Below are 72089 nucleotides of genomic sequence, written 5' to 3' on the forward strand. Positions count from 1 at the left end.
GCTCATAAAATCCTGGATAAAAACCTCCTCCTCCAGTTTCATCGTGCCCATCCAGGCAAACCCAGACCTCCAAGGGGGGCGTAAGTGGGGGGGAGGGGGTACTGTTGCATGTGCCAGCTGCGATAGGCCCTCGGTCTGGCCCTCTCACCTTCCTTTGCCAAATCCAGCATCTAGTTCCACGTCTCTGGCGGTGGTGAGCCGCCAGCTCCATCCTTGGGCCACCCCCGGTGATCCAGCTACTGCAACAGGCCTCTGTGCTCCGGGGAGAGAAGCTGCCAGTCAGCGCCGTGCCCCTCCCTGTGCATGCGCATCACTGCTGCTTAGGAAGGGCCCACGGCAGGAACCTGGCCATGGCCATGGATGATGATGTTGCTGAAGCTCTGGTATATAAGGCCGGGCTCAGCTCCTGATAGTCACCCTTGCAACAGGTCTCCACGCTGGTCGTGTACTTCGTTGCCTCCTGGTGATTCTCCTGCGTTCCTGGTTCTTGATCCCTGCGAGTTCCTGTTCTCCTTCGTTCCTGCATTCCTGATTCCTTGCCTTCCTTCAGATTGACTTTCTGGCCCTGACCTCTGCTTCGTCTGACCACGCCATTGATCTTCTCCTGGACCCGACCTCTGCTTCGTCTTACCACGCCATTGACCTCCTGGACCCGACCTCTGCTTATTCGGACCACACCATTGATCTTCTCCTGGACCCGACCTCTGCTTATTCGGACCACACCATTGATCTCCTAGACCCAACCTCTGCTTCGTCTGACCCACCATTGATCTTCTCCTGGACCCGAACTCTGCTTCGTCTGACCACGCCACTGATCTTCCCCTGGACCCGAACTCTGCTTCGTCTGACCATGCTATTTATCTTCTCCTAGCCCAGACCTCTGCTTTGCCTGACTACGCTATTGATCTTCCCCTAGCCCAGACTTCTGCTTTGCCTGACTATGCTACTGATTTTCTCCTAGCCCAGACCTCTGATTTGCTTGACCATGCTACTGATCTTCTCCTAGCCCAGACCTCTGCTTTGCTTGACCATGCTACTGATTTTCTCCTAGCCCAGACCTCTGCTTTGCCTGACTATTCTACTGATCTTCTCCTAGCTCAGACTTCAGCCTTGCCTTGCCATTGCTTCTTGATTGCCGCCGGCCCTGACCCCAGCTTCCTCTATGACACCTCTACAGTCTACATCCTGGACTTGGCCTATTCAGACTTTGACCTGTTCTTGCTCAGGCACCCCCTATCTGACTTTGGTTCTATTGGCACCTGGGTCTCCGGGACTCCGCCTTGTTCAGTACAGACTTCCCAACTTTGTTGTTGCTGCCTCTGGACTGACCTCTCTACCTCTCCATCGACAACATACGGAGGCCCATCTAAGCCCAGCCGGCCCTGGTACCCAAAGGCTCAACCCACAGGGAACGAGGGCTGGTATCGGTGAAGTGCTAGCCGGCCTCCGTCCATCAGCCCATTCTGCCTGCATATGGTGGGGACCCGTAGGATCCTTCCTACGGGTAGCGTCAACCACACCTCGGCCCATGGGTCCACCTCTGGTGCAAGAAGGTGGATCTCCCAGTCCCAATGTTGGTTGGTGCCTGTAAGGGGAGGGGAGGGGGAAAAGAATTCCAAGGGAACACTGGTGCAGTCTCATTTATTTTCACTTGCTGATTTTGCTATTGGAGCCACTGATTCCTCAACCCTAAAGGCCATCTACTGTCAGTAATATCAGGGTGTGGGGCAGAGAAGAGCTAGAGGAGCCCTGGTCCTAATGTTAATCAGCAGCTGTGAAGGTAGCCCCGGAGGAAGACTGGTGGGGTCTCCCTTGACACCCTTGCTGTTCATTCTCTCATCCCTTTTATCTACTTGCCTCTCACCTTCTCCCAACCACTTTAATGTTTCTTCTCATGCCTCTGTCTCAGATATAAAGGTGCCCTTGAACTGACAGCCTCATAAGCTGTCATCCTAAAAACATTATATCTAGTAAAATGTCACCCCTTGGATGACCTTAGACTAGTCGCCCTTTCCTTGTATTAGCCTTATTTCATTTTCTTTCTATTGTTGATCTAATATTAATTATTAACAATTATTTATTTTTGTTTAGAGAAAAAAAACATTGAATTAGAAACCTATGCTGTAAATCAATAATTCATCTGCTCCTGCTGACAGACTGTAACTTTCTCATGTGACAAGCTGTAGCTCATTTCCAAAGACATGCCAGTCTAAAAATATCTTAAAAGATAGATCTACTAAAATCTCTGCTCTGTACAGAATTCTTTTTAAAATAAAATTCCTGTGGCTTCAGCAGATTTGTGTTGTTTGAGACAATTTAATTTGGTTTTTTGCTAATTATGCAGAAATTTGCCTTTCATTTAAACATCCATCCTATACATGAGACAAGATGTGTAAATCAATGTATAGAATTGCATGAGCCAGTGTCAAACTGGATAAGCTATGGGACAAGAAAAGGGATGAGGTCCAATGATATAAACCAACAAAGAAAACGTGATGCAGGCCCTAAAGATGATGATTATTAGATGAGGACAAGGACAGATTCTTCATTGTGATACATGATTGATTACAGATTCACAAGGCTATTTTCTCTTGGATTATCACCCTGTGATGATTGTAGCAACAACAGAGAGCCATGTGTCAGCCATCTCAAAGAATAGCACAAACTCAACCAGTCTGTGGTCTCCCCTTACTGGCTGTGTCCAAGCAAGTTTTCCATCATACTGAATGGTCGGAAAGTTGGTCACACTACAGTACATGGAACAATCAGAACTTAAGTGACCTGCCCCCTTTACACGCAAAACAATTTGAAAGGATAAGAGAAACCAGTTTTCCCAAAAAAACATAGAACTCATGTTGCTCAATAAAAATTTGCAGCTAATGGAAGAAAACAGATTAAGAAGTAACAAATAAGAAAGTAAACTCCATTTTCAGTAAAAAAAAACAAAAAAAAAAAACACACACATAAAAAAACTTAAAACAACTGACAATTAGGAGAGAAAATTTCAAACAGTGCTTTAGAGCAAAAGCAAGGGATAAAGAAAATTACAGCTGCAAAAGAAGCTTGTGATGCAAGCACAATCAGTTTAAGCAAGGCAAAACAGACTTGCAAAGTGCAATTAATAGAATTATATCATCATTAACTATTGCGCTGGGAAGATGGATTAGAAATGTGCATATAGAAGAAAATGGCTGAGGAAGTGCAGAAACCAAGCCAATGCACTCTATCATGCTGATCTAAAACAAGTTTCAAACTCTTCTGCTCTGCAGCAGTCATCAAAACTGCTAATGACTGTGTGCAGTGCTGATGTCACTCAAGGGCTAAAATGCAGCACATTAATGTAGTATTATTCCAGTGCATCCAGGGAGGACAACTTTTCAACAACTCTGCATGGCCTATATCAAGCACATAAGGCCGTGCAGAGATCTATGCTAGTATTTTATAACTCGTGGGTATCAGATCATGTGTATTAGAAAATATCCATTAAAAAAAAAAGAAAATATCCATAAGTCTATCCCACATATACGTGAATACATGCAACGCATTGAGAGTGCATGTTTCTCCTTCTGATTTTAAAAATATATGTGCGAATTGCAGTAAAAGTAGCATATACAAATATACGTGCGTATATTTTGGAGTAGATTTTTAAAAATACGTGTAGGCGTACAGGTGCGCGTGCTATAAAATTGGGAGTTGGCGCACACAAGGGGGTGCAATGTTGTGCACCAACGCCCGTGGGCTTCCCCCGTTCCCTCCCCCCTAAACTAACCTTCCCACCCCTTCCCCCGCTAGCCCTACTCTAATCCCCCCAAATTGTTAATCTACCTTTTGTGTGCGCCGGCAGCCTGCCAGCACACGATTCCCCGGCACAGCGGCAAATGGCCGCTGTTCTGGAGGCCTCTGGCCCCGCCCCACCCTGCCCCTTTAGTAAAGCCCTGAGTACTTAGACACGTCCCGAGGCTTTACACGCGTCGCCGGGCCTTTATAAAACAGACCGGCACGCATAGGGCTTTGAAAATCCGGCCCTTTATGCTTGCGTAAAATCCAGTTTTTGTGTGGAAGTCAGTATATTTTAAAACATGCGCGCGATATTGAAATGGCCAGTTTTTCAACTCCTCCACCAGTTCACGCAGTCCTTCTCCCAATTGAGACCCTCCTGGTTCTTCAGTCTGAATTCCCAGCCAGCCAACAGTACACAATAAACAAGTCTGGTTTCAATCCAAGAGTTAATTGGTAGGTGTAAAATTACCCAGGTTGCCAAATGTATGCGCATCTCTTTTAAAATAGCAACTTACTGACGTAACTGTTGGCCCCAACCTGGTCGCCCCATACTGTCCCTTTTTGCCATGCACAGTACATATGCACATGAAATCTAAAGTACATGCATATTTTAATGTTTTTGAAATAGCGATTATGCAAGTAAAGGCTACTTATGCACGTAAGTAACATTCATCCCTTAGTATGTAAATGAACAATGAGAAATCTGAATACTTTTATCTTAAATGTGGCATTTTACTACCAGTTTAGCCTGGGATTTTTCTCTCTATGCTGTTCTGCAGTAGATTCAACTCTCACTCAGGCATCAATAACTTACTTATGCTACTTCCAGCAATTTGCTTCTCTTCATTTCTCTAAATGCTAGACATGTGCGGTTAAAACAGAGATCTCTATTGACTCTGGAATGACTGATGCTTCATAGCCCAAACAACATACATCCCCAGCCGCTGCTTGAATTTTCTATGGGAATTTTCTATGCTGCTTGAATTTTCATTTTTAGTCATTACATCCTGTTTGCAAAGTTTGATATCTGAATCATATAGCTTATCAGTCCTTGTAACAATATTTGGCTGAATTTTAAATCAGCCACGCGCACAAATTCCGGTAGTTACTCGTGTGGTCGGGCGCTGCACGCACCGCGCACATTTTCAAAAGGACACAGCCATGCGCGTAACTGTCAATACATGCACAAGTGCCGGGCCCTTAAAAAGTGGCGGGCTGGGGGCGGGGGAGGGGAGGGGAGGGGAGGGGCGGGGCAGGGCAGCCATTAGCTGCTGTTCTGGGGAAGTGCGCACCGGCAATTCGCCGGCGTGCGCAAACTACTTCTGCTACAGGGAAGCAGTAAGAAGTAAAACAAAACAAAAGTGTAAACGAAGGATTTAGGGGGTGGAGAGGAGAGGGGAAAAGGGAGGGAGTTTAGGTAGAGGGGAGGGAACGGGAGAAGGCACAATTGTGTCACCGCATATAACTTACTAAAATCCGGCACGCATGTGAGTGCGGCCCACGGATTTTATAACATGCGCATGCCGGCGTGCGCATGTTATAAAATCCACGCATCCATGTGCATGCGCCGAGAAGCACGCGCAAATGGACGCACGCACGCACCTTTTAAAATCTATCCCATTTTATTTTTCTCCTTTCTTGAACTGATAGCTCAGATTTTTGTTTTTTTTATTAGATAATGCCATGGTAGCTTCATCGTGGTAGATGGGATGGAATGAAATGAACTGCTACTACCTTGTGGTAATGTTTTAATTGTCCTGTATTAGAGACCCATCCCTATTGGTTCCCCTGCCATCCCCCTCGCCTTCCAAAAAAAACAGTTTTGAATTTTTGAAAATGTAAAACATTTGTGTGCCTGTTTATGAAGTATAAACATGATCAGAGAGGTGGGCAGAGCTGTATGGGCTTGTGCTACCACTTGATTGGACAAAGTGTTGTGGAACAGAGTTAGAGTAGTCTACTAAAAGTGACCTCAATGTGGTCCATTTTTCACTGGCACCATCTATGGATGTGCGCCTTTGTTTTTTGTTACATCCAAATTGAAATGAGAGAAATAAAGGGATTCTCATGTTGTTTCTTTTTTTTCCTTTTTAATGCAATCCACATTAAGCCATTTTAGTGCTGATGAGCTACATTGCATGCATTTGTTAGTTTTGCACAGATTAGCTTTTGGTATGCATTGTAAATGATTCTTTTTTCCACATTATCAGTAACATAGAAATATGTATGCCAATAACACAAGATAATGCATTTTTAACCTGTGCCGAGTGCTGATTTTGGTAAAAGGAGGGAGATTTTGCAATATCATGCATAACTTATGTGGCAGATATGCATATAAGTTACACCAAATTTCAAAGGAAACATACACACACATAAATTTGCATTTAATATTATCCCACGGAAAGCACCTTCTATCCAGAGCACGCACATTTCCCATGCAAACTTTTTTAAATCTATACATATGAACATAACTGAAAATGCCAGTCTATCCCTGCCCCCAGGAACGTCTCCTCTCACTCCAAATACACTGACTCATGAACGTGATACATGTGCCAAAGTTTACTCACTTATAGGGGGTTAGCAATTTTATAAAAAAAAACCCTATTTCTGCATATGAAATTGAAATGCGTTGAAAATTGCTCCCTTAGGAGGTAATTTTCAAAGGAGTTATTGGGCAAATTCTCAAAGCCTGGCGCGTGCAAATACCAGGAGATACGCGTGTGGCCCAGCCCTGCGTGCGCCGAGTGCATTTTAGAAACGGCCTGGCCATGCGCATATCTCCCGGTACGTGCAGGAGTGCCAGGCCATTCAAAAAGGGTGGGCTGGGGGTGGAGTCTGGGCAGGCCAAGGGGTGTGGCAGGGGCCGGGACCGTGCTATTTTGCGCTGTCCGGGGAAGCATGTGCCAGCAGCCAGCTGGCGCACACAGCTTACTTCTGCTCCTTAGAGCAGGTAAGTTGTAAAGCAAAAAACTTTAAAGTAAGGGTAGATATAAGGGTTGGGGAGGAGACGGGAAAAGGTACGAAGGGTAGTTAGGGGAATAGGGAAGTTCCCTCCTAGTCTGCTTCTTAATTGGAGCGGACTGGGAGGGAACTGGGAAAGGCCTACTCACATCACCACGCATTGTTTTTTAAAAATCCCCCCCCCCCCTTGGGCGCACGAGAGGCCACCCGCCTGCATATGCATATACGCATATTAACATCCGGCGTGCATGTGCGTGCAGGAATCGTATTTTATAACATGTGCGCGCACCAGGAACCACGCACACTTGGACGCACACGTGGGCCTTTGAAAATCTACCCTAAGGGGCGGATTTAGGCGAGCAGGGCTCTGAAAATCCGCCCCTATGTGTGCAAATGTAACATACTATTGTAGCAATTTTCAAAAGCCCATGTATGCAATTAAAGTTCATTTATGCATGCAAAACCTATGAACAATTCAATGGCATATATTGAGGCAATTTTCAAAAGCTCACTTACACGGGAAAAGTACATTCACATGTATACAACCCAGTTTTAAGCATTTAAATCCTTTTGAAAATTACCCCCTTTATGCACATTAATGAATTATCACAGCTTAGTAAATAGCCTGCAAAAGTTAGGTGGGATCAGTTTGTTAAAGATCGAAACAGGAAACTTTCCTGGAGTCGTCACTTCTTCCAGAATATTTGTTTGTTTGAGTGAGAGAAATATGAAGGTTTGTTGATGGAGATAATGAGGGACAGGCAGGACACCTGCAATGGTGCCAGAAAGACAAAACTTCTAGCTGATCAGGGGGGAAATGTAGAGCGTTATGAAAAAAGGAATGCCTGCTGATTGAAAGGTGCTAAGAGATTTATATATGTGCTTGTGAAGAAAGGTTAAGCAGGTTTATAAAATCATGAATGGCTTGTACTATGCAATTGCTTCATGGGCCAACATTTTGCAAATATAGCACCTGATCAGGGGTGGCTCAAGGCAATGTGGTGCCTGAGGCAAGGGATGTGAGGGCGTCCCCTTTGCATTCCCCCCTCTGCCCCCCCCCCCCCCCGGCTCACAATCACATACACACATCTACTCTTCTAGACACACTCTCACCGGGGCCTTCATCATCGCTGAGAGCGGGACGAGCTCCGTTCATGGCACGAAGGGGCCTTCTCCTTCACCACGAGCGGGTCGAGCTCTGCTCACAGCACACCGGAGTCTTCATCTTCGCCGAGACCGGGACATGCTTCGCTCACGGCACGTCGAGGGGGGGGGGGGAGAGGGGATTCTGCGTGAATGCTGCACTCCGCAGTGGTGTAGAATTCCCCCAGGAGTATCCACCGGAGGCCCGCGGGTCCTTTGATGTTTTGGCTGCAGGGGGAGGCGGCCGCTAGAGGTGTTTGGGGGGGGGGGCCGCAGTTTTTGCCACTTCTAAAGTTTGCCACCTGAAGCGGCCGTCTCACCCTGCCTCATTACAGAACTGCCCCTGTACCTGATTCACTAAATGGAAGAAAAGCCTTGATGAATCTGGCCCATAGTTAGTTAATGCAAAATCGCTGACTTTTTCACAAAAAAGCATATAGTTTTCCATATAATTTCATTTTGGCAAAATCTGGAGTGCAAAATGTTGCTCATGCCAAATTACTAATAAGCTGTCTTGCATTATTAAGCAAGTTTGTATGTTTTGCAGACAGCTTCACACATGCAAATTTTCATACTATAATGGCAAATAGTGTACACAACATTTTGAATGCTATTTGCCATTTTAACTTGCAAAATCACATCTGCAAAGCCATTTGCGGTTTCAGACATCAGCCTTTTAGTTTGTAATTTTGTCAACACCCACATTTTTTTCAGGAGAGAGAAGATACAGACAATTCAAGGTCCAAGTAGCAAAAATGAAGCACAGCTTTAAACACTGCCCCCGCCCCCCCTCCCCCCAAAAAGAGATTCTTAAACAAATCCCCTTTATTTCATCAATTTACAGTTTCTGGTTTTCCTGCCTCTGAAACAGGAATGAAAATATAAAATCACGTTTTGGCAAAAGTGTGTTTTGGGGGTTTTAACAGCATCTAAAGAGCAAATCTAAATCTAAATGCCAAATCTTCAACCAGACAAAGATCACGCATCTTTGACAATGAAGAATAGCTGGAAGAGAATTTTCTGTAGTACATTACGGGACAGGTTTATTTTAGGAAATCAGATTGAAAGCATCAATGCAAAGTATCAGAATAAGGTGATTATTACTCCAAAACTAGAAATAGAAGCGTGCTAAACATAAGCTCAGGAGTGAGAACCGGTTCCATAGTTGTGATGTCTGCAAAGGAAGGAGCTGCCTGCACAATAGTAGAATGTAGGGATGTGAATCGTTTTTCAACGATTAAAATTATCGTCCGATAATTTTAAAATCATCTTAAATCGTTAAAGAATACAATACAATAGGAATTCTAACGATTTATCGTTAAAAAATCATTAATCGGGTTAATGATACAAATTGACACTTTTCAGGTCAGTTAGGAATGAATATGTATTCCTATTGGCTGCCCTCTTATTTATTGATGTTACCAAGGTTCCCACTGAGGTGATGGTTGGGGGGATGGGAAATGGAAACAGTTGGTAGCTTGACAAAAAAAGTTATGTGATCAGTCAATGTGACTAGAATTTGTGCCTATCCCTGATACCGGGAGTGTTGTGATCTTCCTGCACGCAGTGCCCTAACCCTGATACCAGGGGTGTTGTGATCTTCCTGCACACAGTGCCCTAACCCTGATACCGGGAGTGTTGTGATCTTCCTGCACGCAGTGCCCTATCCCTGATACCGGGAGTGTTGTGATCTTCCTGCATGCAGTGCCCTATCCCTGATACCGGGGGTGTTGTGATCTTCCTGCACTGAGCAGGGATACGGCACTGCATGCAGGAAGATCACAACACTCCCGGTATCAGGGTTAGGGTACTGTGTGCAGGAAGATCACAACACTCCCGGTATCAGGGATAGGACACTGAGTGCAGGAAGATCACAACACTCCCAGTATCAGGGATAGGGCACTGAGTGCAGGAAGATCACAACACCCCTGGTATTAAGGATAGGGCACTGCATGCAGGAAGATCACAACACTCCCGGTATCAGGGTTAGGGTACTGTGTGCAGGAAGATCACAACACCCCTGGTATCAGGGTTAGGGCACTGTGTGCAGGAAGATCACAACACTCCCAGTATCAGGGATATGGCACTGATTGCAGGAAGATCACAACACTCCTGGTATCAGGGATAGGGCACTGCGTGCAGGAAGATCACAACATTCCCAGTATCAAGGATACGGCACTGCATGCAGGAAGATCACAACACTCCCGGTATCAGGGATAGGGCACTGAGTGCAGGAAGATCACAACATTCCCAGTATCAAGGATAGGGCACTGCGTGCAGGAAGATCGCAACACTCCCGGTATCAGGGATAGGGCACTGAGTGCAGGAAGATCACAACACTCCTGGTATCAGGGATAGGGCACTGAGTGCAGGAAGATCACAACATTCCCGGTATCAAGGATAGGGCACTGCGTGCAGGAAGATCACAACACTCCCGGTATCAGGGATAGGGCACTGAGTGCAGGAAGATCACAACACTCCCGGTATCAGGGATAGGGCACTGAGTGCAGGAAGATCACAACACTCCCGGTATCAGGGATAGGGCACTGAGTGCAGGAAGATCACAACACTCCTGGTATCAGGGATAGGGCACTGCGTGCAGGAAGATCACAACATTCCCGGTATCAAGGATACGGCACAGCATGCAGGAAGATCACAACACTCCCGGTATCAGGGATAGGGCACTGAGTGCAGGAAGATCACAACACTCCTGGTATTAATACGGATATGGCACTGCGTGCAGGAAGATCACAACACCCCTGGTGTCAGGGTTAGGGCACTGTGTGCAGGAAGATCACAACACCCCTGGTATCAGGGATAGGGCACTGCATGCAGGAGGATCACAACACTCCCGGTATCAGGGTTAGGGCACTGCATGTAGGAAGATCACAACACCCCTGGTATCAGGGTTAGGGCACTGCATGTAGGAAGATCACAACACCCCTGGTATCAGGGTTAGGGCACTGCATGCAGGAAGATCACAACACTCCCGGTATCAGGGATAGGGCACAGGTTCTAGTCACTTTTTTTGTCAAGCTACCAACTGTTTCCATTTCCCATCCCCCATATATTGTCAGTGGGAACCTTGGTAACATGAATAAATAAGAGGGCAGCCAATAGGAATACATATTCATTCCTAAACTGACCTTAACTGACCTGAAAAGTGTCAAATTGTATCATTTTCTGTTAGCGCGCACTAACAATGGATAGTGCGCACTAACTTCCTGTTCGCACTAATCGGAAAAACCAATTTTTTTTAACTAAAAAATCGTGCCAAACACGATTTTCTTCTCCTACCAGACGATTTTGATTGTTAAGACGATCGGGCACACGATTCACATCCCTATTAGAATGCAATGCAGTCATGGATTTTTTGGGGATGTTGTTAGGTTTTCTATGTCATACTTGACACAAAGTTCTCAAGAACATCCTTAAGGAGTCCCTAAAACAATAAGCAATGTGCACTGTAGATAGCACATAGTTTTCTGTAGAAAAGCAGAAAAGAAATCATGAGTTTTAGACAGTCATACAAAATAAAAGTAATGGTAAATGCATTGGTTCTTCCAGTGCAGTTGAAAATTTTACTGCACTATTCTGACTGACAATCTCAGGACTGACAGGAATCTCTCAGAACCACCTAGAGAGAGAAAAAATGTCATTTTCTTTTCTCATATCATCATGTATCCAAAGTTGCATGAAGAAAAAGGCTAAGAGATGTTCAGCCAGAAAGATGGGACTTCTGTGCAGTCAGTAAAGCGTAAGCTACAAATCAGTCAGGTTGAAGACAAGCTACTTCTACCTTGCACTCCTCCAAAAAAAAGTGTGTTTGTACTTTGACACTTAAAAACAACAACAAAAATTAATTTGTTCTTTTTCCATTATTTTCTTTCTTTCTTTTTTTTTTTTTACTCCTTTGGAAATACTGGCAAGACCAAAACTAGGGGTGGATAGGAAAGATAATTGCCCAGGGTACAAACCCCTTGGGAGCAGAAAAATAACTGAAATGCATGTGTGGGTTGGCAGTAAATGAAACGCAAGAAAATGCATCACTCTTCTCTATCTAGGTTGGGGGGGGAAAGGGAGTGGGGATCAGAGGGTGGAGGGAAAGAGGAGAGGAGATGAGGGTGGGGTGCAAACACGCTCACCTGCCCCAGGCACTACAGTGCTTAGTTATTGTTGTTTGAAAGCTCAGAAAACCAAGGAACTCTCTCAGCATCACATTGATCCATGCAAAGCAGGAATGTAACACAGAGGAGCACAATACAGAAAAACCAAAGGGTGTGAGCGTAATAAAAGATGGACATAACAGGATGAGAATACATCAGGAAATGCTTTATCCTAATTAATCATAGGTGCAGAAAATTAGGCCCCAAGCATGCAAGAGTTATAATTGATTATAATATCATTATAATTGATGTGTTATAGTTACCGAGTTACCTTTCTTTTCCTGCCTTCATCTTCCTAGTTCCTCACCCTTGTTTTATTGTAACTTTTCTGCCTCTGCTACTATGTTAAGGTTACTGTTACTACCCCTGGTTCCTTGTAAACCAATATGATATGATCTGTATCATGAATGTTGGTATAGAAAAAGTACGAAATAAATAAATAAATAAATAAATAAATATGAGTTAGCTTGGAAAGCATTGGGGTTTCCTCCTGCTCCTTTTGGTTTCCAGCCAGGGTGAGATTTTAGGCACCAGGAGTTTTCATTTGCCACTATCAACTCGTAAACTTTTTTGCTGCTGAAAGTACATTTATGTTTGTTGCTTATACTAGGCCTGATTCATACTCCTGCCACCAGAATTTGCAAATTTACCATATGCTCCTTAAATGATCAGGCATTAAGAGACTCAGCTTACATAGCCACAGTCCCTCCCATGTCACCCCCTAATCTGACAGCAGCTGACTTCAAGACATACACTATCAAGTGGTTTTCTTTTACCTGATAGATCAATGCTATCAAAGAATTTCACCTGATTTCTTCCCTAGAAATTATTCATGTTGGCAAATTCCTGACAGCAAACCTATTATTGGGTTTCTACAGTTTTTTGTGACTCTTCCACCAGAACATAATGTCCTTTCTATATTTTATTACTATTTTTTATAGTAATAAAAAACTTTGCATTTGCCCAATCAAAATCACAGTGAATGGAAGGGCCTGACCTATACTGGCTAACAGCTATAATTACATTGGCAGAAATGTCCTAGTGAATGGAGAGGACGATACCGTGTGTCTGTTGTAATATGGTCTTTTTCTAGTCCCCGATGAGACTGGGGAGGAGCAGGGGAAGTGAGTCAGATTTTATAGTGCTGTATTTTATGCTGAAACTTCCCAAATTCCTGTATTATTTTATTTCTTTTTCCATACATTTCTAGACCTCTTTATTGCATCAAACATGTGCTTCAAGCAGGATATTGAGATTAAAAGAGGCCCTGGGTGCAGGTTTACTTGCATAAAGTCACTCGTGACCCAAACTGAGATTACATAAGCATGAGCCCTTGCCTGCGTGTGGTTCCACAAATCTCTCCAGTACCTGCATCATTTTAACTGGATGCAAAATCCCTAAGAAGCTTTCAAGAACCTTTCACTACAAGCAGCGAGACAAGAAAGATGGTACACTGCTTTTACCACACTTTACCGGGACAGCCCAGCTGCAGAGTATGAACAAGCTCCATATTAAATGTTGTAAGAAAAAGATGTGGGGAAGGGATGGCTTTAAAAGGAAATTGCAATCCATACTGGCCACACAAACAGTAAAAAGATAACTTTCAAAGGGGCACGCGGGTGCACATTGACGCATATGCGTCAGCACATGCCCAGGGATGCATCGCTAACATATGCACACATATATTTATTTATTTGTTTTTAACGTTTTTATATACCAACAATCGTTTTGAACATCTTATTGGTTTACAGAAAAAGTAATGCGGCAACAGGCTTTACAGTAAACATGCAACATTGAATTAAAATACATGATGGAGTAGGTTATAAAATATCCTTGGCGTGCATATGTGTGTGCCTAATTTTGCAAGTAGGTGCACCCAACTGCACAAACTGGGTTTTAGCTGATTAAATCGGGGAATTTTATAACCGGCATGAATCCACACCAAGACCAGTTTCACCAGTTCGTCCATTGGTTTGCCCAGTCTAGAGATAGGTCCTCCAAAGCCCCTGGTTCTTTAGTCTGCACACCCTAGTTACCCCAGACCCTTTAAAAGCCTCAGGAATGGCTTTTGTTTTCTACACTTAAGCTTACTTCTGCTATGGAGGAAGTACAAGTGACACTAAACCTGGGCATGTGCACATCTCTTCGCTCTGCCCCAGAACACCAGGCCCCTTTTTGAGTCTGAGTGAGATTTATGCGCAGCAGGAGATATCAGCAGGTGCATGTAAGCCCTACATGTGATTGCATCTCCCGATTTTGATGTGTACTAAGCTACTAAAATTCACCTTTTAGTGTTCACCTTGAACAAAGCCATAATGACACAACCAACTTTCTTTCTTTATTTCACAGTTTCCATAAACTGTCTTCCCAGCCCATTATAGAACTGTCCAAAGTGGTGTACAGAAAAAATACAATAAAACATTTATCAAAAATTACAATAATCTGAGGGCCTGCTGCACTGAAGGTTTTCCCCATTTTGTCTACAGGAAAAATTCATAGTAGATCTGGTCCTTAATGAAAGATTGTATCATCCAGCCTGCCTGTCATTGTTTAATAGACAAGTTGCCAGTGAGCTATTTGTGTCTTGTTGGTCCATTTTCTTTTCATCCCTGTTCATGTCACACCCTTTCAGCTATCATGAAGCAGAGAACTTGGACAATAACAGGAAATAAGGTGCTGTTGTTTACACCGTGAGAGTTCATCTACTCCACTATTCAGCTGACATCTGGAAAATAGGTTTTGCTTGGTTGTATGTTCATTGGCCATCTTCTGAAACAGCTGGGCAAGGCATGACTTCTTTGAAGCTTTTCAGACATTTGAAGACACAAAGACATCCACATGAAATAGTTTGCGCCCATCAGGGACACGGACTGGTGGTGGAGTTTCCAAATTAGATTAAGCTTTACAGGTGTAAAGCAATTACTATGTGTGGGGTCTGCAAACTTTTGAAAAGCAGTTTGTGAGTTTGCCAAGAAAGTTTGTCGAATTTATTTTCACTTACATACCAATACATTTTCTGATACAGCTTAGAAATTTGTATTGGAGGTCATGTAGATTCATTCAGTTCAAGGGGTCCATGGAAGTCTGATTCAATATGGATTCCTGCGCATCATTTAATCTAAGTCAAATCTGTCTTATTTTCTTCATATCTGCTGTCAAAAAATGTTAAGAACATAAGACTTGTCATATTGGGTCAGACCAAATGTCATCAAGCCCAGTATGGCAAGTACCTGGCAGGATCCCAAGGGGTAGATAGATTCCAAGCTGCTTATCCCAAGAATAAGCAGTTCTGCAACTCTTCATTAATAATGGTTAATGGACTTTTCCTCTAGGAAATTGTCCAAACCTTTTTTTAAATGCAGCTACACTAATAGCTTTCAACACATCCTCTGGCAATGAATTCCAGAGCTTAATTATGTGGTAAAAAAATATTTTCTCATATTAGTTTCAAATGTATACTTTTCGAAAGAGTAAATTACCAACTATCATTTACTGGTTCCATTCCACTCATTATTTTATAGACCTCTATCATATCTCCCCTCAGCCATCTCTTCTCCACGCTGAAGAGTCCTAACCGCGTGTATCTTATAAAATCCGGGGTCGGCGTGCACAAGGGGGTGCACATTTGTGCACCTTGCGCGTGCCGAGCCCTTCACGCGCTGCCCGTTCCCTCCGAGGCCGCTCCGAAAACGGAGCGACCTCGGAGGGAACTTTCCATTCACCCCCCCGCACCTTCACTTCCTTCTCCTACCTAACCCACCCCCCAGCCCTATTTAAACCCCCTCCCTATCTTTATCTTATAAGTTACTACTGCCTCCGGGCAGTAGTAACTTACGTGCGCCGGCGAAGCACTCGGCCACTCCCCCGAGACGCCCCTGAGCCGGAAACACGCCCCCCAGACACGCCCCGAAAACGCCACGTCACTCCCAACACGCCGTCCCGGGGCTTGTGCGCGCCGCCGAGCCTATGCAAAATAGGCTCGGCGCGCGCAGGGGGGTTTTAAAAGGGTTACGCGTGTAACCCTTTTAAAATCCGGCCCCCAGTAAACTTAATAAATAGCCGTTAATGGACTTCTCCTCCAAGAACTTATCCAAACCTTTTCTGAACCTAACTGCACTAAAAACATCCTCTGGCAACAATTTCCAGAGCTTTATTGTGCGTTGAGTGAAAAAGAATTTTCTCCGATTAGTCTTAAGTGTGCTACTTGCTAACTTCATGGAATACCCCCTAGTCCTTCTATTATTCGAAAGTGTAAATAACCGAGTCACATCTACTCGTTCAAGAACTCTCATGATCTTAAAGACCTCTATCATATCCCCCCTCAGCCGTCTCTTCTCCAAGCTGAACAGCCCTAACCTCTTCAGCCTTTCCTCATAGGGGAGCTGTTCCATCCCCTTTATCATTTTGGTTGCCCTTCTCTGTACCTTCTCCATCGCAACTATATCTTTTTTGAGATGTGGCGACCAGAATTGTACACAGTATTCAAGGTGTGGTCTCACCATAAAGCGATATAGAGGCATTATGACATTTTCCGTTTTATTAACCATTCCCTTCCTAATAATTGCTAACATTGCTTGCTTTTTTGACTGCTGCAGCACACTGAGACTTCGATTTTAAAGTATTATCCACTATGATGCCTAGATCTTTTTCCTGGGTGGTAGCTCCTAATATAGAACCTAACATTGTGTAACTACAGCAAGGGTTATTTTTCCCTATATGCAACACCTTGCACTTGTCCACATTAAATTTCATCTGCCATTTGGATGCCCAAACTTCCAGTCTTGCAAGGTCCTCCTGTAATGTATCACAGTCTGCTTGTGATTTAACTACTCTGAATAATTTTGTATCATCCGCAAATTTGATAACCTCACTCGTCGTATTCCTTTCCAGATCATTTATATATATATTGAAAAGCACCGGTACAAGTACAGATCCCTGAGGCACTCCACTGTTTACCCTTTTCCACTGAGAAAATTGCCCATTTAATCCTACTCTCTGTTACCTGTCTTTTAACCAGTTTGTAATCCATGAAAGGACATCTCCTCCTATCCCACGACTTTTTAGTTTTCGTAGAAGCCTCTCATGAGGGACTTTGTCAAACGCCTTCTGAAAATCCAAATACACTATATCTACCGGTTCACCTTTATCCACATGTTTATTAACCCCTTCAAAAAAATGAAGCAGATTTGTTAGGCAAGATTTCCCTTGGGTAAATTCGTGTTGACTGTGTTCCATTAAATCATGTCTTTCTATATGCTCTACAATTTTGATATTTAGAATAGTTTCCACTATTTTTCCCAGCACTGACGTTCGGCTCATTAGTCTATAGTTACCCAGATCGCCCCTGGAGCCTTTTTTAAATATTGGGGTTACATTGGCCACCCTCCAGTCTTCAGGTACAATGGATAGTTTTAATGATAGGTTACAAATTTTAACTAATAGATCAGAAATTTCATTTTTTAGTTCCTTCAGTACCCTAGGATGCATACCATCCGGTCCAGGTGATTTGCTACTCTTTAGTTTGTCAATCTGGCCTACTACATCTTCCAGGTTCACAGTGATTTCGTTCAGTTCGTCTGACTCATCACCCCTGAAAACCATCTCCGGAACTGGTATCTCCCCAACATCCTCATTAGTAAACACGGAAGCAAAGAATTCATTTAGTTTTTCTGCAATGGCCTTATCTTCCCTGAGCCCCTTTAACCCCTCGGTCATCTAATGGTATAACCGATTCCCTCACAGGTTTCTTGCTTTGGATATATTTTTTAAAGTTTTTATTATAAGTTTTTCCCTCTATGGCCAACTTCATTTCAAATTCTCTCTTCGCCCGTCTTATCAATGTTTTACACTTAACTTGACAATGCTTATGATTTTATCCTATTTTCTTCAGATGGATCCTTCTTCCAATTTTTGAAGGATGTTTTTTTGGCTAAAATAGCCTCTTTCACCTCACCTTTTAACCATGATGGTAATCGTTTTGCCTTCCTTCCACCTTTCTTAATGTGTGGAATACATATGAACTGCGCCTCTAGGATTGTATTTTTAAACAATGACCAAGCCTGTTGAACACTTTTAACCTTTGCAGCTGCACCTTTCCATTTTTTTCTATTTTCCTCATTTTATCAAAGTTTCCTTTTTGAAAGTTTAGTGTTAGAGCTGCAGATTTACTTATTGTCCCCCTTCCAGTTATTAGTTTAAATATGATCATGGTATGATCACTGTTGCCAAGCGGCCCCACCACCGTTACCTCTCTCACCAAATCCTGCATTCCACTAAGAATTAAATCTAAAAAAGCTCCCTCTCTTGTTGGTTCCTGAACCAATTGCTCCATGAAGCAATCATTTATTACATCCAGGAACTTTATGTCTCTAGCAAGTCATGATGTTACATTTATCCAGTCAATATAGGGGTAATTGAAATCTCCCATTATTATTGCACTGCCAAATTGGTTTGCTTCCCTGATTTCTCTTAGCATTTCATCATCTGTCTGACCATTTTGTCCAGGTGGACGGTAGTATACTCCTATCACTATACTCTTACCCAACACACATGGGATTTCTACTCATATAGATTCTACTGAGCATTTAGTCTCTTGTATGATCTTTATCCTGTTGGACTCTATACCCTCCTGGACATAAAGTGCCACACCCCCGCCAAGTTGATCCTCCCTATCATTGTGATATAATTTGTACCCTGATATAGCACTGTCCCATTAGTTATCCTCCTTCCACCAAGTTTCTGTGATGCCAATTATGTCAATCTCATCATAAGAACATAAGAGCATAAGAAAATGCCATACTGGGTCAGACCAAGGGTCCATCAAGCCCAGCATCCTGTTTCCAACAGTGGCCAATCCAGGCCATAAGAACCTGGCAAGTACCCAAAAACTAAGTCCATTCCATGGACTTAGTATATTTGCTGCTATATACTCTAACTCTCCCATCTTACTTCTTAGACTTCTGGCATTGGCATACAGACATTTCAAAGTGTGTTTTTTGTTTGTTTTAACAACCTGCTTTTCAGTTGTTTGGGATAATTCGGAAATCATTAGCTTTGGTGATTTTTTACATATAGGCATATGGACTATGTTTGCTTTTAATGGAACCTCTCTGTTGGGATGCCCTAACTCTCCTGTTTCATTAGTATCCTTCAAGGATACATTTCTCCGAACCATGCACTGCTGAGTGACTGTCGGCTTTCCCCCTTGTTCTAGTTTAAAAGCTGCTCTATCTCCTTTTTGAAACTTAGTGCCAGCAGCTTGGTTCCACTCTGGTTAAGGTGGAGCCCATCCTTTAGGAAAAGTCTCCCCTTTCCCCAAAAGTTTGCCCAGTTCCTTACGAAGCTGAATCCCTCTTCCCTGCACCATCGTCTCATCCACGCATTGAAACTCTGGAGCTCTGCCTGCCTCTGGGGACCTGCACGTGGAACAGGAAGCACTTCAGAGAATGCCACCCTGGAGGATCTGGATTTTAGCTTCTCTGTTTTATTCTCCATTCCTTTCCTAATAATCTTTAGCATTCTATATGGTTTCTTGGTTGCTGATGCTGCACACTGGGCAGATTTCAAAGTATTTTTAATAATGACACCTAGATCCTTTTCCTGAATGGTGACTCCTAAAGTGGAACCTTGCATTGTGTAGCTATAATTTGGGTTACTCTTCCCTAAGTGCATCACTTTTCGCTTGTCCACATTAAATTTCATTTGCCTTCTGCATGCCCAGTTTTCCAATGCTCTCTTGCAATTTCTCACAATCATCTTGTGATTTAACAACTCTGAATAATTTTGTGTCATCAGCAAATTTGAAATGTTTATAAACTTCTCCTAGTGAATTGGAGCAAAATCTGAAAATTCCATCAAATTGAAACCAGAATGAAAGCCAGCAAGTGTGACTTGCTGTGTGACTTCAAATTATTTACAAAACCCTAATTGTGATTGTTCTCCTTTAGGGAAAAGGGGATAGAGCATAGACCAAAGTGAGATTTGGTCTTGTAGGAGGAGGTCTATTGCAATCAACACTGCTGCACTTCTCAGGGCAGTAGTTAATTTCTTTATCTCCTCCCCATCTTCTTAATGCGTGCGACCTGCTAACATAACACTGTCTACAATTAGGGGGTCATTTGTTATGCATGATATAATATACTGCAAATATAAAAAGGCATTATCATTACTTTTGTCCTTTGTGTTTGCAGGCCAGAATATTGCATACTTCTTTACTCTGACATTTATTGCCTAGAGATTGGTAATAGAATGGTTTGTGCTGCTCATTATCTTGAGTGATGGTAATATTAGAGGTTGGGGAGTCGGTGTTCTCTGTTAAGTTAAGGCGTCATATAGTTAGCAAAGGTTATTACTGGACAATTACCCACAATACAGTTCAGACCTGGAATAATACAGTTTAGCCATATTCACTCTCAGCTCACATGTTTTGCCTGGTTTCTGTCAAGCCTCTGCAGTTGTTCACAATGCTGGTTTTATTTTCTGCTATTCACACACCAAATGAGACTTGCAAATTGACAGCTAGCTATCGATTATCAGAAAAATCAAAACACTTTCTCTTTTCTTGTAGTGTCTACAATTTATACATTGCTGCCCAGGCCCTCTCCTCTGCTGGGAGAGGCCAGATTGCCAGTCAGATTGACTGATTCCACCATTTCTGACATGTAAATCCCCTATGTGCAGGAAATGCATGCCAAGCAGAAACGCTTGGATTCATCCCTAAGAGAGCACATCAAGCTGCCGGTGTCTAAAGTGAGGGAATGTGTCATTTATATCTTACTAAGAAGGGTGTCTTCCTCCATTTTCTGAGTCCTTCAAGCAGGAAAGGAAAGAGGAATCCACAAACAGTTTTGAAGGGCAGATTTTTCTTTCTTTTATTTTTACAACCTCCCTGGTTCTGCCATATCTGTGTAATACCTGCAGGAGGAACTGTTGTTATTGGAGGCAGATAGTGCTGGAGAGCCTGTGAACAAGATGCTTTAAGACAGGCCGTCTGACTTGTGGGTGCAGCTCCATGCTATACTGGAGGATGTCTCAGCTAAGGTTTCTTCAGGGCCAAGTGGAATGTGGGTATATCAGGAAGATGACCTAACCTGGCCTTGAAGAAAACAGGATGAAAGTCAATGCAGAATTGATTTATACTGACACAGAAAGGGGCACTATTATGAATTTGTGAACCTTTGAAAGGAGGGGGGGTGGGGGGAGAGGGACGCGATCCAGTGCCTGGAAATGTGTTTGAGACAACTGCTTAAGACTCCCCTCTATATTCTGTGACCTAGGAAAGTCATTTTCTCTTTCTGTGATTATAGAAACTCACTAAACACAAGTCATTTAATTTCATCTGACTTTTCAGGCCAAAAAAGAAAGAGCCAGTTATATAATGGTTTTTTTCCCATTCTGAGGGTATTTTTTAAGCTGTTTACCCAGGGAATTTGGTTTGGTTGAAAATTGCCTGGCTCTATTCAGCTAAGGGTGAGCATGAGTTTCCACGGTGCATGGGCTAAAGAGAGACATTTCTGGGGGGGGGGGGGGGGGGGGGGGGGCAGTGGGATTGGGAAGTAGAGAAAGCATATATACATAGGATTTCATCTCCACCTCTCTTTGAAAACATAGTAAAGAATGGCAGAAAAAGGCCATCTAGCACATTCAGTCTATCCAGTTATTCCAGTCTGCACTGCTAAGGATGCATCTCAGCTGCCAACCACAGGATGTGACCACCTGCAAGACTTCTCCTTACTCCGGATAAATGCCAGATGTCTTTTAAATCATTTATTGTAGTGGAGACACACAAACTGCTCGACTCAGGCCGAGTTTCGCCACTCCTCTTCAGGAGCTATGATAAAATGCATATACATATTCATACATATAAATGTGTGCACATATTGACATAAAAAATAAATAATAAAAACATAAATATAGCACATGACTTCCACAAAAAATACTGAATATAACAGACATCACAAATAATAAATAATTGCAGCTGAAATGGTGACATAAAATACTAATTTAAGAGCACAAAAAACAGTGAACAGTTAAAAAATCAACCATTCAAGTCAGTGATCAAAGTACATAATTAAAATAATGAATAAAACAGAAAGAATATATATATATAAATTATATAAAATGGCTATAAAAGTGTATACATAAAATAAATATAAACTGCACCATAAAAAAACATATAAATTATTATGATACTTTAAAAAGACCCATAGAGAGAAGTGAAAAGAATTTTATCTGTACATCATTAATATTAAGAGAAATACCTGACTTGTTCTAAATATGAACAAACATGTATCGTTCTGAATTAAGAGTGAACCAGCATGAATCAGTGAGGAGTGGCGAAACTCGGCCCGAGTCGGGCAGTTTGTGCGTCTCCACTACAATAAATGATTTAAAAGACGTCCGGCATCTAGCCTTTTTGTTGACACCAGTACAGCTTTCATAGATCGCCTCCCTTCCTGCTTTGTGGGTTTTCCTTACTCAGGACAGTCTTGCCTTCTTCCTGTGTTCTCCACCAAGTAGAGTACACGAGCAAACAAGATGTTTACCTTTCCCAGGCCTAACCACAAGTCTCTGTAATAATCTAAATAGCCAGCAATGATAGCATGGCCACTGACTGAACTTCTGGCCTCCTGGGTCATCTGCATAACCTGCCAGATGGACGCTGCATTTCTGCTAGGCCTTTAGTTAATTCTACAGCTTGCAGACTTCCAGGCAGATTCTACTGCTAGTCTAATTCTATGTGTGGTAGCTCTCGCCACAAACTCTGTCACTATGCTGGCTCTTTGGAAATTCCCCCTTAGATCTAGGAGAAAAACACTCAGTGCCTCTGGCCCTAAATGATTTTATAAAGGCGTCATCTCCAAGTACTTTGCTGTTCTTTTCTTAACTAATGTTCTTTTTGGCAGACTAATACCATATTCCCTTTCTACTTTTAGAGAGTGTGGAAGCCTTTCATTTTAAAATATTATTTTTCACTTGCTTCATGTGAAACATTATTTTAATATTTAATAGTTTGGCTTGTGGGGGGAAGGAGGAGGTTTCAAATCACTGCAATAAAGGATTTTAATCCTGCTCTGGATAATATTACCAACATTTTTTCATATGGTAAATGGAAGTTGAAATGTAAACTCTCATTAAAGCTGTAGAACATTACTTGTGACTAATTTTGTGATTTTGTTACTGCGTAAAATAATGCAGACCCTAATGATGCCAACAAGAAAGGAGTGTGGTGTCAGCACTAGTTACAGAGCACTGTATTATAAAGTTTGCCACTTCACTCAGTCAGCACCAAGCCTTTCAAGCTCATATCCTCAGCCTGCATTTTTTATTAGCATTATTATTATTCATGGTTAGCCTTATTCACACAAAAAATTAAATCCAAAATATCAAATATTGAAACAAACCACCACAGAATAAATCAAGAACCAAATTAAAAAAAAAAAAAAAGAGAAGAAATTAAGTGATGCGCCTACAAAAACCAGAATTAGGAAATTGTAACCAAATGAATCTTCCAAAAAGGATAAAGAACCCATATTCTTATTCTTTGATCCATGCCACATATATTTCAGGAAACTGGAAGATGGCCAGATTCAAATAAAATGCATTGGTAATTTTGATATATAATTTAGTACTAACAAGGATATCTGCTGTCACCTACCCGATGAAACCCACCCTACAGCCCACCCCGCAGCTAACCGTACTTTCCAGCCCCCCCCCCCCCCCCCCACCCAGCCACGCATTATTAGCCTTCCCTCAAGGACTCTACCTCACTAATACTCTATTTAGATCGTAATCTTTAACTTATATTCCCAAGTTGAATTGTTATAACATTATAATATAAATGTTTCTCTTTTTCCATTATACTAGATACCATGTTACAATGTAAAATAAGCAGATCTTGTCTTATTTGTTCAGTTACATGTAAACTGATGTGATATCTCGATCGAATGTCGGTAAATAAATAAAAGTTAACAAATAAATAAAATATATAAAAGCAAATAAATAAATATGAGAACAATTTCAGTCTCTAATTTAAGTCTTCTGGATAACATCTGGATAGATTCTGATTATCTGACTCATTTATTTTATTTTTATCATGTCAAGGAAAAAATACATTTAAAAATCCAATCTCTATCAGATTCAAGCAATAAGGTCACCAATAATGTACCTTTATCTATGGACTCTAGCAAAAGGCCTAGAGTAGATTCCCCATAAGAATCATCTGCCATAACTTTTTTTTTTTATTAAATTTTCAAAATATAAAAGAACCAATGTTCTTAACATTAACTGACATCAATATTACAGAAATTTTCTTAATCACAGAAAAAATAAGAGCTTGCCCTTCTGCTACTAATATTTCCGTCATTATTTATAGGAAATAAAGAGACCAATAAAGAAATAAACAGAGCAGTATCAAAAGAAATTACCATATTGGCAAACAATTATTGTCGAATAGTTAACTCATGCTAATATATTTACTTAGCCTACTTCCCGTGCATATATTAGGAGTGAGTATCAAGATATATCCTTAGCTGTTCCAGTTCTACAAAAACATATTTGGCATCTTTAAATATAACAATACATTTACATGGAAAACGTAGGATGAATTTTGCACCTCTTGAGAGAACTTCTTCCCTCATATTAATAAATTTTTTCCTCTTTATCTGTGAAGATTTTACAATATCTGGAAAGATTCTTAACTGATAGCCATAGAAATTGACTTTTTGATTGCAATAATAAAGTCTCAATACCATATCTCTCTCCGACGCTAAGGTAAATTGTACAAGCAAAGTTGCTCTCTCTTCAACCGTCATTTCATGTGATTTCTCTAGAATTGAGGATAGATTTAGTGAGGCTTCAGGTTGCAATCCTTGTGCCTGTTCTTGATTTTCACTTTCCTTTTTTCCATATTGTGGAAGGTAATAAATTTTTCCTATAGCAGGTAATGATTGCTCTGGTATTTTCAGGATATTTATCATATAACTTTTAAGCAATTCTCGATGGGAACGTAATCTAATTTTAGGAAAGTTCAAGATCCTCAAATTATTCCTTCTCAGCTGGTTTTCTATATTTTCCATTTTATTCAAACTTTTTTTTTAATAAGACCCAGTTGGGTCATCATATCCAAAACTTTCCTTCTTTTTAGACAGCAAATAACATGCAGGCATCAATGATGATAAAGCTGCCTCTGGCATCTCCAAGATCCAGAAATATTATACATTCTAGGGAAAGTCGATCAATTTCCTACATTTTCGAATGTTTGGTATAGTATCCTATTGTCTCAACAATGAAACACAGGTGACCAGAGTCACCATTTCAGTTCACTTCTCCAGTATCACACAGCAACAAGAGATATCAGTGATGGCTCTAAAATATGCAGGAGTTATTTTCTGAGAACACATGTAGACAGGTATGCCTCACTTTCCTAGCTACAGGTTGAGCCTCAGAGTATGAGAGTTAATGGGAAGCATGCAAGGCAGAGATAGCCATGCCCCACTTTGTACAGCCCACACCTCCTTTCCCTTCTGCACTTGTATATAGAGGAGGGAGATGGTCCATTGTGAGGGATCTTGTGCATCTCTGCCCCCTCTCTCTCTTTGTTTTAAAATTTGGAAGAGAGACTGGTGGGACTTTCAGTGTTCCCCTAGCTCTTCTTTTGACCATCTGAGCCCTCTCCACGTCCGCATTTCCTACTCCATGGATGTGGTGTGTCATATAATGTTTTTGTTAATGAAGGCGTGCCTTTAGCTTAAATAGGTTGGGAAAGCGTAGTTATTTACCTGTAACAGGTGTTCTCCTAGGACAGCAGGATGTTAGTATAAGAACATAAGAAACTGCCATACTGGGTCAGACCAAGGGTCCATCAAGCCCAGCATCCTGTTTCCAACAGTGGCCAATCCAGGCCATAAGAACCTGGCAAGTACCCAAAAACTAAGTATATCCCACGCTACTGATGCTAATAATAGCAGTGGCTATTTTCTAAGTCATCTTCATTAATAGCAGGTAATGGCCTTCTCCTCCAAGAACTTATCCAAACCTTTTTTAAACGCAGCTATACTAACTGAACGAACCACGTCCTCTGGCAACAAATTCCAGAGTTTAATTGTGCGTTGAGTGAAAAAGAACTTTCTCCGATTAGTTTTAAATATGCTACATACTAACTTCATGGAGTGCCCCCTAGTCCTTCTATTATCCAAAAGAGTAAATAACCGATTCACATCTACCTGTTCTAGACCTCTCATGATTTTAAAGACCTCTATCATATCCCCCCCATAGCCATCTCTTCTCCAAGCTGAACAGCCCTAACCTCTTTAGCCTTGCCTCATAGGGGAGTTGTTCCATCCTCCTTATCATTTTGGTCACCCTTCTCTGTAGTTTCTCCATTGTAACTATAACTTTCTTGAGATGCGGCAACCAGAATTGTACACAGTATTCAAGGTGAGGTCTCACCATGGAATGATACAGAGGCATTATGACATCCTATGTTTTATTCACTATTCCCTTCCTAATAATTCCTAACATTCTGTTTGCTTTTTTGACTGCCACAGCACACTGAGCCGACGATTTCAAAGTATTATCCACTATGACACCTAGATCTCTTTCCTGGGCGGTAGCTCCTAATTCGGAACCTAACATCGTGTAATTACAGCAGGGGTTATTTTTCCCTGTATGCATCACCTTGCACTTATCCACATTAAATTTAATCTGCCATTTGGATGCCCAATTTTCCAATCTCATAAGGTCCTCCTGCAATTTATCACAATCCGCTTGTGATTTAACTACTCTGAATAATTTTGTATCATCTGCAAATATGATTACCTCACTCATCGTATTCCTTTCCAGATCATTTATAAATATATCGAAAAGCATGGGTCCTAGAACAGATCCTTGAGACACTCCACTATATACCCTTTTCCACTGAGAAAATTGTCCATTTAATCCTACTCTCTGTTTCCAGTCTTTTAACCAGTTTGTAACCCATGAAAAGACACTGCCACCTATTCCACGACTTTTTACTTTTCTTACAAGCCACTCATGAGGAACTTTGTCAAATGCCTTCTGAACATCCAAATTCACCACATCCACCGGTTCACCTATATCTGAATATTTATTAACCCCTTTAAAAAAGTGAAGCAGATTTGTGAGGCAACACTTGTCTTGGGTAAAGCAATGTTGACTTTGTTCCATTAAACCATGTCTTTCTATATGTTCTGAGATTCTGATCTTTAGAACATTTTCTACTATTTTTATTTATTTATTTATTTATTTATAACTTTTTTTTATACCGAAGTTCAGGTAACAGAATTACTTATCACTCCGGTTTACATTATAACAAGTAGAAAACAATGACAACATATGTCTTACAATGAACAAGGGAGTGAACAACTTGGATAATATAACATAACATAACTAGGAACAGTAGCAGTATGCACTATTAGAGCGAGACTAAGCGCATAGGGAGGGAGGTTTGCTAATGGGGGGGGAGGGGGAAGGAAGGTTGTTCGTGGAGGGGGGGAGGAGAGAAATTTCTTATTGATGAGTAAAAACATGAGCATAGGTTCTGGACGTCAACAGTATGAAAACAGTCTATGGGAGCTGTGGAAGACTAAGTAAGTTAAGGGAATGCTTGACCGAATAGCCATGTCTTGAGTCTTTTTTTGAACGTGTTGGGGCAATGTATCAGCCTTAGCTCCGGAGGAAGCAGATTCCACTGTTTGGGGCCTGCTGTGGATAGAGCTCTTTTACTTAAAGATGTTTTCATGGGAGGTGCATGTAGAGTTCCTCTTTGTGCTAATCTTAGCGGTCGGGAAGACGTGTGAAGCTGAAGAGGGATTCTGAGGTCCAGTGGAGTGTTGTTGAATATGGCTTTGTGAGTGATTGATAGAAGTTTAAACAGGATTTGAGATTTGACTGGGAGCCAGTGGAGCTTCTTTAGAATTGGTGTTATATGATCTCTTTTGTTGGATTTAGTGAGACACCTTGCTGTAGCGTTCTGTAACAGTTGAAGAGGCTTTAGGGTGTAGACTGGGAGACCGTGAAGCAGTGAATTACAGTAGTCCATTTTCGAGAAGATGATGGATTGTAAACCTGACCTGAAATCGTGAAAATGAAGGAGGGGTCGAAGCCTTTTTAGAACTTGGAGTTTGTAATAGCACTCTTTAACCATAGTGTTGATGAAATCAGAAAGGCTCAGATGGTTATCCATGACCACCCCAAGGTTTCTGACCCGTGGGGAGAGAACTGGGAGCGGCGTAAGGTGAGAGCTATTCAATGGAAGGTGAGAGCTATTCAATGGAAGGTGAGAGCTATTCAATGGAAGGGTGCCATCTTGAGTGATCAAGAGGAATTCTGTCTTGTCAGTGTTGAGTATCAGGTTAAGAACATAAGAACATAAGAACATAAGAAAATGCCATACTGGGTCAGACCAAGGGTCCATCAAGCCCAGCATCCTGTTTCCAACAGTGGCCAATCCAGGCCATAAGAACCTGGCAAGTACCCAAAAACTAAGTCTATTCCATGTAACCATTGCTAATGGCAGTGGCTATTCTCTAAGTGAAGGTTAGACAGGAGTTTGTTAATGGAGAGCAGGCAGGAGTTTGTTAATGGAGAGCAGACAGGAGTTTGTTAATGGAGAGCAGGCAGGAGTTCCAAAAAAGTACGGTCTTTTGAAGTGATTCGGTGATAGGAATAAGGATTTGGATGTCATCTGCATATAAGTAATGGGTTAACTTTAGATTGGAAAGGAGATGACAAAGCGGGAGAAGATAGATATTGAATAACGTAGGGGATAGCGAAGAGCCTTGAGGGACCCCTAATGTGGAACTGAACGGTGGTGACTCTTTGCTATTGATCTTAACTTTGTAGTATCTGTTCTGGAGGAAAGATTTGAACCAGTTTAGAGCTTTGTTTTTGATGCCGATCTCGGATAGTCTTTCAATGAGATAATCATGGTTGACCGTGTCAAAGGCAGCCGAAAGATCAAGGAGGATGAGCAAGCAGGGATGTTTGTTTTCTAGATTCATGAGAATGTTGTCTGACAGAGATAAAAGAAGAGTTTCGGTACTGCGGGATTTGTGAAAGCCTAATTGAGCCAGGGAGAGGATGTTGTTATTTTCAAGAAATTTAGAGAGCTGTTTGTTGACTATTCTTTCCAGGATTTTGGCAATGATCGGAAGATTAGCAATCGGGCGGAAATTTGCTGGGTTATCTGTAGAGAGATTTGGGTTTTTTAATAAGGGTTTTAAGATGGAAAGTTTGAGGGGGTCAGGGACCAGGCCCTGTGATAGAGAGGCGTTGATGATCTGGGTGATAGGCTTAGTGACGTCTTTAGCGCAGGTTATGAGAAAGTTAGCTGGAATTGCATCAAGAGGGTGTGAGGATGGCTTGAGTTTCTTTAAAAGGTTTTCAATCTCTAAAGAAGATGTAAGCTCGAAATCTTCTAAGCGGGCCATTTGTGGCGAGGAGGCTGAGGAAAGTTGAGGATATATTGAGCTGAGTAGTAGATTAGGAGAGCATGAATGATGTTGCGTAGGAAATTTATTGCTTGTACGGGAGGTGAGTAGGTTTGTTATTTTATTTTTGAAGTATGTGGCAAGTTCGGAAGCTTTAGTGGCAGCTTTGTCATCTGGGATCGTTGAAGAAGGTGGTTTGGTAAGCGATGAGACCAGGGAAAAGAGGGCTTTTGGGTCATGGATGAAGTGATTGATTTTTTGAGAGTAGAAGTCTCTTTTTGTCTGAAGAATGTCGATCCTGTATTTGTGCATGAGTGATTTAAAGGCCGATAAGTTAGATGAGGAGGGGTTTTTTCGCCAATTCTGCTCCTTTTTTCTAAGTTCACGTTTCAAAGTTGTTAATTGTGGCGTGAACCATGGTTTTTTTTTGTCATTGTTGTCACTGATGATTTTGGTTGTAAGCGGGCAGGTTGCATCGGCCACTTTGTTAATGATTTTTATCCAAGAGGTCAGCACAGTGTCAGCATCCGAAGGGTCGATGTGGAATAACTCGGAGGTTAGGTGAGAGCTGAGGGTTTCCTGGTTGCATAGCTTTCTGAATTGGACTGTGGATTTCTGTGTTACCGAGGGAGTTGAATGTAGGTATCGGAGGGAAGTAGAGATAAGCTTGTGGTCCGACCAAGGAATTGGCAGACAATCGATATGTGACACTAGAGTAAAGCTCTGGTTGATGAAGATGAGATCTAGCGTGTGACCTGCTTTATGGGTGGGTTCGTTGATTAGCTGTTTGAAACCCATGCAGCTGAGGGAGCTGAGGAAGGATTCGCAATTGGAGGAGCGAGGAGTGGTGTCCACGTGGAGATTGAAGTCTCCTAACAGAATGGTCGGTGAGTCAATGTTAATGTTTTACAATGTATTCTATTAAAGGTGAAGGGTCCACATCAAGACGTCCAGGGGGGGCGTAAATAAGGCCTATTTGTAACTGAGAGGATTTGAAAATTGAGAATTCTAAGGAAAGTGAGGAGATAGTTGAGTGTAATGACAAACCAAGTTTTTTATTGGCAGCGAGTAGCAGGCCGCCTCCTCTTCTTTTCAATCTGGGGACGGAGAAAATGTCATAGGTTTGTATGGGGATTGATGAAGACCGTGTCTTCGGGTTTGAGCCATGTTTCTGTAATGGCGCACAGGTCTGGTTGCTCATCCATGAGGTAGTCATATAAGAGGTGGGTTTTTTTTACGATTGATTGAGCATTCAGTAGAGTTAGGGAGAAAAGAGTGAGACCCATGAGTTGGTTGAGAGGTGAGAGCATGATGGGAATAAGTCTTTTTTGTTGTTGCTGGGCGGATGAGTTGGTAAGTTTTGATGTTGTGAGTCTCCTGTGGTAATGTATGGTGGGAATGGCTGAGATGAGCATGCTTATTATCTTTAAGGCTGAGATGGTCCGGCGTTTGGTCTGTGTGGGAGAGGCAAGATATCAGACTCAGAGGGAGTCTGATATCTTGATATCAGATATATTTTTACTGAAGTCAGGCTAACTGGTCTGTATTTTCCTGGATCACTCCTGGAACACTTTTTAAATATTGGGGTTATATTAGCTACCCTCCAGGTACAATGGATGATTTTAATGATAGGTTACAAATTTTAACTAATAATCTGAAATTTCATTTTTTAGTTCCTACAGAAACCTGGGGTACCATCTGGTCCAGGTGATTTACTACTCTTCAGTTTGTCAATCAGGCCAACCACATCTTCTAGGTTCACCATGATTTGGTTCAGTTCATCTGAATCATTGCCCATGAAAACCTTCTCTGGAATGGGTACCTCCCCAACATCCTCTTCAGTAAACACCGAAGCAAAGAAATCATTTAATCTTTCTGTGATGGCCTTATCTTCTCCAAGTGCCCCTTTACCTCCTTGATCATCTAACAGTCCAACTCACTCCCACACAGGCTTTCTGCTTCGGATATATTTTAAAAAGCTTTTACTGTGAAATTTTGCCTCTATGGCCAACTTCTTTTCAAATTCTTTCTTAGCCTGTCTTATCAGTGTCTTACATTTAACTTGCTAGCACTTATGCTTTATCCTATTTTCTTCTGTTGGATCCTTCTTCCAATTTTTGAATGAAGATCTTTTGGCTAAAATTGCCTCTTTCACCTCATCTTTTAACCATGCCGGTAATCATTTTGCCTTTCTTCCACCTTTCTTAATGTGTGGAATACATCTGGACTGTGCTTCTAAGATGGTGACATCATCAGATGGAGCCTGGCACAGAAAACTTTTGTCAAAATTTCTAGAAGCTTTGACTGGCACACTGAGCATGCCCAGCATGCCACTATCCATGCGCCCATGCGAGGTCCCCCTTCAGTCTCATAACAAAGATAAAAATACGAGCGAAAAATAAAACAACAAAATGCAGGAGAACCCAACTCCGCGGGGTGGCGGGTGGGTTTCCTGAGGACTAACATCCTGCTGTCCTAGGAGAACACCTGTTACAGGTAAGCAACTGCGCTTTCTCCTAGGACAAGTAGGATAGTAGTCCTCATAGATGGGTGAATACCAAGCTCCAGGCTGTTTCCGGCAATAACCAAGACCAACAGTTACCAGACAAGGTGTCAACAGGCATAATAACAACTGTAGAGCTGTTAGTCAGCATTGGGACAGCCTGGTTCCAATCAGGGGCCCTAGGCAGGAAGAGTTGGGTTTAAACCTGGAAGAGACTGGGTAGGTCAGATTGGCTGAAGGCAATATCTTGTCATCCATCCTTGTCCAAACAGTAGTGGGCAGAGAACATGTGCAGGGAACTCCACGTCGCTGCCCATCAATGTCAGCGATGGGACTGCCTGCAGGTGGGCTACCAATGTTGCCATGGCCCTCACAGAATGAGCTTTGATTCGGCCTCCAAGCTGAAGACCCGCTTGTGCATAGAAAAAGGCGATGCAGTACGCCAGCCAATTAGATAAAGTCTGTTTGCCCACTGCAACTCCTAGCCTGTTGTTATTGAAAGAAACAAAAAGCGGATTGTTTATAACCCATTGTGCGTTCCAGATAGAAAGCTAAAGCCCTCTTGCAATTCAATGTATGAAGAGCCCGATCCCCTGGTTGAGAATGAGGCCTCAGAAAGAAGGTAGGCAAAACAATGGACTGATTGATGTGAAAATCAGCCACAACCTTAGGCAGAAACTTGGGGTGCATACGCAAGACCACACGATCATGAAAAAACTTTGTTTATAGCGGGTACATAACCAAAGCCTGAAGCTTACTAACTCTGCGAGCCAAAGTGATCGCCAATAAGAATATAACCTTGATGGAGATCACGTGATGTGGTGAGCCGGGAAGAGGTCTCTCCTCGAGCTCCGGGTGTCCGCTCCCACATTTGCCCATCATCTGACCTAAATTCGCGACGAGAATCAATCAAACTCCTGGCTGGACAAGAGCATATGTCCATCATCAGATATATGCAAAAATCGCCTCCGGCTATGGCTGCAAAGAGCACAAAAAAAGATAAAGAAAAACCGCGCGGAGCAGATTCCAAAATGGCGGCTTGGAACGAACCGGCAGGGGAAGGTACACATACCAGTATAACACTGGCTGATATCAAGGAGACAGTCCGGGCAGCACTTGACGAAAAATTTGGAGAAAAGATCACAGGGATAGAGGAACGGCTGACGGAGGTGTGCTCGGCTCTCACTGAACTTACCCCCGTATAGAGCAAGTAGAAGGCCGTCTGTCGACACTTGAAGATGACTGCTTAGCGGTTCCTGCTACCCTAACGGCGCACGATGCAAAAATCCAGGCCCTTGAACAAAAGCTGGATGACCTTGAAAACTGGGATCGCAGAGCCAATTTGCGATTTCTAGGTTTCCCTGAAAGCGTAGCAGACAGTGAACTGTGCACTCTTCTTGAAAGATGGCTGCCGGAGGAGTTTGGTTTGTCGGCATTGCAAGGCAGCCTCGTGGTTGAAAGGGCACATCGCATCGGCCCGAAGAAGGATGTCACAACTCGCCCCCGAATAGTAATCGCTAAACTTTTGAACTACCGCCACAAGCAAGATATCTGGCAGGCATACAGAGCAAAGAAGGAGGTAGCATATAATGGGGCAAAAATAAGAGTTTTTCAGGACTACTCGCTGCGAGTCTCTGAACAGAGAAAAGCGTTCTCCCCAATATGTACAGAGCTCTACAACCACCAGGTACGTTTTTCTTTACTGTATCCAGCAAAGTTAATAATGTGGAGTGCAGATAAAACTTATACCTTCGACACACCGGAGGCAGCTCAGAAATATCTTCAGCAGCCACAATGACTGAGGGATTGCTACATAGCACGGATAGCTATATGTTGGGTCCGGCACAAACCCACAGTTTTTTGAACATTAGAATACTGGATGATATCTCATGGAGGAGAACACAGAACGGCTATGTGTAGGACGCCTATTTAATATACTATAAGGATTTACAAACGGGAATGTGAGCCCAAGTCCTCCGATGGACTCATCTGGGAGACAGATCCTGAATACTCCAGTTAATACAATTTGCCGTTGAGATCCCCTTCTTGCTGCTCATGGAGCTGGACACGAGGGGCTACATAAATGAAGGGGAACACTGACCGACTGATGCTGCATATGAGTACCTGTACACCTTGTTTAAGGACCCCAGAATCGCAATTCAAGTATAGAGTACTCCCACTCCATAGATCACTATGGAGGTCATACTCTTTTATAAACAGCGCCCTAACAATTGCTTTTATATATGGTTACTATCACTCATTCATGCCCGGTTTGAAGTTAGAATTATTCAACGTGGAGTGTTGATACTTATGTTATGGTTACTGTATTTAAGCATCCATCATAGTGGGAGTGAGACACCCGTACACATGTAACTCGTGATCTCTATACCACTGTAACAGTGATCTTGACTGATGATTGAGGTTTGGAAGGGGGGATGGGTGGGGAATAAGGGGAGGGAGAGGGTGGGAGCCTGCCGAAGAAGTAGACAACCATTGAATTATCCGCAGGGTGCCAGTTTTCATTTTAAGCTGGGAAGTAAGGGGGCTAAACTGGGGGCCCTCTTGCTCTTAGATTGGCAATGCTACCAGGGACCTAAGTCCCGGATGTTTCGGGCCAGTTTTGACAATGGATAGAATTTTATCTTGGAATGTGAATGGCTTGGGATCACCCATCAAACGAAAGAAAATCCTTAATCACTTAAAACACCTGCAGGCAGACATAGCCTGTCTCCAGGAAACGCATCTTTCTGCCCACGAAAGTGCAAAATTGCGCAGAGACTGGGTGGGAACTTGTATCTCCTCCGCAGCACAGGGGAAAAAAGGAGGAGTTGCGGTGCTAATCCACAAAAACCTCAACACTGCTACTACTCAAATCATTGACCAAGAAGGCCGATATGTTGTGATTTCTGGTCTATGGAAGGATACCTTGGTTACCATCTGCAATGTTTACGCTCCCAATGAGTACCGACATAGCTTCTTTGAGCATCTGGGAAACATGTTGCTCACTCATACGCAAGGAACTCTGTTACTTATGGGAGATTTTAATTGCGTTCATGATGCTAGCGTGGACCGCAGCCCCCCTGTATTAAAAACACCGTCTAAAAAGTTGAAAGGAATAGCATAACTCTGTTCCCAGCTGGGCTTAGTGGATATCTGGAGGGTGCTGCACCCAACCGAGAAAGATTACACGCATATTTCCAGGGCACATGCCTCATTATCCCGCATAGACTACATCTTGGTCTCTCACAGTAGCTTCGCTCGCATCACTTCCGCCTCTATAGAAACGCAGGTCATCTCTGACCACTCTCCAGTAACAATGCAGATGCATACAGCACGCAGCAAAGATGGACCACGAATGTGGAGTTTTCCAGCACATAAACAGAACACTCAATTTCAGAAATTCTTGCGGACCAAATGGGATGAGTTTCTTCAGCACAACCAACAACACTGTTCTTCGAGGTGAAATAATATCCTATACGCATTCCTTGCGCAAGCGATTAAACTCCGACATACTATTATTGGAACAGCAGCTCTGCCATCACAAACTTACACTGCTCTCAACTCCCGGTCACCCGAAGACGGAGTACTATAACATATTGAACCAATTAAACACCTTGCTACACACCAGGGCGCAACAGCAGATAGAGGGGAACAAAAATTATTCCAGTTTGGAAATAAGGCGGATCGGCTGCTAGCTAATCTGGTACGAGCTGAGCGGCTGAAAACTTTTATTTCCCAAATGAAAGATGCCAGAGGCAACCTGGTTACGCAAAAGGCTGATGTTTGTGACGTGTTCCGTGAATTCTATACCCAACTTTACACTGCAGAGCAAAATGAAAGTCGCTCAGCGGAGATGGAGTTTTTTCAAGATCTTTCAACTCCTCGCATTTCTTCGTCACAATTGGAATCCCTTAACCGCCCTATCCAACCTATTGAAGTCTCAAATGCTATAGCAGCAGTTCAATCAGGGAAATCTCCTGGGCCTGATGCCTCTCTTATGACTTCTATAAAATACTGCGTATGCAACTAACGCATACGTTAACTTCTTTTTATAGAGATGGACTACATAAAGATTTGTTCCCGCCTGATTTTAATCTTGCCCATATCACAATACTACCTAAACCAGGTAAGGATCCCCTACTACCAGGATCCTACCGCCCAATATCTCTTCTAAATTGTGATCTCAAAATATTGGCAAAGGTCCTAGCAGACCGTCTCAACATGCTTCTGCCTCACATAATTTCACTTCATCAGGTGGGCTTTGTAAAAGGACGTAAGGGAAATGCTAACATGATAAAACTGATAACGGCTATGAAGATGTGCCGGTCAAGCCAAACCCCAGCGTTAGCAATTGGATTTGATTCTGAAAAAGCCTTTGATCGCGTCTCCTGGAAGTACATGTTCTTTGTTTTACGCACATTGGGCTTTGAAGGGGCTTTTTTAGATTATATCTCGCTTCTGTATAGAACTCCGGTTTCTAGAATAGTAGCTAATGGCTCTGTATCGAAGAATGTGCCTATCTGTAGAGGGGTCCGTCAGGGCTGTCCCCTCTCCCCCCTCCTGTACATTCTGGCCATCGACCCTCTCCTCCGGAAAATAGCTGCGAGCCCCAGGATCATGGGATTTGGAGGGCCTGAACACTCATTCAAGGTTGCGGCTTTTGCCAATGACATTCTGATCTTTGACTTGAACCCGGATGTCTCCTTGCCAGAAGTGTTGCGCTTACAAGAACTGTTTGGCACCTTTGCTGGCCTAAAAATCAACCACGAAAAATCAGAAGCCATTGATGTTACAGGCATGGTTCGATCCACATGGCCCGGTCACTTCCCCTTGCGATGGGTCGAGGCTGAACTCAAGTACATAGAAACATAGAAATGACGGCAGAAGAAGACCAAACGGCCCATCTAGTCTGCCCAGCAAGCTACGCACTTTATCCATTTTTTTTTCCCTTTTTTTCTCTCCCACCTGTTACTATTGGCTTCCAGTACCCTCCAGCCCTAATTCCCCTCCACCCCACCACCAATTTAGAGAGCAGCGCCGTATCTGCATCCAAGTGAACATCCAGCTCAATTAGGGGTAGCAACTGCTGTAACAAGCAGGCCACACCCTTACCCCATACTCTTACCCACCCCTGTTTTTATTTTTTTGTTTGTTTTTTTGTTTTTTTGGAGATAGCAGCCCTCCATCCTTCCGCTCCGTGAAGGTGGAACACCAACTACTGGCCACTGGCATCCCGCTCCGTGAATGCCTCTGTGGCTACTGCCGCTCCGTGCAGTGTTTGAATGCCTCCTCTTTATTCACGCCCTCTAGACTTGATGGATCCACAGTGTTTATCCCACGCCCCTTTGAAGTCGTTCACAGTTTTAGACTTTACCACTTCCTCCGGAAGGGCATTCCAGGCATCCACCACCCTTTCCGTGAAGAAATACTTCCTGACATTGGTTCTTAGTCTTCCTCCCTGGAAGTATCTGGGGATTTGGGTTCCAATCAACATTGATGAACTATATAGTGCCAACATAAAACCCCTACTCACACAAACTTCTAAGACACCTGAACGATGGCAAGCCCTACCACTGTCCATAAGAGGCTGATTACAGCTATTTAAAATGATAATATTGCCAAAATGGCTGTACATACTTCAAATGATACCTCTCTGGATAACTAAGATGGATATGAAATGCATCAATAAAGCAATCCGCGCCTTCCTGTGGAGGGCGAAAAAAACACGCATATCTATGGAGATACTGTATAGACCAATTGGGGAAGGTGGGTTAGGATGTCCGAACCTCTTTTGGTATAACATGGCCTGCAATTTACGTTTAGTTCGGGACCTGCTTTTGTCCACCTCAACTTATGTCCCCTGCACATTGCTCACTGCCTGGTATAACGTTACAGAACTAAATTCCCTCTTAGTTGGATCCCGGCCACATTCCCTCCTTCCTTCCTTCTTTCTCTTACTTTGCTAATGGGATAGTAAAAGGAGATACTAAGGGTTCAGAGGGATAATAAGGCGTAAAACATGACAAGAACTGCCGAGGTTTAGGCCAGGTTAAAGATAGAGGTGTAGCTAGAAGGGCTTAAATGGTAAAATTTAAGTTTTTAAGACTTTTATTTTGTTTTTATGTTTTAAGTTTTTTAATCTAATGGATTTTATTTATTTTTAGCTTATTATTATATTTGAATCAACTATGTAATTTTTAGTGAGTTACCTGTTTTACAAGTTTGGGTTTTTATGAATTTTGCTACTGCAAATTCTAATCATTGTTAACCACCTTGATATTAATTTGAAAGTCGGTATATAAAGTTAAATAAATAAAATAAATACCAAAGGATCTTAAAACCAACCTCCTGCTGCAAACCTGTCGTAGGGTATGGGGACAACTCCTCAGGCTTTTTGCGTCATCTTCCCGTTTGACGTCCCTCATCACCATAGCTCACAATCCAGACTTTGGACCGGGTAATCAGGCCTCTCATTTTCACGGTTGGTACCGGCAAGGTTTAAGGTATATCTACCAACTTTTTGACGATACTTCATCACAACTCAGTTCTTTTCCCACCTTGCAGAGTCGATTTGGATTATCATCAGACAATTAGTTTGCTTTTCTCAAAATCCAGCATTATATCACTAGTCGAAAAGAATGCTTTTTGATCACCCCATCTTTTCTCAAGCTCAGGGAGCTCTTCCCAGAATTTCCCAAACAGAAACTGAACATTACATGGTATTATACAGTCCTCTCAAGGATGGGCACTCCCGAGCCAATTCAACAACTCTACAGCAAATGGGCGCACTGGCCATTGTTTAATATCTCATATGAAAATTTTAAACAACTCTTCGAGATGACCAGGAACATCAGTGACAATGTGCTACTACAAGAAACATACTATAAATTCATTTGGCAGTTCTTTATTTCTCCCTCAAAAGCCTATAAGCTCCGCATAGCATCTACAGCTACCTGTCTCAAGTGTCAGGCACATGAAGGTACCTATGTCCATAGTTTTTGGGAGTGCCCATGCATACTTACCTTTTGGAAAGAGATAGCTCGCCTATAAGAACATAAGAACATAAGAAAATGCCATACTGGGTCAGACCAAGGGTCCATCAAGCCCAGCATCCTGTTTCCAACAGTGGCCAATCCAGGCCATAAGAACCTGGCAAGTACCCAAAAACTAAGTCTATGTTCAAAGATTCTGGGCCACACCTTACCAGTGGATCCAAATCTATGGCTTTTTGGTTCTTACACATCTCTGAATTGGGACCCACCACTTCCCACCATATACTATTTACACAGAGCAGGAATATTGGGCAAGAAACTGATCCTATTACATTGGCTCTCAGATAAATCGCCATCCGTGGATTCTTGGTTTTCCAGAATGATTTCCTTGTGCAGCCTCGAATACGCTACAGCTAGGAATACCTCTTTCATGAAATTCAAAGCCATTCAAGACATTTGGGAACCTTTGTTCACCTACTTAAAACCTACCATTCATTCTGGACTGTAAAATGGACTATTAGAATTGGCTGTTCCTCTAGATCTCCAACTCAAAACCTTTTGTTAGGTTGTCACGTTGCATAGTGGGAATGACCTTTTCTCAAAGTGGTATCTTATCCAGCCATATATCCATAGCCTTACTAATTCTTTCTGCAAATCCCGAGCCACAGTAGATCATTTATTCTCCTGTCCATACTTTGTTTATGTGTTATCATTATCTATATATTTCACGATGCAATCTAATCCTTATGTTACCTGAATTTGTCTTTGAATATTGGAGGATTGCAAATATGCAAATACTGTCCCTTGGTGCACCTTGGTTGTCTTCTTCGGTAGGCGGGGGGAGGGGGGGAAGAATTGGGAGAACAGGGGGATGAGGGAGGGAGTGGGGGGTAAGTGGTCTATTGTAATAGCCATAAGGACAACTTGTTATTACAGTTACCAAGATGTTAATGTGATCCCATCACTGACCAATTATGTACCGTCTCTGGCAGAACAACTTGCCTTAGTATTTAAATGTCTTATATACGCCACACTCATCAGTGTCTATACTGCTACTTACATTTGTAACTGTGTTTATATTAATCGATGCCTAAGCTGTTTGGTGCTGTTTGGTTTACTCAGCATATGTTGTTGTTTATGACTGTTTTGTACACCTCTAATTATCTGTGGGTGACTATGTTAAAAAATTTAATAAACATATATTTAAAAAAAAAAAAAGTATATAACCTTCCAAGTGAGGAACTTCGGGTCGCAGGAGCACAGGGGTTCAAAAGGAGGATGAATGAGCCATGCCAGGACAATGTTGAGGTCTCAGGACACAACAGGAGGCCAAAGAGGGGGCTTTAGTTGGAGTAGACCCCTCATAAAGTGACCCACTATAGGCTGCACCGAGATGGGTGTGCTAGCAACACCCCGATGGTATGCACTAATGGCACTGAGATGAACCCTGACCAAGGTGGTTTTAAGCCCAGACTCTGAAAGGTGCCACAAATAGTCCAAGAACCTGGGAAGGGGGCATGTGAATGGATCTAAGCTATGCTCCACACACCAGGTAGAGAACCTCTTCCATTTCAACCTGTAAGACTTCCTGGTGGAAGCCTTTCTAGAAGCCATCAGAACCTGGGAGATGGTTTTCAAGAGGTCTAGGGACTGAAGGACTCAACATCCAAGCCTTCAAGGCTAATGCCCGGAGGATCGGATGGTGCAGGGTGCCCTGGTTCTGAGTTATCAGATCAAGTGCAGTCTCCAGTCTGATGGGATCCCTGATTGATAGATCCCACAGGAGAGGGAACCAGACCTGCCTGGGCCAGTAAGGTGCCATGAGGATCATGATCCCTCGGTCCTGTTGAAGCTTCAGAGCGGGAGGGGAGGGTATGTATACAGGAGACCCTGCCCCCAATGAAGGGAGAAGGTGTCGGGGACTGGACGGCTGGTCCCACGCAAACTGGGGGCAAAACCTGCTCACCTTGCAGTTGTACGGGGAGGCGAAGAGGTCCACATCCGGTGATTCCCCACCGGTGAAAAATCTGGGTCACCACCGCTGGATTCACGGACCACTTCTGCAGCTGAAAAGCACGGCTTAGGTGGTCCGCCAACATGTTCAGAGTCCCAGAGAGAAATGCCGCTCGTAGCAACATCCCTTGCAACAAGGCCCAGGACCAGATCTGTACCACCTTGTTATAGAGGAGGAGCGATCCCATGCCTCTTTGATGTTGATATACCACATCACAACCTGGTTGTCCATCCGAAGCATGACTGTCTTGTGGGACAACCGTTCCTGGAATGCCCACTCGAAGCTCTAAGAAGTTTATTTGGTAGAGAACTTCCTGAGCAGTCCAGGGTCCTTGCATATGGAAGCCATTCACATGGCCTCCCCAGCCCTGAGAAGAGGCATCAGTGGTAAGCACCACCTGAGACAGGGCAGCCTGGAAGGGAATCCCCTGTTCTAAATTGGAGAGATTCTCCCACCAGGGCTGAGAGATCTTCAGAGATTGTATGACAGAGACATGGGCCTCGAGTCCTGGGATGCCTGCTGCTATTGCGACAACATCTATTGCACCCTGCGCATGTGAAGGCGCACTAATAGGGTAACATGGACTGAGGCTGCCATGTGGCCCAACAAGCGAAGCAGAATGCAGGCACTTACATTCCGACTGCTGCGCACGAAGGCTGCCAAGGAAGCTAGGGCAAGGGCCCGATCGTGTGGCAAGAACGCTTTTGCCTGCACTGTGTCCAGCCTGGCTCCTATGAAGTCCAGCAAGGAAGACAGGCAGAGGTGATATTTTGGGTAATTGATAACAAAACCCAAGGACTGCAGCATTTGCATCGTCAGGATTAGAGTGTCCATTGCCCCCATGCGAGAGTCACTTTTGACCAACCAGTCATCCAGATATGGGAAAACGTGCACCTCACAGCGCCTGAGACGCACGGCCACCACTACCAGGCACTTGGTGAAGACGCGAAGGGCTGAGGCCAAACCAAAAGGCAGTAGCCTGAACTGGTAGTGAGCCTTCCCCACCACAAAGCGAAGGTACGTTCTGTGCCCGGGGAAGATGGCAATGTGGGCGTAGGTATCCTTGAGATTGAGGAAGCAGAGCCAGTCTCCTCTTTTGAGGAGGAGAATCAGAGTGCCCAGAGAAACCATTTTGAACTTTTCTCTAGCAAGAAATGTGTTCAACACCTTGAAGTCGAGGATGGGGTGCAAGCCCCTGGTTCTCTTTGGAGTGAGGAAATACCTCAAATAGAACCCTCGGCCCTGCTGAGGATAAAGAACGGGTTCTACCGCTCCTGCCATGAGAAGAGCGGATAGCTCTGTCCAAAGTACAACCTACTGGGTGGACGAACCCCACATGGGGGAGAGTTCTCTGGGATCCTTCTGAAATTGAGACGATACCCCTGGTGAACAATGATGAGGACCCATTGGTCCAAAGTGATGGTTGCCCGGTGGTAGGCAAAGTAAAGAAGTCTGCTTCCCACAGGGGAACCTGGCCCTGAAGGTATGTCTGGCTGACCCATGCTCCCTCGCCTCCAGTCAAAAGCCCATAGCCAGGGCCTTTTGGGGGGCCACCTGGGGGCCTAGGTACTCGCTGTTGATGAGGATAACCCATGGAGCTAGCACTGGGTGTGCAAATCCAAGAGGTGGGGGATAATATTTCCACTGCTGATAAAAGGACTTCCTGGAGCTTGGCCTGGAAGATTTCCTGGCAGAAGATGGAGGGTCTGGAGGAGGGACGTGATGTCACACGCTGAGATGGCAGCTTAATTTTTAAGCTCCCACCGACTCACGACCAATCCACTGCAATCTGCGTCTTGTCAACTCTAATAACATCAAAAGTGGCCCAGAGACCTCGACGCGAACTCGAGGCATGGCAACCAGAAAGAAAAATCTTGACTTTCATCTTTTTTCGTTTCAAAAAGAAGGTAATAGAGATCCAGATGGCCTGCCTGATCGCGAGGCCGGGGATCAAGATGGCGTCGGTTTGCGTGCTGCCAGCCCTGAGACCTACAAAGTATGCCCTGAACAACCCGACACTCAAATATTGGATCACCTGACCAGGGCTGAATTTAGAGACTGGTTTGCCAGTCTCAGGGCTGATATAAAGGCATATCGACAAGAGCTCTTAGCTCACGTCGAAGAAATGTGCGAAGATCTTACATCCCTGTGGCACCGGGACGACGAGCTTGATGTGCGTCTGGACGGCCAAGCCGACCAAGCCACTTTAAACAAAAATTGCTGTGAAGCTTTGCGCTTGGATAATACCCAATTTATTGCAAAAATAGCCACCTGGAAAACAGAGCGCGTCGGAGAAATCTCTGCTTCCGGGGCTTCCCCGAGGCGCTGGCGCCAGAAGACTGCCAAGAGCTAATAAAAAAAATTCTGCCTCTTTGTCCTGCAAGAGACGCGCAATCTAGATGGCTCCAAGCTCCTTGAAATAAAATTAGATCACGCACATCGGGCTCTCTGTTCTCTTCAGCCTAATCGGCCATGTGATATTATAGTGTGCTTTACCGATTTAACACCAAAGAAACAATAGCAACTGCAGCTACAGAACGGAGTGCGTGAGCATGGGAAGGCCACAACATCACTATTTTCCCAGACCTCTCACTTGCAACTCTGCAAAGATAATCCTTCAGAGAAGTCACTACCTTCTTGCGTAGTAAAAATATAAAATATCGTTGGACACATCCATTTGGTCTCACATACTCTCTAGAGGGTATCACTTACAAATGTCTGACCCCAGATGAGGCTTTACCTAGCTTATCAGCCAGTGGACTCACTATCTCGCAGGCCCTGCAGAAAAACTCCAGACCCAACACTGCACGTCCTTTGTACATGGCCTGGCAGCGGGTGGGAAAGCACAAAAGCCGCCTGCGCCAACAATCCGGGGGCTTCTCTTCAAGTCAATGTCCTACCTAACTTTATTTCTCCCTCCTTCAGGAGCGACTATGGAGCTATCAATTCATGGTGGACACACTGTCTGGTCTCACTGTTATCGTGTTTCATTATGCGTTAGACGCAGTTTCTATGTTTATTATTGTTCCATATAATGTGCTGTGGGTTGGGAGGGAGTCGGTGGGGTAACAACTCTCTCACTTGTGACAAGTTTTTTCCCCCAACAGGGGATGGGAGTTAGCCTGCATGGAGGATACTGCAGGCAGTTCTACCTGGGTAGGGAGGGCTGTCATAGCCCTCGTGGAGTTCATGCTAATTTTGTTATCTCAATATCTAATTTGCCATCTTGTCATTATGCTTACTTCTTCACCAGAGGTGGTTAAGTCTTTTTCTCATCTCTTTGTTGTTATTATAGATTCTTAAATCCCATTATACGATCTAGATATTAACAATGCTGCTAAGGAGTACCATTGTTGGTATTATCAGTTTCCACTTAGGAGATGACGGAGTGAGAATTTTAATAGCAACTTATCTATCCCTCTAGTCATGATAAATTTAAATATTCTCTCAGTAAATGCCAAGTGCCTTAATTCCCCTCAAAAGTGCTCCTTTTTCTATAAGGAACTGGCAGTCTCCACCCCAGATATTGTGTTTGTACAAGAAACGCATCTCACTTGCAGATATGAATCTCTCATGAAATCGTCTAAATTTAATCAGCAATTCTACACTGCAGCTAACAAAAATGCTAAATATGCAGGAGTCGGTATTTTGTTTGCATCTCACCTGGTTTTTGAATGTAAAACATGTATTGCGGATCCTCAGGGTCACTATCTTTTGCTCTATATTACAATGTATTACTCTGACTATACTTTCCTTAACTTATATGCTCTGAACAGGGAACAGGCTATTTTCTTTAAGCATATCCATCACACTTTCATGCATCATGCAGTTGGTCATTTGATTCTGGGAGGTGATTTTACTGTCACTATCTCCCCTTCCTTGGATACTTCCAAAGGACATTCTCATACAGCCATGGTCCATACTAGAGCTCTCAAGGAGCTTTTGATACAGCATAATTTGGTGGATCCCTGGAGAACGGCATACCCTCACTTGCGTTCCTACACATTCTACTCTAAGGCCCACGATTCGTACTCTAGAATTGACTACTTATTGGTGGACAAATCACTTTCTCATACTGTTACACAACCAGAGGTGGGAATAGTCTCCTGGTCTGATCATGCTCCGATTCTTTTAACACTCCAATTATCAAGCGGGGACCATGGCTGTAAATTTTGGAGGCTTAACGATTCCATCCTACATGACCTCTCTTATAAGTATTTCCACACAGATCATTTGTGACTTTTTTCAAACTAATTAAAAATCATTAGACTCACTGGCTATAGTGTGGGACTATTTCAAATCATTCATAAGAGGTCACTTTATCTCTCATTCATTCTTTCTCAAAAAAACAGAAGGAAGCGGCCTGTTCCCTTCTACGAGATAAGATCGCAACTCTCACACACAAGCATGTTCAAACAGGTTCCAAGAAAGTGCTTGCCCAACTTTCTAAAACCAGGGAAGATCTACATAGATTAGAGTTAGACCATATTACTCATGTGTTAAATCTTACCAGACAAACCCATTTTGAGGGGGGGAAATAGAGCTGGAAGGATCCTCGCACACCAATTAAAAAAGCAAACCTATCAGAATCATATTCTCAAAATTAAAAATGAGCAGGGCTGAGTTGAGTCCACCAACACGGCTATCACACAACAATTTCTTAAATTCTACCAAGCCCTATACACGGCTGAATCCCACATTCAGAATACGGAAATCAACCAGTATCTCCAATCTACTGCTTTGCCACATCTCACGCCAGAGATGCGTGACTTACTCAATGCTGAAATTACAACTCCAGAAATCTTGTTTGCTATAAAAAATTTTAAAATGGGAAAGGCCCCGGGCCCAGATGGCCTTACCGCCAAATTTTATAAAACCTTTAGCTCCACCGTGGCACCATACCTCCAGCACCATTTTAATTTCCTGCGAGAGGGAAGTGCATTACACCCAGATTCCAATAAAGCTGGTATCACTATCATAGCTAAACCTGGCAGAGACCCCACACTCTGTGCCTCGTACCGCCCAATATCCTTGATAAATTTAGATCTTATACTCTTAGCTAAAATTTTAGCTAATAGGTTGAATTGCTTCATAGCACTGTTGCATCCGTCGGTCACAGACAGCTGCGACCGCTCTGCCTTACCTCTTTTTCTCCCCTTTCTCTCTCTTTGGGCAAGATGGCTGTCTCTGGTGCTGAGTGCCGAGGGCCTCGGCGTTTCAAGACCAGCATGGGCGTCCCCATCCACCATGCTCACTCCTGTGGCCTCCCAGGGCGCGAGCGCGCACACCTCTGACGCTCAAATACATGTCATGGTGGGAATCTCGGGGGCAGCTACGCCACATGATGTCAGTACCTCCGGGTATATCTAGCCTCCGCTTCCGCTACCAATTTGAGTTAGCAAAGACCACTTTGCTACACTACCTGCTCTAAGCTGTTCGCTTAGACGTCACTTTCTCGCTAAGGGCCTCGCTCCGCAGAAACTCTAGACACCCGCTCCTCAGGGGTCTCTCGCTTCCAACTTCCCTTCGGGGTCCTCACTAACCAAGACAACCATTCCACGGGGGTCTTTTCTATTTATTTCCAGGATATTGGACCATTGGGTACTCACTCCTCGAGGGCCTATCTACTTCATATCCTGCACCACGGACCTTCGGTCCCACCATCCTACCATCAGGAAGACGCCTTCACTCTATGAGTACCACTACGATCCGGCGCTCCTCCACCCACCAGTCGCGGCATTACCCACACTGCGGGCTCCTGCCTATCGTGAACATCTGGGTGAGACAATACTTCTGAGCCTGTTGAGCGTATTGGCACCTCGTGGATCAGTGCCTTACCTTCCTGCTTCACCATCTATTTACAGCAGTACTATAAAGACTCTATCCATTATGTGTCTGTGTCTATCCATTCTGTGTCTGCTATCTCCCCATGGGCGGAGTCATCTCCACTGCGACCAAGGGTCCACAATGCCTCAAATACAACAAGCACAAATTAGTCATCAAGACCAGGTGGGATTCATCCCGGGTCGCATGGCCAGTGACAACATCCGTAAACTTATTAATATCATCTGGGGCACCGCTAAACAAAAGACAGATCACCTACTATTGGCCATAGATGCAGAAAAGGCCTTTGATATGGTCCACTGGCCCTTTCTCTTTCAAACCCTTCAATCCATGGAATTTGGCATTTTCTTTCAAAATTGGATTTGGGCTCTTTATAACCCCCCTCGGCCTGCTTAAAAATTAATGGCCGATATTCCGCTCCCTTCCCTGTATGCCGAAGCACACGACAGGGATGCCATCCCCTTTACTATTTGCCATTTTTCTTGAACCTTTGGCCATTCATAAATGGGATAACTCGAAGGTGCAAGGCTTTTAACTCTCAACAATATAAACTGTCATTATTTGCGGATGACATTATATTTACAGTGAACAATCCCACCACATCCCTACAAGAAACTGAAATCGAACTAGCACATTTTAGTGCTATCTCGGGCTTCAAAATTAATTGGGATAAGTCAGAAATTTTAAATATCTCCTGTGCACCAGATCTGTCACTATCCCTGCAAACTTCTCACTCTTTTAAATGGACCTCTACTAAACTTAAATATTTGGGGGTTTACCTCAATAATAATATATCGGATCTGTTCCAGCTTAATTATACCCCCCTCATACAACAGGTGGATAAAAATTTAAATAAATGGAACTCCCTCCCTTTAACGTGGTTGGGCAGATTGGCGACCATCAAGAGGAACATACTGCCTAGATTTCTATATCTTTTCCAAACCCTGCCTATTTCTTTTAGCAAAGCTATACTGATCCTGTGGCAAAGGAAACTACTCCGATTCCTATGGCACCACCGTCCACCCAGAGTGGCGCAAATGATTCTTTTCCAGCACAAGACTTCTGGAGGATTAGGCCTATCCAACCTTGCGTGGTACTATGCAGCAACACAACTCCAACCAATCGCTGATTTGCATCATACCGAAGATCCTAAACCATGGGTGCAACTAGAGCAGGAATGGTCGGCTTCCATGCCTCTTTCATCTCTAATCTGGCAACCTAGTAAGACTTGGCGACCAGATACTTTTCTGACCCCATGCACGCGACAAACTTTAAATATCTGGCATCAATGGAAACCCAAATTAGTGGGCAAAGCTGACTATTTTTTACAGACTTTTCTATTTCACAATACTCCCTTCTCTCCAGGTCTACCCAACTCTGCCTATCATACTTGGAAAACCAGAGGTCTTATATGTATCTCCCATCTCATGCAACAAGGATCCATTATTCTGTTTTCGACTCTCAATGAGAAACATCAACTACCCCATACGGAATTACTTTCCTACATGCAATTAAACACTTCATTCTCCAGATCCTGGCACAGGGCCAATTGTCATCCATGCGCTCCATGTTTGAAGGATATTGCACGACTCCCAAAGCGCCTAGAGGTCTCATATCCAAACTTTATAAACTACTGGCCTCTCGTACGATTACTAAATTTGCACATACGTTAGCCTGGGAACGTGACCTGAAACGGCCGATTCCTGAAGAGGAATGGTCAACCATATTTTCCAAAATTACCCATGGAAACATCTCAGCTCGAATCATTGAAGCTAACTACAAAACCATGTATTGATGGCATATAACTCCAGTCAGGCTGCACCATTGCTACCCTACCTTAGATCCACATTGTTGGCGTGAGTGTCAACAGCTTGGTACTTACCTACATCTCTGGTGGCACTGTATCTATATTCAACCAGTTTGGAAATATGTCTCGGAGGTGCTATCGGAGATCCTCAACATTACCCATATCCTTTCTAAAGAACAGGCACTTCTATCTATTTTTGATGACACCCTACCGTCAACCACCCAAACCTTTATACAACAGGTTTGCACTGCCACTAAGATGGAGATTGCGTTCACCTGGAAAAGGCCACAAGCACCCACCTCAGATGAAATATTGTGATGCTTGGACAGAGTATCATTTAACTGCGCTGAAGTACCATCGCCTTTCTAAATTTAATCTTGCATCGGCCCCTTACTTAGCAAAAATACTGAAATATCTCCTTTTCTTTGTGTTGATTTACAGACTACCAAGCTCAATAGTAGATGCCTGGAATAGCTTTCCATAGAGGCAAAAACAGTAACAGAATTCAAGAAAGACCAGGAAAACACAGAATATTCCTAGTTGTAAAGAAGAAAAAGCCAAAGATAAAAGGGAGGTTGTGGCACTGCTCCAGGAAGCAAATCCAGCATGCTCCATAAGACTTATGATCTTCAATGGCCATCACAGTTTCCGTTTCTAGGTTTCACTGTTTTGCTTCTATATTTTTGTGCCTTGCTTGGGTTCTATTGTGACACTGCCACCAATACACAATATTTAATATGTGAATGTTGTATTCCTTTTAATGATAGTTCATGTGCTACTGCAATCATTTATACATTCTTTAGAATAGATTTTCTATATACCCACATATTTGATAACTTTTTTTGTAACTGCATCCACAGTTTCCAAGCATTTCTCTTGAGTAGAAGTTCAAATGGTGAGTTTGCATTTGTCAGTCTCATTTCACTTCCTGACCTACTTTTTATTGTTTTTATCATGGTTTCCTATTTCTCCTTTGCATTGACTGTCATGTACTTCCTCTAACACTTATGTGCTCTACATTACTCATTAACAGAAATCTTAGTTTCAGGGTATTAGGAAAATTCTTCCAGTACTAAAGTTTTAATCATCGGAAAATGGACAACAATGTTCTCAGACTCCACCACTGCAATAATTGCATGTAACCATTTCCTTTGAGGTACTTATTTCCTTGAACTGATAATTATGCTTAGCTAGCACTCTTTGGCAGATAAGTAATTGGCATATTGACGCAATACCCTAAATTCTGGTGCCAATTACTATTTCATAAAATGTTAATGTAACACATTTTAGCTTATTAACCCACAGAATGAGAGCATAACTATACTAGAACCCAAACCCACTCTGTAATGTGGAACAGAAATTAATTATAATGGTAGAAAAAAAGCCAACCCAGAGAAATAAAATAGCTGTGGTTTTCAGATGATCCACGATGAGCGCAAACATTTCTCATGCAGAGTCATCGTGAATCTCCTAAAAATCAGATCTGTTGGGAGACTCTTTTGTCATCATTCATAAATACTTCTGATATAGTAGTAATATTATAGAATTATTCCTGAACTGGGAAAACATAACTCTTCCTTAGAGGTAATCATGTCCAAATCAGAAAGCTAAAAGGATCTTTTGAGGAACTAAGTGGATGATTTACTGAGATATCAGCTGAGTAAGAAAATATGGGCCAGATTTTAAAACTTATGCGCGGGCGTAGAATTGTGCGCGCAACCCGGTGCACACAAATCTACGCCCGATTTTATAACATGTGCGCGCAGCTGCGCACATGTTATAAAATCCGGGGTCAGCGCGCACAAGGGGGTGCACACTGAGCCCGAGGGGGAGCCCCAATGGCTTTCCTCAGAGGGAACTTTTTTTCGCCTCCCCCCACCTTTCCCTCCCTTCCCCTATCTAACCCACCCCCAGCCCTACCTAAATGCCCCCCCCCCACCTTATTTCGGCGAGTTACACCTGCCCAAGGCAGGCATAACTTGCGCGCACCAGCCAGCTGCCGGAGCGCGAACCTCAGGCATGGCCGCTGTGCCGGAGAACTTGGAAAGCCCCTGGCCCCACTCCAGCCCACCGTCACAGCCCCAGCTCCGCCCCGCCCATTTTCGAAAGCCCCGGGACATACGTGCGACCAGGGGCTTGCGCGCAGGGGTAGGTTTTCGGGGGTTACACGCATAACCCTTTGAAAATCTACTCCTATATATACTGCTTCATTTGTGGTTGACTTTAACAGAGTAAGACTGAATTCTCCTCAACTGATTAAATAGCAAGGGAAAAAAAAAAAACCTAACCCAAACTGGCATGTGGGTGTATGTTGGACAAGTACATTTACAAGCAAAATCAAACTGTTTAGTTTATGAGATACCTCTCTTAGCAACATCAAAACATGCTCCATATACCCAGCAATGACTGGCATTACTCATTGCAAACTTATGGAAAAGATGGCAGCAACCCCTTTGTAGAACATCTGGAAGGTGAGGATAACATTCAGTAGACCATGTTTTCCAATAAATGATATGCGAAGCCTGTTCAAAGAGCAATTATTCCTGGTGTCTGTCATATTATAATCTGAGTTGAGTTTTTTTTCAACCAGCACTGAGAATCCTCTCGATTATGCTGCCAAGGCATTAACTTATTTCAGATTTTTCCCACCTGTGCATTTCATAATCATATTTACTAAATGAAATGTATATATTGTCTTTATTCTCCAGTGAATATTGCTTCAGCTAGCAAAATAAAGCATCATGTGTACTGGTACTAGGGAAAGGTGAAACAGACTGTATTTTAGCTCTCATAGGCACTGGATTCCCCATATTGAGGATGGAAGCAGACTGATAATTTTGTAGCAAAATAATTAGAGGCATCCTAGCAGTAGTGGCACGCATGGGCTATACAGTAATATAAGGAAGCAATTTAATAAAACCATGAATTCTGCAATAACACCACCTAAACCTGGCACTCTAAGTCTAATTATGGCACAGTAGAATATGCCTGAAGATTTGACAGCCAATATAATTGACCTGAGTTTGCATGTAGCATTGATTTGATTAACTAAGTGCATTTCATTTTCAAAAGAGAAATTATATGGGCATATGAGTAGAATATCTTCCAACACATGCTGCATGATTTTACCAGAGGAAGATTAATTTCTTTGAGTGAGTGATCACTGAATATGATTTTAAGGTTGTAGGCCACTTTGGTCAATCCTATGGACTTGGAAAGGCGGTTTATAAATAATTGGATTACATTAAAATTTAATCTACTTAGATTTCAGTAAAGTATTTAACACTGCCCAACACAGGAGGCTCATAAATAAACTGAGCGGCGATTGTAGATCCTAAGGTGGTGAACAGGGTTAGAAACTGGTTGAAGATTAAGTGACAGGCAACAAAAGGAAGTAACAAAGTTTACTCCAGGGGACAGGGAATGGAGCATCTCAGGGATCAATCCAATATTTATATATGTGACAGACAGTTTTGATGGGCTAATACGAAAGGTTAGAGTTTCTGCAAATCATACTATCTGCAACAAAGTAGGCAGTCCAGATGGAGGAGAAAGACATTAGGAATGATCTAAGAAAGCTTGAGGGAAGGCAAAACAAATTGGCAACTAAGATTAAATGTAAACAGAGTGGACACGCTGGAAGGAGTACACAGAGGGCTGGATTTTGAAAGGGTTACACGCATAAGGTACGCGCGTAACCCTTTTAAAAAACCCCTGCGCGCGCCGAGCCTATTTTGCATAGGCTCAGCGCTGCGCGCAAGCCCCAGGACGCGCGTAAGTCCCGGGGCTTGCAAAAAGGGGCAGTTGGGGGCGTGGCCAGGGGGTGTGGTTTAGGGTCAGGGCATGTTCGGGGGCATGTGGGCGGTCCGGGGGCGTGGCCGAGTGCCCCGACACAGCGACCTGTGTTGGGGCCTGCTGCGCCAGCGTGCGTAAGTTACTACTGCCTGGAGGCAGTAGTAACTTTTCAGATAAAGGTGGGGGGGGGGTCTAGATAGGGCTGGGAGAGTGGGTTAGGTAGGGGAAGGGAGGAGAAGGTGCAAGGAAGGGGTGGAAGGGAATGGGCAGCGCGCGCAGGGCTCGGCGCACGCAGGGCTCGGCGCGCGCAAGTTGCGCAAATGTGCACCCCCCTTTCGCGCGCCAACCCCGGATTTTATAAGATACGCACGGCTACGCGCGTATCTTATAAAATCCAGCGTACTTTTGTTCGCGCCTGATGCGCGAACAAAAGTACGCGCGCGCTGTCTTTTAAAATGTACCCCAGAATGAGACAGGATTTAAGGAAACTGGAAGAGTGGTCGAAGATATGGCAGCTGGGATTTAATACCGAGAAGTTCACAGTCATGCATCTGGGGTGTGGAAATCCGAAAGAACTGTATGCGTTGGGAGGTGAAGGGCTGATGTGTACGGAGCAGGAGAGAGACCTTGGGGTGACAAAAGAATGCTGGGCTGCATAGAGAGAGGAATATCTGGTAAGAAAAGGGAAGTGATAATCCCCTTGTACAGGTCCTTGGTGAGGCCTCACCTGGAGGCCGTATCTCAAAGTTCTGGAGACAGAGACAGAATGGAGGTGGTCCAGAGAAGGGCGACCAAAATGGTGGGTGGTCTCCATCGAATGACTTATGAGGAGAGATTGAAGAACCTGAATATGTATACCCTGGAGGAGAGGATGAGCAGGGGTGATATGATATGATATGATACAAACCTTCAGATACTTGAAAGGTTTTAATGATCCATGATCATTAACAAACCTTTTCTATTGGAATTAATTTAGTAGAATTAGGGGTCATAGTTTGAAACTCCAGGGAGGAAGAACCAATATCTGGAAATATTTCTTCACTGAGAGGGTGGTGGATGCCTGGAATGCCCTTCCGGAGGAAGTGGTGAAGACTAAAACTGTGAAGGATTTCCCCTTGTACAGGTCCTTGGTGAGACCTCACCTGGAGTATTGTGTTCAGTTCTGGAGACCGTATCTCCGAAGAGACAGAGACAAGATGGAGGCGGTCCAGAGAAGGGTGACCAAAAAGGTGGAAGGTCTTCATCAAATGACTTATGAGGAGAGATTGAAGAATCTAAATATGTACACCCTGGAGGAAAGGAGGAGCAGAGGTGATATGATACAGACTTTCAGATACTTGAAAGGTTTTAATGATCCAAAGACAACGACAAACCTTTTCCGTAGGAAAAAAATCAGCAGAACCAGGGGTCACGCTTTGAAGCTCCAGGGAGGAGGATTCAGAACCAATGTCAGGAAGTATTTCTTCACGGAGAGGGTGGTGGATGCCTGGAATGCCCTTCCGAAGGAAGTGGTGAAGACCAGAACTGTGAAGGACTTCAAAGGGGCGTGGGATAAACACTGTGGATCCATAAAATCAAGAGGCCGTCAATAAAGAGTGGGTGGCTCGCCAGAATGACGGCTACTGCCTGGAGATAATACCCTTATTCAATAAACATACACATGGTTACTGTGACTCCAACATCGCTCTAAGCTACAACAGCAAGAGGAAATGTGGGGAGTAGCTGGCACTCACAAAGTGGGGAGTAGCTGGCTTCTTACGGCGGTTACTACCCCAAACCAAATAAGCCTGATACTTCACTTTCAATGCATATCCAGCATAGCTCTCTGCTTCAACGGCAGGGGAGAAGAAAAACTGATACTTCACGCATATCCAGCATAGCTCTCTGCTTCAACAGCAGGGGAGAAGAAAAAAGGATTCGCACTCACAAAGCGGGGAGTAGCTGGCTTGTTATGGCGGTTACTACCCCAAACCAAATAAGCCTGATACTTCACTTTCAATGCATATCCTGCTTCAACGGCAGGGGAGAAGAAAAACAACCAATAAGGGCTGAATAACACAGTCTGGGTAAAACAAATAAGCATGGGTGTAGCTTGCTTATTGCGGCGGTTACTTCCCCTACTACCCGTAACTAATCAAGCTTGATATTTCACTTGGTTGCAGCTCCATCGCTGCTCTCTACATTAATGGTGGGGGTGGAAGGGAAATAGAACCAAAGAGCTAAGAGAAACAGATAAGTATGAGAAAAAAAATGTGAAGCTTGCTGGGCAGACTGGATGGGCCGTTTGGTCTTCTTCTGCCGTCATTTCTATGTTTCTATGTTTCTATAAAGGGGCATGGGATAAACACTGTGGATCCCTAAAGGCTAGAAGATGGGAATAAAAAAAAAAGCTTGGGGGTAACCTGCATGGAGCAGCAGTTACTACCCTTAATAGAAACGTGGGGGTAACCTGCATGGAGTGGGAAGCTTGGGAAGCTTGCTGGGCAGACTAGAAGGACCATTTTGGTCTTTTTCTACTGTCATTACTATGTTATAAATTTGTGATGCAGAAATCGAAGTAAGTAGTACAGGATAAGGGTGAGGTACTGATGTATACCAAACAGAAGCAAGTCTGGGGAGGATGGTGAACAATAGTTCTCTTGCCAAGTCCTGCAGAATGCCTTCGCGTAGTGATCTTGTTGTATTGCATCTAGAACAAATCTCAGCAAAGTGACCACTATTACAAGAAGCAAAAAACATATTTATACAGGCCGCACGTTGCCCAGAATATAAAAGACCCCACTTATCTTCAGCAGTAGGGCTAAGGAAGATGGTAACAATAATACAAACTCTTCAGGTTGAAAATAATAATCCTGGTATAGTTATATGCCATGGCGAACATATTCATGGACTCACTGCAGCAGAAGACAGACCATAGATGCTAATGAAAAACTTAAGATATCTAAACACAGTTACATGGAGCAGATGATAAAATGTTGATAATGTATTGCTATTTTGATGTCATACATTCCAAGTATTAAGAAAAGTCTAGCAGTAAATTTGAGAGAATGAGATCATATCCAACAAACCTTGGTTTAAGATCGAGGTACATTCCTGCCATGCTTTGTAGAAAATAAACCCATTTGGAGATACTACCCCTAAGAGAGATATCAAGGTAATCATATCTGATAATCTCAAGGTGGCAAAACAGAGTAGCAAGGCAGTGGGGCCAGCTAGAAGAATGTTCAAGTGCATAGGGAAAAGTATAACCAATAGGAAAAAGAAGGTTATAATGCCTCTGTACAAGTTATTGGTGAAATCTCACTTGGAGTACTATGCTAGCCACCCTTCTCTCTTTACTTTAGCAAGCAGACGTGGTGTAATGTCAGATCAACATGGGACATACAGCCAAGAGCAGGAAAGGGTGGTCCTGCTGTCACTTTGAGAGGGGTTCTGGGGCATCAGAGGGTGAGTCAGTGCAACTGCCCAAAGGCCCAGAGCCACGTTTCTTTTATACAGACTGGGTGGTGGATGGTCCAAAAGAATTTATTTTAAGGAAAGCATCCAAAATAAAATAAACCCCATAAAGGTATTTTGTTATAGGATTTGTTTTGCTTTGGATACAAACATGCAAAAGTCATAAAAAAACTTCATTGATATTTGTATGCTGCTTACAAATGAAAGCACATTTCTAATAGTCAATGCTTCAGTCTTAGCTGCTGATCATTCATGCAGCCCTCATCCCCCAGAAGTATCCCCTCTCCTCGTGATTTTTCAGTTCCTCAGTGTAGTCTGTAAAGACCTAGCAGATTTCACAGTTACTGGGCTCTCCTACATAGATACTTAACATCTGTAATGAACCTTTCCTTCAGAAATGAGTATTTCTTCACAGGGATGGTAACTTTTAAATGAGCGCGCACACACCCATAAGTGTAGGAATCTTATATTGACCATGCAAGTGCCTGCATATTACTTAAAATATGCCAAACGCACATATGTGTGCTACTCATTTTAAGCAGGTTCATGATCAACTGCTATTTTTCTTAGGAAATGTCGGATTTTGCATGCACAAATGAGCTAATTTTAATAACATGTGCATACGAAAGAAATGACCCGTTTTACCAGTTTGCCAGTCCTTCTCTAGGACATCAAGATCCCCCCTGGTTCTTTAGCCTGCACTGCCCCCAGTTTACCCAGACCCTTCCTGCAGTTTGTAGTTTTATTCAGACTTACACCTGATAACTAGCAGTAGTAAATATGTGCGGGTTCAAGCCATACGGGCACTGTGTTTGCACAATATAAAATCAAACCTTATGCACCTAACACCCTCTGACCAGCCCCAAATCCACCATCAAAGATATTCACTCATTGGTACTTGCATGTGTATGAGCGAGGTTTATAAAGTAGCCCCAGAGTAATTAAGCACTACTTGCACACACATCTGCCATTTTGTACATGTGCATCGCTTATAAATTCACCTTTAAAAAACTAGAGTAATTTCCTATAGCATCCAGAATATGAACAAGGCCTTCAAACCAAAGAGATTGCAGAGTTCACTAATAGTGAAGGAGGTTTTGTGGGGCCAAGGATCATGCATCTTTAATCTTTTAAGCTCCCACTATAAATGTTAACAATTATCCTAAAACAGATCCTAATTTGTAGTATTTTAAAGAGCAGCAAATGATTATATAATGTCTCTATTGCTCAATATCATTTATTTAACTTTTTATTGTCACTCTTTGGGAAACCAGAGGGCAAGAAATCCCATATGAATGCTTCCAAATACCATCTTTTGTAATGTTAATGTTACCGTCTCTATAAATCTCCAATTCTAGCCATAGTCCCTTGATTCATTTCTGCTTTTGATTTATGAGTGGGTTGGCTTGGGTCTAACCCTGTCATCTTTAGTTCTGAGATGCTCCTCGGGATTATGGGCCTCTGATCTAGTAAATTCCTGGGAGGAAACAAACTGTAGTATGGGTAGGTTCTCTCTGACAAGTGAGAAAGCCCTGCTTCTTTCAGGTTACAGCAGACACGGAGCTGTGAGAAGAATTAATTCAGAGACAGAGTCAAAATGTAGGAAAAGGGTTTTATAGGAGATAAGTGCAGAAAAGGAATAAAAGTTATTAATTCCATCAGTTAAGGCTGGACCTAGCAATGTAATTAAGTCGGAGCAACATCGGTTTTCTTAGACAAAATATGTACTCTGTATTACTGTTCATATTTACATGACAGGGTACTAATTAAATTCTAATTAGAGCAGCATTGTTAACATTTCAGGCAATGTAGGTACTGTTGTGCATGTCATGGAGAGCTAAGACATCCTTTGTTTAAGTTGACAACACAACTAAAGTCTTTTGGAGGAGCACAGCAGATATTTAAAGACAAAACTTTTACAGATGAAAGAATAAAATATGCTAATAGCAACAGCATGACACCTCAGAAAAGAAAACGTACAAGAGCTTAAAAATGAAGGTGCTGATCAGATGCACTGATGGACAGCGAGAGATGTTATAAAATATATATAATTTATTTACTCGATGTGGGGTGCAGGGGCGGAGGATAGCAGGGAGGCAGGCAGGAGAAGCAAGAAGCAGCACGGCACATATCACTGGCAAATCCCTGCCCAGTTTCAGATTAGCTCTGCTCCCTAGAATACTTTGTAGAAAATTAGTAAAAAGGCAAACATAATGTTTAGTAAAATGAGAGCATCCTTACAGACGGTGAAGGATCCCACTGACATTATATTAGATGAAACTAATTATTTAAGATCTCACTGTACCAAACAAGTTCATCCTGACCTCAGTCCACCATGAGGTAAATGAATTTGACCGTAGAGGTGCAGAAACCCAAGGGTACCGTGCTGCCAAACTGAACTACAACCAGAACCAGGAAGGCAGTAAACGTAATTGAGTTTAAATATCAAAATCTACAGCGGGGGGAACGGACTATGGGCCCAAGCCCAGAATAGTTAAGTACCTAGCAACCCCTCAAAGTGTCTTTCTTTTTCATCCTGTACAAAAAAACAAGAGAAGGCATATGCCAGGCTGCATTTTCTCTTAATACTGTAAGAGTTGTAAACAACACATTATCTTCTTTCTCATCTGATTTGTAAAGCTGAAAAATCCATTTTATTGAGTTGGATGCTCTCTGTTCTAGCACTAATACAGTATTAAAGGCTCTTTTAAATTACAAGCCACAATTTTAAATTAAATGCAAAACACATTTTGTCAGCTGGTAAATGTGGCTGCCCAAGAAAGACGAGCTGGGAGCAGTTTTGAGTCGTTTAAGACTACCTTCATGCATTCAAGCCTAGACGATGACCATTGCATACAGGCTGGCTGGAAGCTGAATTTTTTTTTTTAAGGAAAGATTATTCGATATTCTTCTTATATTGTTTTATTTTCAAAATCATTCAACAAATGTTTAAAAGCTTTGCAACAGGAAAGAGGACTTACTTGAATTTACGTGTTGATATCAAGGCATCAGAGCCTTTAGATACTATTTGTTAGACATCAGTGGCTCCTTCCTTCAGCTTTGTAGACACATCTGAAGAAGGAAAAAGTAATAACACTGAGCAAAGCATGGTGCTACCATAGAGCCAATGCTGTACAATCCACCAGTGACATTTTTTGGTGACGTATTGCTACATGATCCAACTGGACTTAACGAACAAATTCACTTTCTGATTTCATCAAATTGCATACATGGACATGTGGTTCTGATCTCTCTAAGAGAAGCAGGGACTGGACTAGCTCTGCTCAATTCAAGATCTTAATATCTGTCCCAGCTGTCCTGTTTGCAGTTTAAAAAAAATAAATAAAAAGGGAGTACATTCTGTAAAGGCATTTCCACAGGTAAAACAATTCTTTACCTGCAGAAATGGCTACTTATAAAATTGCCCACCAGAAATGCTTAAGCATTTATGTCTTATTTGCATGTAAGTTTACTCAGGCTGAGTGGAGGGGCTTTCGGGGGTGGAACTGGGGAAGGGCGTGGACACGCAAGCATACTTTTCGATTTTCAAAATTATGCATGATTATTTTCCCTATAATTTCCTCTGCATAGATTAGCAGTTGTAATTGTGTGTGGATAGGTTTCAAAGTGAATATGTGCATAGGTTTGTTTTGAAAATTGGTTTAATTTGTGCGCATATTTGATGACTTTCTTATATGAGCTGTTACAAAACTGTCCCCAAAATGGTTAATAATCCTTGTTATGGCCTCACAGTATTTCCCAAGCTCTTCTTCAATGGTCTCTGTGCTATGTACTGTACAGTGAAATGGAAGCAACACGTCACAAAGACTTAGCAAAATTAAATGATAAAACTCATCATATGGTATGGTTAGCAATTGTCAGCAGGATGAAAACTTATGAGAAAGAAAAATAAATTCTAAAAGCATGAAACCAAAGTCAAGCAAATCCACATAGGAGTAAACATATAGGGGAAGATTTTCAAAGGGTTACGCACGTAACCCCCGAAAAGCTGCCCCTTCCACCCCCTGCACGTGCCGAGCCTATCTTGCATAGGCTCGGTGGCGTGCACAAGCCCCAGGATGCGCGTAAGTCCTGGGGCTTTCCTGGGGGGGAGTGTCATGAGCGTGTCGGGGGGGTGTCGCGGCCGGCGCGTCATAGGGGGATGTTCAGGGGGGCGGGGCTGCGGCTTCCAGACCGGAACATGGTGTGCCGGCAGCCGGCCGGCGCACGCAAGTTACGCCTGCCTCGGTCAGGCGTAACTTGTAAAATAAGGTGGGGGGGGGAATTAGTTAGAGCTGGGGGGTGTTAGATAGGGAAAGGGAGAGGAAGGTGGGGGGAGCCGGAAGGAAAATTCCCTCTAAGGTTGCTCCCTGCTGAGAAAGTCCGCTTTTAAATTGGATTTTCCTGCAATGTGAGAGGCTGAGATCATCTGCAGATGACTTTCTACCCATTCTATCAGCTGGTCTTTTTCCTGTGACACTTGCTGGCTCTTGGTTCTTCCCTGGCGACTGATATAGGGCACCATCATCACATTGTCTGACATCATGGGAACCACTTGATTCTGCAGCCTGTGGCTGAACTGCAAGCATGCCAGCCATATCACCCCGGCCTCCAGGCGATTGATGTTCCAACAGGACTCTTCAGCATTCCAGTACCCCTGGGCTGTTAACTCCAGATAGTAAGCCCTCCAACCATGGAGTCTCGCATCTGTCGTGAGTACCAACCAGACCGGAGAGGACAAGAGAACTCCCTTTCAGATGATCCTCCTGCAAGCACCACTGGAGGTGACAGAAGATTTCCAATGGCAAGTGGTGCTGAATCACATAATCCTGAGACTGCGGGTTCCAACAAGATAGCCGAGAGTGCTGAAGAGGATGCATATGCACCCTTGCCTACAGCACTACTTCCAGAGTACCTGCCATCAAGCTGAGTACCTGTAGGTAAGACCACACCATCGGGCGTATGGTGGTCATCAACTGACACACTTGAGACATCAATCTCTGGATCTGAACTTCTGGTAGGAAAACTCTGTCCTGTCCCATGTTGAACTGGATCCCTAGATACTCCAGCGACTGAAATGGTTGAAGATTGCTCTTGGTCAGGTTTACCACCCAACCAAGCTTCTGCAATAAGGAGATCACCCTGTGTGTCACCAGGTAGCTCTCTTCCTGAGACTTGGCTTGAATCAGCCAGTCATCCAAATACAGGTGCACCAGGATTCCTTCTTTTTGCAATGCCGCCACTACCACCACCATAATCTTGGAAAATGTTCTGGGAGCAGTGGCTAGACCAAAAGGCAGCGCCCAAAATTGATAGGCACCCCAACACCACAAAGTGTAGAAAGCATTGGTGTTCCAATCAGATGGGAATACGAAGGTAAGCCTCTGATAGATCCAAGGAGGTCAGAAATTCCCCCACCTGCACCACCATTATTACAGAGTGTAAGGTTTCCATTTGAAAATGAGTCACCTTCAAGTTATACCAAAGGGGCACTGTAACTGTTTCTTATCCTCCAGCAACCAAGGCACTGGAGACTCATCCCACTTACTGGCCTGTTTCTCCAACTCACTTCCAAACAAGAGCAAGCCTTTAAAGGGCATCTTGGTAAGACTGGCTTTGGAAGCTGTGTCAGCTGACCAATTTCACAACCAGAGTTGATGCCTGGCTGCTATCACTGAAGCCACTCCTTTGGTCGAGGTCCGGACCAAATCACAGTCTGCGTCTGCTAAAAAGGTGGCAGCAGGCTCCATAACCTTCCAGACTCATCAACCTCCTGAGAGAGAAGCAGACACAATCTCGCCACTAGAGCGCAACACCAGGAACATCCAGCTTTTTCAAGGTCTGGGAAATCAGGGCCGGCAGTTCATCCATCGCTATGAATCACAACATGGTTCGATACGGTTCAAGCCCTGGAGGAATTTCCTCATCTTCCAGGGAATCAGGAATAACCTCATCAGTGCCATCCAGATTCCTGTCGGAAACAGGCACAGGGTGCTGTAGCGAGTCCTGGTGCCTAAGCATAGGACTGGAAAAGAGAGGAGCCACAGGCTGAGGGTCCGACCGGACAGAAAGGGAAGCAGAGGCTGCGCCTGAAGAAAGGCTTGTAAGCCTTGAAAAAATTCCACCCAAGAAAAAGCAGCGCTGACACAGGTTAGAAGTCAGGTCAGGCTGAGAAGTCCTAATATGACAGGCAACACAAATAGAAAGACACTTAGGCTTCTTGCTGTGGTAAACATGCGTCGAAACGACTCGCACTCCAAAATGAAATGCCCCCAAAAAAATAAGCACCTAGAAGAAAGCACAGCAAGGTGCACGTGTAAGAGTTTGTGTGTAAAAAGCACGCTCATAAAACCGAGCGCAAAACGCGTGCGCAGAACCGACACACTGCGCACACTGGTGGCCTATACAGAGCAGCAGAACACACACAAGAGCGAATGAAAACGGGCTGCCGTGGCCTACCCGGTGGTGTGCAAAAATAAAAGCCTGTGCGGGGCTTAGCCCACCGGGGGCCACATAACCCGCCAGGCTACCCAATTCCCCAATCCCAACGGGTGGGAATGAATGTCAGTATGGCGCATTGAGAGGTCTCGGAGGAAGTCCTGAAACCTCTCTGTCTGATTCAGATTTTTTTTTTAAACCTTACCTGAGCTCAGTGCTTACCGGTTGAGTACAGAGATGATCTCCAGCTGTGGAGGGAGAGGGTATCTGCCATCACCGCTGTGCTCAGCCTCCTGCACCTGCTGCCTTTCAGGTGAACTAGCGCTGTCCACGCCGGGAAACCCAGCTTCCGGACCAAGGCACACCTCTGAGGGGCCACGTAAATCGCCTCACCTTTAGGTATCACCGCAGGAGAGCGGGGTGTTTTCCTGAATTTAGAATTTCAAATTTCTCCTTTCAAAAAGCTCAAAACAATCCCCATAGGGAGATGCACATGCTGGTAACAGAGAATACAAGCAGACTGGGGTCACTGCAGGGTTATATATACTGTGACTTTCGCTTGCTCTGTCTCCATTTGCTGGCAGGGGAGCATAAACCCACTGGTCCTGAGTCCATCTGTCTACATGCTAGGAATGTCTAATTTTTGAAATTGCTAGGCAAATGCATAGCAAGAGGTGACATAAAGAGGCACTGGGTCTTGTATCATTTTATTTCCTATTGTCCCATTGTCATTGCCGAGTGATGAATAGCCTCTAAATATTAATCCACTGCTTCTTACGTTTAGGCACGCTGCAACGCCATAAACGCACAAAAGAAAACATTTCTTATGCTGAAAGAGCAATCTACCTTATAAATGGCCTGTGACCGACGGCCCGCAAATGCGCAGTAGAGACCAGCTCTACCGCGCATGTGCGGGCGAGCACGTCGCTCTGAGGCAGCTTCAGAAAGAAAAAAAAATGGCGGCGTCCAGTGGCAGCAGCGGGCGGCGGCGGCGGCGGTGGGCGGTAGCGAGCGGCGGCGGTAAGCCAACGGCGGTAGCCGGCCGACCGGCCCGGGTAGCGGGCCGGTAGCGAGGGAGGGAGAAGAGAAGATGAGGGAGGGACGGACTGAGTGGGAGGGAGGGACGGAGAGAGAGAGTGGGAGGGAGTGACTGAGTGAGAGGGAGGGATTGAGTGAGGGGGAGGGACTGAAGTGGAGAGGGGGGGAGTGGGAACTGAGTTATAGGGAGAGGGGGGACTGAGTGAGGGAAGTGGGACTGGCGAGGAAGAGGGAGGGAGTGGACTGATGGAGAGTGAGTGGACTGAGTGAGTGAGATGGAGGGGGGAGGGAGTGACTGAGTGGGAGGGAGGGATTGAAGTGGAGGGGAGGGACTGAGGTGAGGGAGTTGGTGACTGAGGGAGAGAGAGGGAGGGAGGGAGTGGGGACTGAGGGAGAGGAGGGAGGGAGTGGACTGAGGGATGAGGACGGAGGGAGTGGGGACTGAGTGAGAGTGAGTGGGACTGAGTGAGTGAGAGGGAGGGAGAGAGGGGGGAGGGAGTGAGTGAGACTGAGTGGGAGGGAGGGACTGAGTGATAGGAGAGGGAGGGTGGGGAGGAGTGGGTGAGGGAGGGGGTGGTGAAGAGTGAGGGGAGAGAGAAAGAGGGGGAGGTGAGAGACAGAGGGATGTAGCCCGTTTTAACGGGCTTAACGGCTTGTTAAGCTATAGGACATGCTGCCAACATGGGGAGCTCTAGTCACTTCAATAAATAGTGCTAAATTAAGCTGGATAAGTTCCTAGAGGGTAATGGTATATCTGAACATTCAAATTTATTGAGGATCTAATTGATAGGTACTGATCCAGGGACTGCCTCCAACTGCTGCTTTGGATTAGGAAGCAGTAGGCCTGAATTACTAAAGCTTTTCTCCCATTCTGTGTTTATGGGAGAAATGCTTAGCTCCTCTCGACTATCTAGGAGGTGAGCAGAGAAATTAACTTGCCCAGGCTTTCTCACAGCCCAGCATTGCAGTTTAGGCTGAGGTTTAATGAAGATATATGTCTTATATGCTTTCCTAGCTTTGTGTTATGTACATATTCACCAGTGACTCACCACCACATCTCAATCTATCTGGGGCAAGTGTTTTGTAAATAATTTCTTAAATTATGAAATAATTACAGAAATAGTAACTTTGGAAAGGCGGAACTTCATTAAATGTTCTCTGCCTTCATCCATGACATGCAGTTATGTGGACATGACACAAGTTTGACAACTGATTTACAACGTGATTCAGGCCAGAGTGCAGAAGAGGGAAATTTAGCAGATTCCAAAATCCTAGGGTTTCACATCTTTGGGAAAACAGAATTTACCTTTTTACATTTAACCTGTCCTGGCCACAGAAGGAAACAAAGAGGAGAAGATGAGGAACTCAAATGCCGTATTTACCCCCTATGATCCATCCTTCTTTCCATCAATGAGAATAACCCTGTGATTTATATGTTTAGGACTGCTGTTCCTTTTTTATCTAACGTATGTGGATCTGCTAGTACCCAGGTGCAGGTGTCAGATTACTGATGCTAATACATGAAATACTGCTTCATTCTGCAAGTCTGCCCTTTAAAGGGATGCCAATCCATCCCTCATCACCTGGCTCTGGTTATGTTTCTGGCATTACAAACTTTACTTTAATATGTTTAAACAACTACTTGGAAATCATATATTACCACAGATACCAGAAGGTCTCAGAGTATTAAGGATTTACTGAAAAAAAAGACAAATCTGTAAAAATCATCTCATGACATGAGTGATGAGGTTTGTGTCTCCAGTGCTGTGGGCTCAGGCTTTGCAAAGCTGCAATACTCACACCTTGCTGCATTTGTGGAAGTTAATTTTGGTGCGACTTTTCAAGATAGCCGGCTGAAATACACAAATAAATGGACCAAATGCTCTTGTTAACTTATTGGCTGGCTGATTTGGTGCTCTGTGGGATAGCCGAGCATAGGCTAGAAGAAAAGACACCGACGCCAGCCTCTCTTCATGCAATTTTCAACTTTATTATAATAACCAGCAGTTCAGGAACTCCTTCTCCTGGACATGCAGGGTTCTGCCTCTTATCCTGTCCAGCAGGTTCCACTCACTCACTTAAAGGAATTTCATTTTATTTAAAATTTATTTCAAACATCAGTATATAGGAGTGAGTTTTCATTATGGGGCGGATTTTAAATGCCCTGCGCGCGCCGACGGCCTATTTTGCATAGGCCGTCGGCGCGCGCAGAGCCCCGGGACATGCGCAAGTCCCAGGGCTTTGTAAAATGGGCGTGTCGGGGGCATGGGCCGGAGTGATGCGGCGTTTTGGGGGCGTGTCGCGCATGACGTGGTGTTTCGGGGGCGGCGACGCGGGCGTGGTTTCGGCCCGGGGGTGTTCCGGGGGCATGGCCGGGGCCTCCGGACAAGCCCCCGGGACCGGAACACGGAGCGGGGCTTCCGGCCAGCGCGCGCAAAGTTAGGGGAGGGGTTTAGATAGGGCCGGGGGGGTGGGTTAGGTAGGGGAAGGGAGGGGAAGGTGGGGGGAGGGCGAAGGAAAGTTCCCTCCGAGGCCGCTCCGAAATCGGAGCGGCCTCGGAGGAAACAGGCAGCGCGCGCTGGGCTCGGCGCGCGCAGGTTGCACAAATGTGCACCCCCTTGCGCGCGCTGACCCCGGATTTTATAAGATACGCACGCCTACGCGCGTATCTTATAAAATCCAGCGTACTTTTGTTCATGCCTGGTGCGCGAACAAAAGTACGCGATCGCACAAATTTTTAAAATCTACCCCTATGCGCGTAAAAATAGCAATTTTCATATGCTCATTTATGCATGTAAATTCTTTCTCTGAAGCCTATTAAAAATGTGTGCCTTCTTCAGTTCACTAAACATTATTCATGAAATCATAATTCAAAAATAAAAATCAGTGTAATTTTCTTGAATGAAATGTTTTCCTTTTGTATTAAATCTTCAGACCTCATTGTGACTATGATTATTTTTAAATTGAGGCACAACACGAGCTAGCAAAATAATCTGGTAACACAGGTGCTCACAAAAGCTTCACCATCGACTAGTCACATGTAAAGCCAGCAGCATTCCTGGAAGCACAGTCCACAGCGCTGAGATGATTGGCTGGAAATCAGCTAATTGCTCAGAAAGAAGGCAATTTTTAAAGAACTTACATGCAACATAGTATCTTAGCAATTTTCAAAAGCCCGCTTACACGCGTAAAGTGTATTTACATTTGTAAAGCCCATTTTTAAGCGTGTAAAGCCTTTAGAAAATTAGCCCCAATATGAACTGTCTTCTCTAAAACAGCTTACATTAAAGGTTACAAAAAGGTTGCTGTTACAATGGAAGAAAATTGTCATAGTGAGAATCTTCCATTGACTAAAGTTATACCTTCTTTCCTCTAAACTTAACAAATCTATGTATTGTTTTAGCATTCCTTGCTAAACATTTTTGTATTCTTTAAGCTCCCAATACATGAGGCCAGGAACATAAAATGTAATTTGAAACAAAATTGTTGTTTTTGTTCCATCTCTAGAGCCAGTTCAGCCACAAGCTCTTCTATAATTACAGGTCTTTTGCTCTGGTGGGCTTTGTACAAGTCACAGAATATGCTGCCTCCCTTCCTCCCACTCAGTTCCTGCGGTGTCCCCTTCTCTGCCCCTGTACTACAGAATTCAGAAACATGACTTCTGGCTAATGTTCTACAGACTTATAAATGCAGGTTGGTGAAAAGTGGCAGATCCCCTGAGGTTCTCGTGTGTTCTTAGGCCCACCACTTTCTGACTGCCAACTCTGCAGTAATTCTTCCAGATCTCTGCCTACTAGAGGGACAGGCATTATGGTCTATTTCATCAATATTTACCTTGATATTCTGAGTCAAAATAACCATGGTAATGTATCAGAAAGATTCAGAATGTGAGTCCCTACTTCATAAAACTACTCAAGAATTTATTTATTTTGAGGCTTTTATATACCGAAGTATAGCAGATTGCCTTATTTATTTTATTTATTTATTTATTTAGAAACTTTTATATACCGGTATTAGTGGGGACATCATACCGGTTCACTCCAATACACTCCGGTTTACTTGGTAACAACTTAATACAATTTAATTTAATAACATTGGAACAACTTATTATACTAGGAACGGTGTTCGAGTCATAGGTTTAAAAAGAGCAACGATTACATACTGGAAATGAACATTTTTACAACATACGAATTAATCATTTAAAAAGGGGGGAGAACTTAAGCAGAGTTCATCGTTAGGTGAGGGGTACGAGAGGACTTAGTGTATCGGAGAATACAAGAAATAAAAGAATAAAAGAAAGTCTCCCATACTGATAAAAATATAACACAATGAATTACACTTTCTAGTTAAAGTATTTGTTTGAAAATATTCTTTTCTAGCACGTATACTTAAGAACAGAATACCCAGGTGTAGGCTGGCAGATTTTTATTATACTTTTAACGTAACGCTGAAGCAAAAGTTATAGAACTGCCTGCAGTAATTTCTATTCTTTTAACTTTTAACAGGAGGATTAATGACTGATCTAAATAGTAAATAACATATCTCTGTGTAAACAATTTTCAGACCCTTGCTTGGATGCTTCCAGATAATTATAGTAATAACTTTAGGAGCTTTAACCTGCTGAGGACTATAGGTAAGGTCACAAGTGCAATATTTGCCCAGTTATGGATACATGCACATTACAGTAAAAGCAAAGTCACTTTCAAAGAGAAACCATTTTGCCATGAGAATTCTCCAGTCCAGGTATGACCCAAAAGAACTTAAACAAGGCTTACTAAAAATGGAAACAGAAAGTTTATGAAGCCAATTTTTTTTTCCTTTATTGTTTATTGAGTTTTTTTTTCAAAAATATAAAGTCACATATACTAGGCCGGATTTTAAATGCCCTGCGCGCGTAAATCCGGCCGGATTTACGCGCGCAGGGCCCTTGTGCACCGGCGCACCTATTTTGCATAGGCCGCCGGCGCGCGCAGAGCCCCGGGACGCGCGTAAGTCCCGGGGCTTTGTAAAAGGGGTGTGTCGGGGGCGTGTTGGAGGCGTGTCCTAAATGACGCTGCGTTTCGGGGGCGTGACGCGGCATTGCGGGGGCAGGCCTGGGGGCGTGGCGCCGGCCCGGGGGCGTGATCGAGGCCTCCGGACCAGCCCCCGGGTCGTAGTTCAGCCCAGTCACTCTGCCTTGAATTGACATAGGATCGCAGAAATTGTTTCAGCGTTCTGTTCATTGTTTCAGTCTGTCCATTAGACTGAGGGTGGTAAGCAGAGGTTAAGTCCAAGGCGATGTCAAATGTTTGACATAAAGCTCTCCAAAATTTAGCAGTGAATTGTACTCCTCTGTTGGATAGAATATGCTTAGGCATCCCATGAAGGCGGAAGATGTGTTTAATAAAGAGTTTCGCTAACTCCACAACGGAGGGTAATCCTGGTAGTGCTACAAAATGTGCCATTTTGGATAAGTGGTCAACTGTGACCCAAATGGTGTTGTTTCCATTGGATGGTGGCAAGTCTACCACAACTGGTTGCTATATGTGTCCAGGGTTCATCCGGCGCTGGTAGAGGTTGTAGCAAACCCCAAGGATGTCCGGCTGGTGGCTTTTGCTTGGTGCAAACAGCACAGGAACCCTCATAAGCTTGTTCATCTTTTTTCATGGTTGGCCTCCAAAAGTACCGCTGTAACATTGCCAAAGTATGACTCTGTCCCAGATGGCCGGCCAAATGAGAATCGTATGCCCACTTCAACAGCTTCTTCCTTTGATTTCTGGCCACAACTGTCTTCCCTGCGGGTACCATATGGGTGGCTGCAAGAACCACGCTCCCAGGGTCAATGATATGACGGGGTTCGTCTGGCACATCCTGAGGGGAGAAGGATCGCAACAAGGCATCAGCCCAAGTGTTCTTCTATCCCGGACGATACTCTAGAAGGAAGTCAAATCTGTTAAAGAACAGAGACCATCTTGCTTGACGGTGATTGAGTCGTTGAGTATGTCTGAGGTATTCCAAATTCTTGTGATAGGTGTATACTACTATTTGATGTGGTGCACCTTCCAGCCAAGGACGCCACTCCTCAAAGGCCAGCTTGATTGCGAGTAACTCTTTGTCTCCGATTCCATAATTTCTTTTGGCTGGCGAGAACCGCCTTAAGAAAAAGGAGCAAGGATGGAGCACATTAGATTCGCTATACTGGCTTAAAACCACTCCCACGCCAACGTCTGATGCGTCGACCTCGATGATGAATGGGCGATGTGGGTCAGAGTGACGGAGGCTTGGCTTCTTTTGAAAAGCCTCTTTGAGCGTCAGAAAGGCTGATATGGCTTCTGGAGACCAGTTGGCGGGATTGGTCATAGCAGTTAGACTGTCAGTGATGAGTAGTTTTTGATAAAGGAACGATAGTAATTGGTGAAGCCCAAGAAGCAGTGCAGTGCCTTCAGGCCTGTAGGTTGGGGCCAATCCTGGATACTTTCTAATTTCTTAGGGTCCATCTGAAACCCGTTCTTAGAAACAATGTAACCCAGGAAGGGTACAGACTCCTTATGGAATTCACACTTTCCAAGCTTTGCGTATAGGTGGTACTCATGCAGGCGCCTTAAGACTTTCTTGACGTCCTCGATGAGTTTGCAGATCTTAAGAAAAGATCAGTATATCATCGAGATATACTACTGCACATTGATATAGTAAGTCCCGTAAAATGTTGTTCATCATATTTTGAAAGACTGCAGGTGCGTTACTCAAACCAAAGGGCATGACGAGATATTCAAAGTGTCCATCGCGGGTGTTAAAAGCAGTCTTCCATTCGTCTCCTTCACGGATACGCACCAAATTGTAAGCTCCTTCAAGGTCCAGTTTGGAGAATATCTTGGCTCCTTGGAGCCTGTCAAACAGTTCAGAAATTAAGGGCAGGGGATACCTGTCCTTGATGGTAATCTCATTCAGACCCCTGTAGTCGAAGCAGGGGCATAAGGTGCCATCTTTCTTCCCTACAAAAAAGAGGCCTGCACCAGCAGGAGATTTGGAAGATCTGATGAATCAATTTTGAAGGTTCTCTTGTATGTAGGCGGACATGGCCTTAGTCTCAGCTACAGAAAGAAGGTAAACTCTTCCTTTGGGAGGTTCCGAGTTGGGTTTCAGATTTATAGCGCAGTCAAAACCTCTGTGCGGTGGGAGTATATCTGCTGCTTGTTTCGAGAAAACATCCTGGAAGGAGGCGTATTGTGGAGGTAAGCCAGGTAACGATGGTGTAGTGGGCTTGCAAATGAGCGGTAAAACTTCCACGAGGCACCAACCATGACAGTCAGGTCCCCACCGGGACAATTGAAACCTGAAAGTGAGCTGTTTTATCCCAGAGGTCAATCTGATCCTTTATGGGCTGTGCTTAGCCAGGAGATAGGAAGCACTAAAGCTTCTTGTGTCCAGCAAAGTAAAGGTTTAACTCAATAAGCCAATCAGGGGGAGGGTCTTATCAAACTCAATTGTAGATATTGTTATGGTCATAGACCCTTGGGCTGGCTGAGCCTGCAGGTGTTGCACTGCGGGGACCCACAGTGAGCATCGCTGCCGGGAGGCGGCGTTGAAGAGAGGCTTCGAAGAAGGCTTCACCTCTGGAAGTCCAAGGTCCTGCCAGGAGGAGCCTGAAAGGACCCGGACCTCTTGTACTTAGGTGGGACCCTATGCGACCAAGGATCCAGGAATCGGCCGAAGAGATAGGAGAAGAGGACGGCAGGGCTCAGGAGGCTAGGAGAGTCTTCACCCTTGGAAGCCTGCGGCTCCCCAAGAGAAGCCCGTGAGAGCCCGAGCCGCTGGGACTTAGGAGAATCCTCTGGGCCAGCAAGTACCGGATACCTGTGGGGATGGAAGAAGCTGAAGTCAGAGTCTAAGAACGAAGCTGGGTCAGATGCCAGAAGTCCGAAACCAGGGGTGGAAGCTGAAGACGGAGTCAATGGACGGAGCCGGGTCAGAAGCCAGAAGTCAGAAGTCTGAAGCCAAAACCAGGGGTGGAAGATGAAGACGGAGTCAATGGACGGAGCCGGGTCAGAAGCCAGAAGTCAGAAGTCCGAAGCCAAAACCAGGGGAGGAAGCTGAAGACGGAGTCAATGGACGAAGCCGGGTCAGAAGCCAAAAGAGATGATCCAAGATCCAAAGTAGCAACTAGAAACTCAGGGAACTGAGTGAACCTCGTTGCAAGGCACTGAAGATGTCCAGAAGCAGGGTTTAAATACCCTGATAGCGTCTGACGTCATCTGAGGCAGGGCTTGAGTTTTCCCCCGCTGGCCCTTTTAAAAGGAACTCCTCCCCATGCGCGCCTAGGGGGCAGGGCCAGTTGCGGCGGATCGCCAGCGTCTCCACTTAGGAGGGAGAGATGCGACGGAGGCAGTGCAGGCCCGAGGAGGCCTCAAAATGGCCCGGGCCGTTCCCCGAGGTAGGTGGAGGGACCGGGGCATGGCCCAGGACCGTAACAGATATAGAGTCCTGAGAACAACCTTGACCAAGGTTAACTAACTCCCTCCCACCCTGCCCCTCTGCCCACCCACCCCTGAATTTATTTTTCTGATATAGTCTGCCTAAATGCATAATCGGCAACAAGATAAATTAGTAAATTGGTATTTCCTTAGGTGTTATCTATCAAATAAATTTACCAAAATGAGGACTATCCAATGTAACTATTGTGGAGCCTTCATTCTGAGGGAAATCATCTGGAAAGTTAGGGCTTG

The sequence above is a fragment of the Rhinatrema bivittatum genome, chromosome 15 (assembly GCF_901001135.1).
Source record: "Rhinatrema bivittatum chromosome 15, aRhiBiv1.1, whole genome shotgun sequence".
Lineage (NCBI taxonomy): Eukaryota > Metazoa > Chordata > Amphibia > Gymnophiona > Rhinatrematidae > Rhinatrema > Rhinatrema bivittatum.